This window comes from Camellia sinensis, chromosome 7 (genome assembly GCF_055761805.1).
Source record: "Camellia sinensis isolate YWXY chromosome 7, ASM5576180v1, whole genome shotgun sequence".
Classification (NCBI taxonomy): Eukaryota; Viridiplantae; Streptophyta; class Magnoliopsida; order Ericales; family Theaceae; genus Camellia; species Camellia sinensis.
In genome coordinates, this window is record NC_138967.1 from 188,021,457 (window position 1) to 188,093,545 (window position 72,089).

Sequence of the window (72,089 nt, forward strand, 5' to 3'; positions counted from 1 at the left end):
AATGTGCCCTAATCTACCATCATAAGCAGGTAAATAAAAGGGAAGAAAGAAGTGGGGTTGGAAGGCATACATCACACGCACGCACACTTATTACAAATATGCCCTCGCTCGGAGGGACCAAATAAATATTACAAATTAATTAACTACGCAAGCTAATTAAATATTACAAATTAATTAATTCATTATCAAATTAACTAATCTAGGAAAACAGGTAAACCGCCTCGGGAAATGCGCCGCCATGCATAGGCTGCCTCTGTTTTCTTTCCTCTGCTCCTCTAAAGGCTACCAAAACCTCAGGACTGCTTCCTTGGACACTGAGGAGTGCCACCGGCTGAGTAGAATTGCCACCGGCAGTGTGGTGCAGTCACCGGCACAAGATGAATCCATCGGCTGCTTGTTTACTGCCGGTCGGCAAGGAATGTCTGCAGAACCTGCAATTGACAGCAACAGAGTGCAAAGCAAAGCATGGCAGCACAATTCAAGGCATATATGCACCATTCATGTCCCTTATCATGGTAATGACTCAAAGGGGCATGTGCCTCGATTCTCGGACCACCAATCACGCATTTCCATGCATGATGGCCCAAGGAATCAAGTATGCAACTTTCATGTCAAATGAAATGCAAACCAATCAAACAAACTAAAGCCCAACCTCTATCACATGATCAAGAGGCAAGGCATGCATGCCAATGCAATGCAACCTAGGTATGCAAACAAGAATACAAGCATGCTATGCAACTACATGGCATACACAATGCTAACAACATAACATGCGCAACGCTTTGAAACATGGCATACACAATGCAAGGTGGACTTACACCAATGTGAGTGGACCTTAGCCGCACCCACATCAGTGGCCATAAGATGAAAATGAAGTGCCTCGAAATGCGTGCACACGGGCACGCAAATCGAGGCAATGGCATATGCAATGCAAATGTGGCAGAAATGGTATGCAAGCATGCTAATGGATTTTCAGCAATGAAATATGGGGGAAAACAGTCCCGAAATGAGGCGAAATGACACCAAATGCATGGAATAGTCCCGAAATGCGAATTTAGGCACCCGAAATGGCCTATAGCTATGCCAAACATGCACGATATGGACATGGAATGTAAAGACAGAAGCAAGGCAGCCCCAAAATTAGCATTTTACTAGTACAAAACATGGTCAAACAGCAAACCAAGATAGGGCGAAACTAGCATGCAAGAAATGGCCCTAAACATGAGATTAAAAAGAAACTCATAGGTGCTGGCCCCAAACAGGTTAGGGTCCTTCAACAATGTTGAAGAGGGACCCAAAATAAGACTATTTAAAGTTTATGGCAGCCCCAAAAACAGTATACAAATATATTAGAAATGCAATGCAAAAATGAGGCTCAAAAGTGGCTATAACATGAGGTATACAAAACATTCACCAAAAAAGAAAATACCCCTTAATAAAACATGTTCAGGAGGTCAAAATAAAGCCACTTTTAGTTCGGACCAAGGTCCAAAAACAGCAACATCAGGGGCTGCCAAGACATACAAAAATGGGACCAAAAAGAGGATATAAAGGGAAGTACAACATGGAAGTCCCAAACAGTGTTGAGCCCTTCTTCAATGTTGAAGAGGGGCTCAAAATAAGCCTATTTTCAGTTTACCTCAGGCTCGAAAACAGATCACACATAGGCTAAAAGAATCATGCAAAATAATGGCATACAAAGGGGTAATGAAGAAAGTGCCAAAAATAAGCTTCAAACTGTAATAAGCCCTTAACGAAACATGGAATATAGCTCAAGAAAATGGCATTTTATGTTTTGGTCGGAGCTCAAAACAGCAAGCAAAGAGGCTAAAAAATGAGGCAAGAAATGAACTAGAAAGAGGGAGAAGAGTGCTCACCCTTGAAGACCCAACCTTTGCTGCCTCTAGGACTGAAAAATGTTGCCTCTTAGCTGCTGGAAAGCCACTCCTATCTGCTGGAATGGAGTAGTGGTGGTGGTGCTTGGTAGTGATGAAGGAATGATGCAAGGGACTTGGATGCTTGAGCTTGAAAGAGAGGGATGGAGGGAGATATATGGAGGGATGTATATATCAATCCCAGCTGGTTTTTCTAACCTAGTATGAGGAAGATGAGAGCTTCCTTTATAGGCAAAACAAAATGTAAAGCTTCTTGAGGAAGCTAAACAAGGGTGCATATCCTCCATACACGTGTATGGAGGATCCATTCTGTGCCCTCCAGCTAGCACAGCTGGCATATACTCAATCTGCAGAATGCTCTGGAAGGTCGTCGGCCAGTAAAATTTGCCGGTCAGCACAATAAAGTGCCGGTCGGCACAATAAATTGCCGGCCGGATAAATAGATTGCCGATAGATTCTGTCAAGGTCAAAAAACGGCCGGTGGATGTCCAAATTGAAGCCCCGGAAGTTAGATTTCCAATGGCGCAAACCTTGAATTAAAATTCGTTTTGTGCAAAAAGTTATGCCCTTTTTCGTGAAGCCGCGCAGATTCGATCCAACCGGGATGATGCCCGACTTCAACTGATCATATCTTCCCCACCCGGACTTGGTTCTAGGAGATTCTTGAATGCAAAATGAAGCCCCGGAAGTAAGCTTTCCGACGGTGGTGGCCCCATAGATAAACTCCAAGCGTACAGACAGATAAGCCCGATTCAGCGAGGGCTGCTCGACTCGCTTCTACCCAGATTCATGCCGAACTTCTCCCAAATTAGTTTTCTCCTCTCCTTTCCTCTCTTCTTCAACTCCAAACCCCTAAACAAAGTGTTTTGAAGGATTTGCCTCTCTTCTTGCCGAAGAAACTGAATCTTTGCCCTGCACATCTCTCAACACTGAGCAAACCATCAGTAGTGCCCAAGTCTTAAGAGCGGTCAAAAATGGGATGTCTACACCAAGGTCACTTTCAGTGCTCCGTCCTCGATGCCAAGCATCTCGAACGTCTTACTCATTTGCTCTAGCCACTCATCACTCTTCAGTGGCTCCTTCGGATCCCCGATAAACTCATCCGGATTAGACCGGAAAAACTCCCTCTTCAAGAAAGAAGGCCCTGCCTCAGCTGCCTGACTCCCAGCTCTAAGAATACCCAAAGCTCCTGCTATCTCTCTGGCCAAGGCACCCATGGCCTGTTGACCCACTGGCTCGGCCACATTGGCCTGACCAACTCCCTCCTGCACTGCCGGAATCTCACCCGGTAACGGTGCTTCCTGTCTCGCAGGTCTACCACGCCTAGCACCTCTTCCTCGTCCTGACATCCTAATAAAGGTAACACAGAACATTAGCACATTCATAAATGTGCCGAAACTAAACACTCACGTCCTAATACATGGACAACTGTAATTCACTCCACGTAAGCACACAAACACATAAGCACTTACGAATTTCATTTCCGGATAATGATAGTCCCGAGACGTTACTAGAGTTCCGGTTAGAAACAACATTGATCAAGTGCTTTTCCAACAAGACTCCCAGAAACTCAAGGATCCAATCAACATCCTAGAAATTAAATCCCATACCCACATAGTCACATAAGCATGTTATCAATTAAGCACATAGCATATGATACTACATCTAAGTCTCTATCAAGCGAGACAAACCCATTGTGATACTAATCACTTCCCACGTACCCAAAGTATTCGAACCCGGTACGCTCTGATACCAAGTTGTAGCGCCCTCAAAATAACTACATTAAACCCATCAGATAAGACATGCATTTACATAGAAGCTAACCACATTCTTTTATTCATTAAAGTTCCATTACATAAGTATTACATGTTAACATCAAAACAAAATGCCCTACGGGCTTACAGCTTTCCAAGTTAACACTTGGTTACAACAAAAGAGTACTAACTCGTTTACACATTAAGCCCTTGGCTTGAAGTTACATGTAATACATCAAAAGTTAAGCGACAAAAGTATGTCCGCCTCTAGCCTCCCAGCTATGTCCTTGGAGGTGGCATGCTTCCTGCACCTGAAAATGATATTCCCATATAGGGTGAGCCACAGCCCAGTAGAAATATACTAAACCAACCATGAACAATGACTAAAAGATTAGCAATTGATAGCTGGCTAACACAGATACATTCACATAAATTACACATTTATGTCATACAACTTACGAGTCTAAGTTACCTTTCATTTTCCCTTTTTCAACAGTTAAGCATGCTAGCTCTATCATCATTTCCACAGATATGTATAAAAACTATATCTCACATTCAGATAAGCATAAAAGCTATATCCACATTCTCAACAGATATGTATAACAACAATATCCCACATTCACAGATAAGCATATAAGCTGTATCCACACTTTACTAAGATAAGCATATAAGCTCTATCTTCACTTCTCTAGACAAGCATATGAGCTGTGTCTACGGAGTTCATCCCCTATCTTCTCCCAACACTATCCGGTTTAGAGGTACATCCCCTATCTTCCCCTACACCGCGGAGTACATCCCCTATCTCCTCCTCTACACATAACGTATATAAACACATTGGTTCTATATACAATCACCCAATACATACAGTTAATGTATTCTATCAACCGTCAAGTTCCATGACACATTTCGTTGATTAGTTTCAGTTTGCCTAATCATCATGCATTGTCTACAACAATCACGACTATCCTCCACCGATAGCCCAAAGCAGTTATTTCTAAACAGAAAATAAATGCACAAATGGATATTCAATCAACATTTCATTTCCTCATTTCTCACCATTAATTATCCCAATTAATCAAACAATGTAATTAGGCCATTTTCCATAATTACCATTTCAACCCTTAGGTCCCATTTTCATCAATGATTTAACATCAATTCCATTTCTCCATGCCAAACATGCATCTAGGTTTATTGTGAATAAAACCCCAACTTTTGTAAAATTACACAAAAGCCCCAAATTTTCACAAAATTACCAAGCCAAACCCAACATCTCAAAATACCAAAATTTAAAGACAAAATCCATAGAGAGGAGTAGGATATCCCTACCTCGAAGTTTAAGCCAAAAAGGAGATGAAGACTCGAAGATCAACGTGCTCCAAATCCAAACTTTTTCAGATTAAAACAAAGCTCTCAACGCCCTCTATCTTTTTAACAAAGGCTCTAGGCTAGATTCATATTCTAGGAAGATCAAATCTTAGAGAGAATGTAAGTTTAGAGAGAGAGGGTCTCGGATTTAGGGTTTGATCAAAAAAAGCAGTGAAAAACTGAAGTTCAAAATCGCTACTGTCCGCTGATATAAAACACGCTCGCTCGAGCGAAGCCTTTGTCGCTCGAGCGACCAGACACAGAAACTCTCGCTCGAGCCAAGAAGTTCTCGATCGAGCGAATAAAAACCCAGAACGCTCGAGCGAAGGAAGCTTGCTCGAGCCAAGAAAGGCAACTCTCAGGTCCAGAACCAGACGCAACACTCGCTCGAGCGAAGCCACCCTGGCTCGACCCACCAGACACGAACCTCACTCTCGCTCGAGCGACCAACTCCTCGCTCGAGCGAAGGTCCAAAAATCTGGGCAGCAACATTAGGCTCCCAAACACAACCAACCTGTAACAAACCTGCCCAACACATCTTATAACTCGATATACAAAGTAAAGAGGATGCAAACTAGAAACTAAACAACTACCAACATCCACGGACACATGTCCGGATCACTGTACAACAAGGGTAAACCCGGGATCGCTATACTTGGGGTGCGTACTAATGCAAAATGGAAGGGTGATTGCCTATGCTTCTAGACAAATTCGACCTCATGAAATGAATTACTCAACACATGATCTTGAATTAGCGGCTGTGGTGTTTGCTCTGAAAATATGGCGCCACTATTTGTATGGGGTAACTTGCGAGGTGAACACAGACCATAAGAGCTTGAAATACTTCTTCACCCAAAAGAAATTGAATATGAGACAAAGGCGATGGTTAGAGTTAATGAAGGATTATGATCTACAAATCTTGTATCATCCAGGAAAGGCTAATACCGTAGCAGATGCCTTGAGCCGAAAATTCGGTGCAGGTTTGTCATGTTTGTTGTCCAACCGAGAAGAATTGCCAAATGACCTAGAACAAGATGGGCTGTTATCTGCTATTTCTGCTCAACCTGTTATTCTTGATGAGATCAAACAAAAACAATGTGAAGATGAGTACCTGGAAAAGATAATAGAGGAATTTGATTCGAAGCTAAGGCCAGGATTTGTGTTTGAGAATGATGTGCTAAAATTTCAGAACCGTCTTTGTGTACCCGATTGTGATGATTTGAGGAAACGTGTTACGATTGAAGCTCACAGTAGTAAGTTTGCTATGCATCCGGGGAAAATGAAGATGTATCATGATTTGAAATAGAATTTTTGGTGGCCTGGAATGAAAAAGAGTATTGCAGACTTTGTGGCTAGATGTCTACATTGCCAACAGGTTAAAGTTGAGCATCAACGACCCGCTGGTTTGCTACAACCGCTCCCAATACCGGAATGCAAATGAGAGCACATTACCATGGACTTCATTATGGGATTGCCTCGTTCTTCCCGAGGTATGGACTCTATCTGGGTTATAGTTGGCCGTTTAACTAAGTCAGCCCATTTTCTGCCTGTCAAAACTATTTATAATGCTGATAAATTGGCCAATATCTATATGACTGAGATTGTGAGATTGCATGAAGTGCCAGTGTCTATTGTGTCTAACAGGGACTCAAAGTTTGTATCGAGATTTTGACAGAGTTTGCAACAAGCTTTGGGGACTGAATTGAGACTGAGCAGTGCTTATCACCTACAGACAGATGGCCAAACTGAACGAACGAACCAAACTTTGGAGGATATGCTCAGAATGTGTGTGTTAGACCTCTAAGGGAATTGAGAAACCTATTTGCCATTAGCTGAATTTGTGTACAACAACAATTACCATTCAAGCATTGGAATGGCTCCTTACGAAGCTTTGTATGGAAGAAAGTGTCGTTCTCCGATATGTTGGGCTGAAGTAGGTGATAAACCTTTGTTGAGACTAGAACTTGTGCAAGAAACAACCGAGAAAGTGAAACTGATTCAGGAACGCTTGAAAACTACACAGAGTCGGTAGAAAAGCTATGCCGATATCCGAAGAAGAGATAGGGAATATGAAGTTGGGGACCACATGTTCATAAAGGTGACCCCGATGAAGGGTCAAACTCGGTTTGGTGTTAAGGGAAAATTGGCGCCAAGATATGTTGGACCTTACAAAGTTCTTGAAAAAATTAATCTAGTATCATGCCGAGTAGCCTTATCCCTAGTGATGGAGCATATGCACAATGTATTTCATATATCGATGCTTCGAGAATATTTGAGAGATCCACTCCATGTCATTGAGCCAATACACGTACTCTTGAAAGATAATTACACCTACGAGGAAAGGCCTATCCAGATTGTGAATCGCCGGATCAAAAGGTTGAGAAATAAAGAAATACCGTTGGTAAAAGTTGATTGGCAAAACCACGGGGGAACCTATGCAACTTGGGAAACCGAGGAAGACATGATGAAGAGATATTCGGAATTGTTTCCATTGGACCCAATGCTGATTCAGAATGAAGGTAATTCGAGTTTGAAGAACCAAACTCTTTTAAGGGGGGAAGACTGAAATGACCCCGACCTTTGATTAATGTTAATTCATGATTAATTATGCTTAATAGTAATTTAGGAAGGATTTGGGATTTAGTTGCATATGTATTGCATTATGTATGTGTTTCTATCTGTTCGGTGTAAAATGATCTGTTCATGTTACGACTTTAAATTGCGAATTGAAAGCCTTGTCGGCGCCCGATTTCAAAATTGATTAGTGTTTTAGACTAGTTAGATTTTATGTGATTTTATGGTAGGTTTAATTTAAATTCGATTTGGAATGTTTAAATCAGATTAAATAATGTTAAACTAATTGAACTTAGGTATTTGCCCTTTTGCCATTGTGAGTGGGCTACTTGTTTCATCTTGTTAGGGACTTATTTCACACCACTTCATCATCTTTTGAAGAGACCAAACCGTGGGTTAGAGCTAGAGATAGGAGAACATTTGAATTCATCAAAATTCCTTAGAGAATTGGGGAGATTTTGAAGAATTGTTGAGTAGCTCAAGAATTTTGCTTAGTGGAGCTTAATTAAGGTGTTTAGGTAAGAACTCAATCCCTTGATCTTGTCTTTGAGCCATCTAGAACTTGTTTACACATGAAATAGGTGAAATTATGTGTTGATTGGGCTAGAATTCTAGGAACCTTAATTAATTCATGCATGCATGTGCATACCATAAAGTTTAAAGTTGTTTTTATGGAAATTCTTGCATGCATGTTTACGTTTTGGTTGAAGTCCATGATTTCCCATGATTTCATCTTGTTTTTGAAAGAATTGGCTCTTAGGAGCATGAATTGGAAGCCTTGAGATTGATTAAATTCATGCATGTTACATATTTTTCATGTTCTTGAAGTTATTTGAAAATTGTGTTTAATTGAACTACCTTTGGGTTTTGATTTCTCAAATTGATCTTTAAAACATGTCATATTATGAGTTTACAAGTGTTTTCTAGAAAATTAGCCCAAAATGATTGAATTTGATACATTGTAGTTGAGTTTTGAGCTTGAGGGTCGAATTTGGAAATTCCAGATTTTGGACTCACGCTCGAGCGGGTAACTCCACGCTCGAGCGTACATACTGGGTTCATGAAGTACGCTCGAGCGGGTTAAATGACACTCGAGCGGGTAACTCCACGCTCGAGCGTACATACTGGGTTCATGAAGTACGCTTGAGCGGGATAAATGACGCTCGAGCGGTAATTTCGTGTATCCAGGACTTTGCCTCTGTTTTCAGTCCACTCGAGCGGGGTAACTCACGCTCGAGCGAGGACTTGTGTCTCACGCTCGAGCGGGTATCGAGCGCCCATCGAGCGTGAATTTCTTGCATCCAGCACTTTTATTGTAGCTTGCAGTCCGCTTGAGCGGGGTAGTCCACGCTCGAGCGGCTTCCTTTTGTCTGCATGTACGCTCGAGCGTATAATTCCACGCTCGAGCGGGACCCCTGTTTCAGCAAAGTTTTGAAAAGTGTTTTAAAGTGCATCTTTGCATTCTCATTCTATCCTAGGCATTCCTAGGCCATGTTTTAGACTCTGTAATGAGGATAAGAGATTAGAAACACACTAAGAGCCAATGAGATAAGTTTTATACAATTAGAACGTGTGTTTCAGGTGTGTATCTGTTATGTGTCGTGTAGGTCACGTGCCATGCCCTGTCTAATCAATCTGCTCTGTCTGTCTATCTTCGAGCCCACTGTGAGTAATAACTCTGTAAAGTTATGTTTAACTTAAGTATTTTCTGACTGATATGGTATGATCTGTTTTCTGAAATGCTATCTTATGAATTATGAATGAATGTCCAATTTTCTGAAAAGTATTTGTGGCACCCTTAGTTCACGTGGCCCTCGCCTGGGGGTAACAATACCACGGCCAATCTGCATGTGGCCCTCGCCCGGGGGTAACAATACCACGGCCAATCTGCACGTGGCCCTTGCCTGGGGGTAACAATACCATGGCTACTTGCGCGCAAGTTATGGACCCTTGTGGTCGTTGGTACCAACTATGTATGTGGGTCTCTGGACCAATCTGTTCTGATAGCTAATGGGTGTATCACGTATTATCTTATGCAAAATCTGAATATAAAAGTGTATATGAATCTGTTTTTGTTTTGAAGTCTGATTATGCTCTGATTTAAATGCTGGATTCTAACTTGTGCTGGATATCATTCATATAAACCCTTTACTCCGTTATTATTCACTGGGCTTTCGCTCACGGTTTATATTATGTATGTAGGTGAGCCGGCACACGACCAGGGTCAGAATTGACGCCTTTTTGTATCGTTTTTGGTCAGCCAACCGTAGTGCCTCCTGAGGAGGTTCCGTCCGAAGTCTAACGTCAAGGCTGTTTTTGTATTTCATGCTAGTCTTTGTGTAAGCACTGTACAGTCAGATCTTGGGGGAGTTCACTTCTGTAAATATTTTGTAAATACTGTGTATCTAGACTGGCATGTTTATATATATATATTTGTAAGTTTTATAATGTTCTATCCCATGTACGTTATCACAGCTCATTGGACCTTGTCTATTTTGTATTATTGCTTCCGCAGCCCCTTACTATTTGTTAATCTGTTCGGAGGCCTTTGGTAATCTACGGATTACTGGCCGATTACGGTACTAAACCCATAGGGGCGGGTTTGAATCGTGACACTAGCCTTTTAGCCACTTCTTGCTGCAACTGTACGAAACTTGATGACAAAGACAGACGAAATTTGATTGTAATACCTTCTCCATATTTTGCTTTTGTAGTCACTATATTCGCATCTTGCATCGCTGTACCATGTGGCTCGGTGTGAACAATAATAGCCAAGGATTGAGTAGAAGGCAGATGATCAGAATTAACACACGGGGCAGATTCATCGAGTTGAGAGCAACCAACCTTGTTTATGCGAGGTGGCCACCTCTCTACACCATAAGGCCTACATATACGCTTCAATGTAGATTTGCTAACTGCGAAAGGAAAAATCAAAATAAGAGAACTTACTTTCTATTTGTTTCTGCAAAAAGCTCAATATATATTCTCTATCAGAAGAGTCCATCTAGTTGAAATAACTACTGACATCACAACTAACATTACATTTTAATTTAAGAAAGTGCAAGCATACCTTTGAGGTTTTTTGTAGCATTCTCAAGGCTTAATGTTGAATTTTGTAGGATATCCTCTAGCGGAATTTTAATTTTAACTCCGATATTGTTGCCTTCTTTTTTTGACGCCTTTACTGTGCCTCCAGATTTGTTGCCATTTCTTTTTGACACTTTGACTGTGCTTTTCTCTTGCGTACAAGTAATAGCAAAGTTGTTATGTTCTGTACCGCTAGCATTGCTTCCAATATTTATGGCATTCACTGATTGTTGATCTGATGAATCCATTTGCATTACCTCAACTTCACTTTGTGAGAGTTCCAACTGAGGCAAAGATATAGTGGTTTGGGGGATTTGAACAGGATCAAGTTTCTCACCATTTTGAATACTAATTTCTTCAATATGTAATTCTTCCCCAAGTTCTTCTCTAGAAGCAACCCTAAAACAAGACAAATTTTTCCTCATTGTTTCTAATATTTTCCTCAATGAGGTATGTGGGTTTTCACTAGCATTGTTGCTCATCGGCTTATAAAACTCTAGCACGTAAACATCATTTCCAGTGCAATTGCTCTCCAAGCATATTGCGAAGCAACCGCTTAATCCAGCCTCTCGTGCATAGTGTGCCAATGGGTACTCAGTTAGGCTAAGTTGAGTTACATCCCTGCAGAATACCATATTAGTGGACAAAAGTGCTCTCCCAACAACCCCCACCCCATTCTTTAAGTGAAACAAAGAGCTGATACGATGAAAAGCATCTACATGTACACCATCGTCATCTTCATCTTCACCATAGTCAACTTTCTTGTAACAACAACTTTCATGAAGGATGCCACCATCAACCAGAGCCCTGTATGGGCACCCCATGTTGCATGGGACCCATGCCTGAGCAAAAGGTACATCATGAACATCACATACCCTTTTCAATACGTTCTTGATTTCATTGAAGGCAACTTTATGAGCTTCATTTTTGTCGTCATCCTAGTTTGAAAGTATTGCCACATCCATGTATTAGTGAGAAAATATTCCTCACCCTATTAATGTAAGAAAAATAAAAAAACCAAGTTTGACATTGCATTATAGTTTGCCACTTACTAATTCCATGGCCTCGTGATCAAATACAACTGAACATTTCAGACCAAACTTCTGTAGGGAATGGAAAGATGCAACTGAGGAATCTCATAAACTTTGAAATGTAGAATAATATTTTGCAAATAAAAGGATGCATATAAAAAACTTTATAATGGAAAAAATTCAGTCCATCGTAATATCTATTATCATGTTTGGTTCAAAAAAAAGGAAAGAATATACATTGGAAATTTGGAAATGAAATCACCATATTCTCCAATTTAGGAGAATGGTCATTTTATTGGAAAGCCAAAGATTACTGGCCATTCTATTCAAGCCTACAATCATTCCAACCAACAAAACACTACCTTAGTGTAGTAATGTCATTCCAGTTTGGGAACCGAACTAGGAATTGCACTCTCATTTTAGAACACATTCAAACAACGAAATGAAAGAGACTTGACATAAGATTCTTATTATGCGTCATTGAATTGTTGTTGCCATCCAAACATTAGTGTTTTAAAACACTTATGATCTAGAAAAATGAGAATGTGGTTTACTTTTTTGTGTGTTAACCCCTTCGAGCATAGTTAACAAACACATGACAAATTTAACAGAGTGTTTAACACTTGCGTTAAAGCATTGTTTTTCTCTTTGAACAGGCAAACCCCCACCAACTTATTACACAAACAAACACACCACAGCACTGTAGATGTTCTAAGAGAGAGAGTCGTGTAATGAGTAATCAATATTAACAAGATATTGAAAATGCTAATTTGTGAGTGAGTGGGGGACTAACCTCAAAATCTTCATATATTCTGTACCGAAAGAGGTCATTACAAATTAGTGATTTGTCTTCCACTGGTGACACTACTTCAATTATGCCAACACACCTTTGGGTAGAAGATTGAAAGACTGGGAAAGCGATAGATTGTCGGACTCCGCAACGTAGAGCATCGTCACGCTGTGGATACTCTGTGATAGAGTAAAACTCCAGATTAGGAGTGGATTCGGGGAATTGATGCTTAAACACTCGGCCAGGAAGGTGTTGTTCACAAGTCTTTCCCCACCCAAATCAATGTCAAATTTAGAATCCATACAGATTATCCTATACCCACAAAGTCCTTCAATACCAAGTGCATACCAAAATGATGTTAGAGAGAAAGGTTGGTTTCGAGTTGTAAGAAAAGACCGGCCCTCTTTTGTTGTTATAGGTGCCCAAAATTGAACTAGTGTCCGCATAAAATTAAAAGGGCAATTGTTTAGAATTGTGTAAAGCAAATCTCTGATGATCTTGTTTAACGCTATGTTTGGATTGAGTGATTTGGAGAGAAAAAAAAAGAAATGGAGTGATATATATTTCTCTTATTTGTTTGGATAATCTAAGTAGAGAGAAATGGGAAGAAATGAAGAGAAATGGAGAGAAACTCATTTCTCTTATAAGCCTCATTTTCAATCTTTCTAAAAGTGGAGAGATTGGGAGAGAAAAGAAACCACTATTTTCATAATACCAATTTTGTCCCTATAAAAATAAAAGAAATAAAATGATTGAAAATATAAAAAGGTTATTTTGGTAATATAACATAAAATAATTTCTTTTCTTTTCTCTTAATGAAACCTAACCAAACAAGAATGAGAGAAATCACAATCATTTCTTTTCTTTTATTTCTTCCTTATCCAAACAAAAATGAGAGAAATCACAATCATTTCTTTTCTTTTCTTTCCTCTCCTAAGTTCCCAAACATAGTGTAAGTTGGAAATATCTGATAAAAACAAACAAATTTCAGGAGAGGATTGATTTCAAAACAAGGTAACATTATTGATTTAAATTGACTTGAAAAGAATAAACTATAACATAAATAAATAAATAAATATTCAAATCTAAAAATAATAATCATAATAAATAAACAAAGAGAGATAGGAGTAACTCACCGCCGCCGGGGAGAGTAGAAGGACGTTGGGGTTCGTCGTCTTTTCGGCTCCAGAAAACCCCTCCATACAAATATTTTGAAGAAGAAGGAAAGAATAAGGGGAACTAGTAGAGTTCCTTGTACATATATTCCTTGAAATCGTCCGATAAATACTAGAAAAATCCCTCCTCTTGTGCGTCGGCCATTTTTCTGAGAAATCAATCGGGGACCTTCCAGATCCAGTCCCAACTATGGTGTTTAAATACAATTTTTACAAGCAACTATGGTTCAAATTGGGTACAAAAAGGGTCAGACTGCAAAATGGTTGCGTTCAAAGGGTTTTTTCCATCGAGGAGTTCAAAAGGCTCATTTACTCTCTAAAAAAATAAATAATTAAATAAATAACAAGTCAAGTCAATATTTTCTTAAGTTCCCCTTTGTTAAATTATTATTTTTTATTTATTTATTTTTTAAGATAGATCAAAGTCAAAACGAAAAAATTAGGATACTCCAGCCCTGGTTTGACTATTATTTTTGGGTTAAAAAAAGTATAAAATGATAAAATAGGCTAAAAAAATTAATAAGAAAAATATCACATTTAATCTATAATTATTACATTTTTTTCTCACAAAAGTTAAAAAAATCAAAAAATCCAAACCAAATGAGGCTAAAAAAATCCCAATACAAAAAGTTGGCTATAGTTTCGTTTGGTTTTAGATTTTTGGCTAAAAAAGCATAAAAAGACAAAATTGGCTACATAAGCCAATTAGACAAAATGTCACATCCAAATCATAATCATTATACTTTTTTCCTCACAAAAGTAAAAACAAAACTAAAAAGTCAAACCAAACGAGGTTAAAAAAGTTAGGCTAAAAAAGTCTCAACATAAAAAAGTCGGCTAAAAAAGCCAATGCCAAACAAAGATTATATTCGCCAATACTAAATGAAACTTTAGCGAATATTTCGATCCATTTAAATTAACCGAATCAAATTGATTTGTCACATTTTTATGGATGCGTGATAACGAGCGGACGGTTGTGAATCGATTTTTTTTCAATCTGTCTAGTTTTGGACAGATGGCAAATTTGAAATTCCTTTAGCCGCAACCAAACAGCCAAACTGCAAGCACTCTTGGTAATTTGTAAGATTTTGTATTTTCAATATGTTTAGATATTCTATTTATGTTTTTAATTGAAAAAGATTTTAGATATTCTATTATGTTTTCAATTTAGAAATCATTTTATCAAATGACAAGTATTGATATTTGGTATTTCTATATAAAAAATATAACGCTTAATTTTGTCATTTTCTTAAAATCAAATTAAATAATTTTTGAATAAAAAAAAATAATAAGTGACACTGAACAAATAGGTAAAATAGTGGACACATAGGTTAAAATAATATGATCTTTTAAATTATTATTGTTTTTATGGCCCTAAAAACTTAAAGCTCGGAGTTGTTGCCCCCAAAGTTTCAAAATTAAATTTATGGCCCAGTGCCCTATACCTTTCATATTTTCAATTTAAATTTGAACACTTACTGCTTGATAATTTGATGAGTTTATAAACATTAAAAAAAAATTTAAGTTTTTCAAACTTAACTCAATTACAGTGAAAAGATAAATAACACTTATTACTTGATAATTTGATGAGTTTATATACCAAACCAAACCAAACCAAGCCTTAAGTCCCATCAAATGGGGTCAGCTACATGAATCCTTCTTTTCCACGCGGCCCTATCAAAGGCCATTTCATTAGTCAAGTTAAGTAGATTCATATCTCTATTTATAACGCTAGTCAACGTTAATCTAGGCCTACCCCATCCCCTAACACTTCCATCTATCGTTATAGCATCGCATCTCTTCACTACTGCCTCTGTTGGTCTCCGTTGAATATGACCAAACCATCTCAAACGATTCTCTCTCAACTTATCTTCTATTGGTGCTACTCCTACCCATTCCCGAATACACTCATTCCAAATCCTGTCTTGTCTAATCTTACCACACATCTACCTTAGCATCCTCATCCCAACCACACTCATCTTATCTACATGTTGTTTCTTGATTGCCCAACACTCCGTCCCATACAACATAGCTGGTCTAACAGTCGTTCTATAAAACTTATCTTTCAGTCTAGTGGGTATTCGTTTATCGCACAATACCCCAGACACACTTCTCCACTTACACCATTCCGCCTTAATCCTATGAGCCACATCTGCATCAATCTCTTCCGCTGTTGTGATAATCGACCCTAAATAACGAAAATGTTCACTCTTAGGCAGTTCTTGGTTCTCAATCTTCACTTCTCCTCTGTTTTCATTGTTACTGTTACTAAAATTACACCCAACTCAACTCAACTCAATTAAACTAATAAATAAGCCAAACTTAAATATATTTAATAAAAACTTACTAAATTATCCAATGAAATTTTGAACAATTTATTAATCAGCTCAACTCAGTTGGTCCACTGAACACATCGACAGAAGTGCTTCTTCAGTGTGCATTGATCAATGTGTTTTAGGTGATAGGCATTCGAAAATTCATAAGCACTAGTGCGAGGGATGAATTTTGTCTCAAGGATATAGCGTCAAATGATAGCCTTAATCATTCATCCGTTTTCCTATTCTACAATATATTTTCTGTAAGTTATACAATTTCAATTTTGCCAGTTTCAATCCTTATTTCTATTATTTATAAATATTGTTTTGTTTTTCAGAACAGTGTTGTCTGGTTTACTACAATAAATTTTTATATTTCGGATTTTGCTTCTGTTTTGCAAAAATACCGAGGGCTTTTCTCATATATATATATATATATATATATTTAAAAATAAAAAGTTTGTTGCCATTTGGAGGATTTATAAAGAACTGAACAATACAAAATATTTAAACAAGATTTAACTCAGGCACAATCACTTTCAAAATATTTTATTCTACCAACTAATACTAAATTTTTAAATGATGAATTACAAAAAAGATTGAATGCAAAAGCAATTGCAAACTAACAATAAGTTAAGCAAAAGTGATCATCTCTGCCTTTTGACTCAAAAACTGAGCGGGCTTGTCTTCAACCCAAGAAATGTTCTTCAACTTTTTTAAGACTTTTTTTTTTTCAAAAAAAAAAATACAATTTTTTTTTGTAATCTCATTGCCGTTTATCTTAATTTTTTTTGTTTGATCTAAGTTTAACTTAATTTCAAGGTCTATTTGACTATTTTTATTAAAGAATTAATCACTATATTATCTATATTTATGTGGTTGTGCATCAAAAGATCAAGCGCAATTGACACAAGATAAAAGGAGAATAAAGTTATTTTTGGAATAAGTGGTGGGATAATGAGTCCCACCTGACGAGAGGATTGTGAAAAATAGTCTATATTTTCCTATCCTATCCTTAAGAGGGATGACATTAAATGAAATTGTTATAAGCTTAATTATTTTGTTTCATACATGTTTTTATCCTATGCCACTTATTATATTTCACAAGAATAGTGTCCTATCTTAGAAAGTTATACCATTTTCAAATTGTAAAACCAAATGTGAAATAAAAGGACAAGACTAGTCTAATCCACTCTCTTTTATCCAGCAACCAAACATGTAGAATTCCTATCATATCCTTTGTCCATGCAAATGGATCGAGGAAGGAAAACAAGAAAGACAAAGATCTTCTCAACCCAAAATTCCTACTTCCGTCTATCTAACACAATCTTAACCGGACAAATATAGTGGGAATTTGGGAAACAAAAATTTCGAGACACTATCATGTCAATATTGTGTATTGGATACATGAAATAAAAATTTTAAATACAGAAAATCGTGTATTACAAGAGAGAGGAATGGAGAATCCCAAACCAACAATTCCTAATAATGAAAGTGGCCAATTGGGGAAGTTGAGTACCTATGCAGATTTCTTCTGTTTTCTAGGACGGCCAATCATTAAAATTAAAGACAAGTAAAATAATAACTTTATCATCCAACTCTCCCAACCCATGTTTGCTTTTCACATCTCCACACTCAAGCTAAGTTCTGCATTTGTGTGCATACCACTAATTTTTCTTAGTTTCATTAGTTACAAAAAGTGAAAAAAAAGGCATTTTTCAAGATGGAAATCAAATCTCTGTTATTGACTTTGGTAGCTCTGATTAGTTTTTGCTCTTTTGCCCATTCCTTTGAACCTAGTCCTTTGCAAGACTTCTGCGTTGCTGATACTAACAGCTCTGGTATTTTGCTTTATCTTACACAAACTTTTTATTAATTTCTTTAGTTTCTTCTTATCATATTTAGATGTGTATTAAATCATGGTGCTTTCATGTCATTAAACTCGGGTCAGATCTTTTATTTCTAAATCTTCCTGTCACTTTCTCCCAATATATATACAAACATGATATCACGTGAGAATCTCAAAATAAAAATCTTGAGAAACGTGATTTTATGAATAAGAATGCATTAGGACATTTAAAATAAAATTAATGTGGATTTATACCAAATCATTGATAAACTTAATCTCAGACAGAGTTCGCAAGCGTGGCTCCAAAGAATGAATTGCTCTTAATAAGAGTTGAATTTGAGACTTAAAAAGAACACATTCTTAAGTCTCAAGTTACACCCACTAAACCAACTGTTTAGAATTTACCCTATACCATATTATAATGAGTAAATTACACTAACTTTTCTCAAGTTTAAATATATATATATATATATATATATATGTATAATAAATTCTATAATTTTGACATAATTACAAATTTTTTTTTTCCCCCTTTTAATGAGGTCAGTGTTGAGTTGGTTGGTTCACTGACCTTATGCTCACCCCTAACTTGGATTGCACCTGTGGATTGGAGACAAACCTTAGCCAAAATAAAACTAAACAAGTTTTAAGGGCAAATTATAAACACACCTCTTGAGATTTATTTAAATTACAAATTATTTCTTGCAGTTCTAGAAATTACATTATGTTCCTTAAAGTTTTTAATTTCATAGCAAATAAGTCCTTTTATTAATAAATTATTAAGTTAATTAACAGTTTTTAATAATGTTAAAATTTTATTTCAATTAATAATTCAGATAATTTTATTATTGTATAGGTGAACAAACAAAAATTTCACTTTTTCAATTAATTCTATTAAATAAAAAATTCAAACAAAGAGATATTTGTAATTTTCTAAATCACAGGAGGCAATTCGTATTTTAAGCAAATCTCAGAAAATGTATTTGTAATTTACCTAAATTTTAAAATGTTAGTACTGATCTTTGGGGAAACATTACCACCAAATCATTGAAAAAAAAAAAACCCTTAGGGAGAGTAATAACCATGGGATAAATGCACATCTTCAAGTATATTTGCAAATGAACAAAAGAAATACCACGATAATTACCTACATTAGGGGTGGTTGGCAAATGTTTTTTTTGGTTTTTTGGTTTAAAATCTATAAAATGACAAAATAGATTAAAATAGTCAATATGACAAAATATCACATCAAATCAATTATCATTTCACTTTTTCTCTCACAAACATCACATCCAATTACAAAAAAATCTAACAATCTTTCCAAATACAAAATTTTTAACCTACTAAAATAGTTAAAAATTAAAATACCCTACTAAAATAACAACTTCCCAAACACCCACTAGGTAAAGTTAAGCCAATTTAACAGGAAGTGCTTATTTAGCAAGATTCAAGTTGTTTTGTGGGTAATTAGCAACTTTTTTTATTTTTTATTTTATGATCAGTAATTGGCAACTTTTGTTCAAGCAATACCACAATAGGACTTCTACCCAGCGATCTAGAATCGCGCATATAATCCTGCAAGTCCTCATTGCAACCTATTAAAATTAACTCATCGTCCTCATCTTCATACTTGACATAATAAGTTCCAGCCTTTAAGTTTAGCCTTTTAGCCACTTCTTGCTGCAACTGTACGAATCTTGATGACAAAGACAAACGAAATTTCATTGTAATACCTTCTCCATATTTTGCTTTTATAGTCATAATATTTGCATCTTGCATCGTTTTATCATGTGGCTCAATTTGAACAATAGTAGCCGAGGATTGAGTAGAAGGCAGATGATCAGAATTAACACAAGGGGCAGATTCATCGAGTTGAGAGCAACCAACCTTGTTTATCTTGCGAGGTGGCCACCTCTCTATACCAAAAGTCCTACATACACGCTTCAATGTAGATTTGCTAACTGCGAAAGGAAAAATCAAAATAAGAGAGCTTACTTTCTATTTGTTTTTGCAAAAAGCTCAATATATACTCTATTAGAAGAGTCCATCTAGTTGAAATAACTACCAACATCACAAGTAAAATTACATTTTAATTTAAGAAGGTGCAAGCATACCTTTGAGGCTTTTTGCAGCATTCTCAAGGCTCAATTCTGAATTTTGTAGGATATCCTCTAGTGGAATTTTAATTTTAACTCCGATATTGTTGCCATCTCTTTTTGACGTCTTTACTGTGCCTCCAGATTTGTCGCCTTTTCTTTTTAACACTTTTACTGTGCTTTTCTCTTGCGTACAAGTAATAGCAAAGTTGTTATGTTCTGTACCGCTAGCATTGCTTCCAGTATTTATGGCATTCGCTACTTGTTGACCTGATGAATCCACTTGCATTACCTCAACTTCACTTTGTGAGAGTTCTAGCTGACGCAAAGATATAGTGGTTTGGGTGATTTGAACAGGATCAAGTTTCTCACCATTTTGAATACTAATTTCTTCAATATGTAATTCCTCCCCAAGTTCTTCTCTAGAAGCAACCCTAAGACAAGAAAAAATTTTCCTCATTGTTTCCAATATTTTCCTTAATGAGGTATGTGGGTTTTCACTGGCATTGTTGCTCATTGGCGTAAAAAACTCTAGCACGTAAACATCATTTCCAGTGCAATTGCTCTCCAAGCATATTGCGAAGCAACCGCTTAATCTAGCCAGTCGTGCATAGTGTGCCAATGGGTACTCAGTTAGGCTAAGTTGAGTTACATCCCTGCAGAATACCATATTAGTGGACAAAAGTGCTCTCCCAACAACCCCCACCCCATTCTTTAAGTGAGAGAAAGAACTGATGCGATGAAATTCATAGTGACCATGGTCATCTTTCCTGTAATACCAACTTGCATGAAGGATGCCACCATTAACCAGAGCCCTGCATGGACAACCCATCTTGCATGGACAACCCATCTTGCATGGGACCCATGCCTGAGCAAAAGGTACATCATGAACAGCACATACCCTTTTCAACACATTCTTGATTTCATCAAAGGCAATTGTACGAGCTTCATTTTCATCCTCATCCTAGTTTGAAAGTATTGTCATATCTAGGTATTAATGAGCAAATATTCCTCACCATATTAATTTAAGAAAAATAAAAAAACCAAATTTGACATTGCATTATAGTTTGCCACTTACTAATTCCATGTCCTTGTGATCAAATACAACTGAACATTTCATACCAAACTTCTGCAGGGGAATGGAAAGATGCAACTGAGGAATCTCATAAACTTTGAAATGTAGAATAATATTTTGCAAATAAAAGGAAGCATATAAAAAACTCTATAATGGAAAAAATTCAGTCCATCTTAATATGTATTATCATGTTTGGTTCAATAAAAGGGAAAGAATATACATTGGAAATTTGGAAATGAAATCACCATATTCTCCAATTTAGGAGAATGGTCATTTTATTGGAAAGCCAAAGATTACTAGCCATTCTATTCAAGCCTACAATCATTCCAACCAACAAAACACTAACTTAGTGTAGTAATCTCATTCCAGTTTGGGAACCGAACTAGGAATTGCATTCTCATTTTAGAACACATCCAAACAACGAAATGAAAGAGACTTGACATAAGATTCTTATTATGCGTCACTGAATTGTTCTTGCCATCCAAACATGAGTGTTTTAAAACACTTATGATCCAGAAAAATGAGAATGTGGTTTACTCTTTTGTGTGTTAACCCCTCCGAACATAGTTAACAAACATTTGACAAATTTAACAGAGTGTTTAACACTTGTGTTAAAGCATTATTTTTCTCTTTGAACAGGCAAACCCCCACCAACTTATTGCACAAACAAACACACCGCAGCACTGTAGATGTTCTAAGAGAGAGAGAGTGTAATGAGTAATCAATATTAACAAGATATTGAAAATGCCAATTTGTGAGTGAGTGGGGGACTAACCTCAACATCTTTATATATTCTGTACAGGAAATAGCTGTTACCAATTAGTAATGTAAGGTTGTCCTCTGGTGTCACTACTTCAATTACGCCAGCACCCCTTTGGGTAGAAGATTCAAAGACTGGGAAAGCCAAAGATTGTAGGAGTCCGCAACGTCGAGCATCGTAACGCTGTGGATACTCAGCGATAGAGTAAAACTCCACATTAGGAGTGGATTCGGGGAATTGATGCTTGAACACTCGGGCAGGAAGGTGCTGTTCACAAGTCTTCCCCCCATCCAAATCAATGTCAAATTTAGAATCCATACAGATCATCTTGTACCCACAAAGTCCATAAATATCAAGAATACCAAGTCCATCATAAAAAAGTGATGCTAGGGAGAAAGGTTGGTTTCAAGTTGTAAGAAAAGACCGGCCCTCTTTTGTTGTTACGGGTGCCCAAAATTGAACTAGTATCGGGCAAAGAGTACTACTTATAATTCTGGAAAGCAAGTGTTTGATGATCTTGTTTAAATTGGAAATATCTGATAAAAACAAACAAATTGATTTCAAAACAAGGTAACATTATTGATTTAAATTGACTTGAACCGACTAAACTATAAAATAAATAAATAAATAAATATTCAAATCTAATAATAATAATAATAATCAAAATAAATAAAGAAAGAGAGATAGGAGTAACTCACTCACTGCCGTCGGGAAGAGTAGCAGGACGTGGGGGTTCATTGTCTTCTCGGCTCCAGAAAACCCTTCCATACAAATGTTTTGAAGAACAAGAAAAGGGCAGCCAGTTGAGTTCCTTGTACATATATTCCTTGAAATCGTTAGATAAACACAAGAAAAATTCAAGGAATATATGTATAAAAATCAAGCCTTATATTTTCAACTGTATAATACAAATCTTTTATTTGTAAGTGTTATTCTATCAAATGACAAGTGTGCATTGATCAATGTATTTTAGGTGATAGGCATTCGAAAATTCATAAGCACCAGTGCGAGAGATGAATTTTATCTCAAGGATATAGCATCAAATGATAGCCTTAATCATTCATCCGTTTTCCTATTCTACAATATATTTTCTGTAAGTTATACAATTTTAATTTTTCCAGTTTCAATCCTTATTTCTATTATTTATAAATATTGTTTTGTTTTTTCAAAAAAGTGTTCTTTGGTTTACTACACTAAATTTTTGTATTTCGGATTCTGCTTCTGTTTCGCAAAAGTACCAAGGGCTTTTCTTCATGTTTTGAAATTGTAACTCTTTCAAATTTCCAACAAGAAAAATGTTAAAGAAAAACAAATATTATATATATATATATATATATATTTAAAAATAAAAATTTTGTTTCCATTTGGAGGATTTATAAAGAACTGAACAATACAAATTATTTAAATCAGACTCAAGCACAATCACTTTCAAAATATTTTTATTCTACCAACTAATACTAAATTTCTAAGTGATGAATTAAAAAAAAGATTGAATGCAAAAGCAATTGCAAAACTAACAGTAAGTTAAGCAAAAGTGATCATCTCTGCCTTTTGACTCAAAAATGTTAGAAATGATTTTGAAAGTTTTGGAAAAAACAGAATTTTTCCTCAACTTTGGTCTAATTTTTAGGTGAGGCCCATGCGCCGAATTTCGCAGGTCAAGATAGTAACGCGTTCTATGCCGCGTTGTGATTCACGTGGTATATTTGGTTGCTCAAAACTATTATCCGGTGAATGAAAAATTGAAGCCAAAAAGAGTTCCATGAAAATGGTGTTTTTGGTGAAATTTCGTAAAGGTTTGGTTTATGACTTGTCCCATATTGATTTGGTGGACAAGTTTTGAGTGGATTTATAAGGCATGGGATTATACGTTGGGGAGGGCCCCAAGGGGCACCCCAAGTTTGTAGAAGGGAGATGTTATGGGCAAATTGGGCTAAAATCATTGGACCCGCACGTGCTATTCAGCTAGGCTGGGTGTGTAATGTGAGGTCGGGTTGGGCTTGTCATGCTAAATACTAATTATTTTTTTGGCCAAAAACATTTGAAATTAATTTTATTTTTGAAATAAAATCTGTCCAAATTTTCCACCTGAACAAATTCCAATCTGTTTGAATTAAAACCGGACAAATTCAATATCTGTTTGAATTTCAAACCAAACAGTGCCTTAACTATTTTATCTGTCCCGAACAGATTCAATACCTATTCAAACAGGTTTTGTACTTGTTAAATTTAAACTAAACAGCCACCAATCATCTATAAATAAGACAAGTTCCCCAGTTGTTTTTCCACTCCAATTTTCATTCTTCTTTACTGCCTTTAATCTCTGCATTTTGCTGCATTAATTTTCAGTAAGAAAGAGTATATATACAAAGTGTGTTCGTTGTGCAAATAATTTGTAGTGCTGCAGTTATTCATTGTTGATCATTTTATCCTGGGAGATAGACGTCCGCAAATCTGAAAGCACTGCGGAGAGGACGAATCTGTCTTAAGGACACAGTGTTGAACACTGGACTTGATCAAAAATTTGTTCAAGAAATTAATCAAGTAAGTTGTTAATTTATTTTCTAGTTTATTATTTATTTATATTAGATTTTGATTTTGTTTTTGTAACAAAATAAAAATCTATTTTTATTTATTTATTTTATTTTCTAGTTTGATTTTCGTAATCAAACATTCTCCCTCCTTTCCTTTATTTTGTTTGTTGTTAAATACACAAACTTAATTTATTCAGAATACAGTGAAGATTGTCTAACAAAAAACTGATTTAGCTTGTCTTCAACCCAAGAAATGTTTTTCAACCTTTTTAAGACCTTTTTTTTTTCAAAAAAAAAAAAGAAGAAATTTTTGTAATCTCATTGCCGTTTATCTTAATTTTTATTGTTTGATCTAAGTTTAACTTAATTTCAAGGTGTATCTGACTATTTTTATTAAAGAATTAATCACTATATTATCTATATTTATATGGTTGTGCATCAAAAGGTCACGCGTAATTAGCACACAAGATAAAAAGAGAATAAAGTTATTTTTGGGATAAGCGGTGGGATAATGAGTCCCACAAGACAAGAGAGGATTGTGAAAAATAGTCTATATTTTCCTATCCTATGCTTAAGAGGGATGACATTAAATGAAATTATTATATGCTTAATTATTTTGTTTCATACATTTTTTTATCCTATGCCACTTATTATATTTCACAAGAATAGTGTCCTATCTTAGAACGTTATACCATTTTCAAATTGTAAAACCAAATGTGAAATAAAAGGACAAGACTAGTCTAATCCACTCTCTTTTATCTAGCAACCAAACATGTAGAATTCCTATTATATCCTTTGTCCATGCAAATGGATCAAGGAAGGAAAACAAGAAAGACAAAGATCCTCTCAACCTAAAATTTCTGCTTCCCTCTATCTAACACAATCTCAACCGGACAAATATAGTGGGAATTTGGGAAACAAAAATTTCGAGACACTATCATGTCAATATGGTGTATTGGATACGCGAAATAAAGATTTTAAATGCAGAAAATCGTGTATCACGGGAGAGAAGAATAGAGAATCCCAAACCAACTATTACTAATAATAAAAGTGGCCAATGGGGGAAGTTGAGTACCTATGCAGATTTTTTCTGTTTTCTAGGGCGGCAAACCATTAAAATTAAAGACAAGTAAAATAATAATTTTATCATCCAACTCTCCCTATATATGTAGAGCTCAACCCATGTTTGCTTTTCACATCTCCACACTCAAGCTTGAAGTTCTGCATTTGTGTGCATACCACTAATATTTCTTAGCTTTATTAGTTACAAAAACTGAAAAAAGGCATTTTCAAGATGGAGATCAAATCTCTGTTATTGACTTTGGTAGCTCTAATCAGTTTTTGTTCCCATTCCTTTGAACGTAGTCGTTTTCAAGACTTCTGCATTGCTGATACTAACAGCTTTGGTATTTTGCTTTATCTTACACGAACTTTTTATTAATTTCTTTATTCTCTTCTTATCAAATTTAGATGTGCATTAAATCATGTTGTTTTCATGTCATTAAACTCGGGTCAAATCTTTTATTACGACATTACATGCACATGCAAAATTGCTTGAAGTTTGAAAATGAACACTATACATGCACTTGATTTTTGTGTGTATTATACAGTTGCATAATTTTACATATATTTAATTTTAAATTTAAAAATAATTTGGTAGTGTAATTATAAATATTTGGAATAGAGGATCTCATTCTCCAATTTAACTCTTGCGTCAATATGTTTCTTTAGTTTCAGTTATATCAATTTTACTTTTAATTTTCATATTGTGGCAAGTTTAGTCCAATTGGTATTGTTAAGCAATCAAATAGAAATCAATAGCAAAATAATCCATCAAAAAAGAAATGAGTCATTTTAAATTGGATGCCAACTCCATTACTTTAACTATTTGGTCATTTGATTTTAGTTCAATTTTTTAAAGGAGGGGTTATAAATTAGATTAAATTCAAAAATAGAATTGATACAATTAGAATTACAAAGACTAACTGACACAAAAAATAAATTACAATAACTACACACATTACTAAAAAAAAACACTTTTTGCGACCGTTACAAACCATCGCAAATAATTAAAATACATTCTCAAAAGACTTTTTGCGACGGCCCATGCGACAACAAATAGGGGTTGCGAATGTGGGGGTGACCAATATTTTTTGCGACTGCCTAACTTACTTATGGCAACTGATGTTTTGCCGTCGCAAATTTTTTTTAAAAAAATACCTATAATGTATTAGCGACCATCTTTTTACCGTCGCAAATAGTTTTCAATGATATTTGTAAATAGTGCATCATTATGATTTATGATCTTTCCAAAAATCTGACTACGTTGAACAAGCCAAATCCAAGTGAATCCTATCAACAAGAAACTAAAAAATAAACTCAACCAAGTGAAATTCTAATTTTTTTTTTCTGTCAATTGTTGTGCTTGAAACTCTTAATGTTCTTCAAAGCCGTTCAACTGGGCTAAAAAAAAAAAAAAGGAAGAAGAAAAAGTGTTGGATTAGAACAAAATAATTCTTGTTATAATCCAATTTTACTCAGAAATGCTTTTCACTGCCTCTGAAACTTCCCAAGTAGAAGATAAACCTCAACAGTTTTCTTTCTTTAGTCGTGACATTTTTTGGGCCTACGGAAACAAAAAGGAAAATGAATTGGAAAGTCTCAATATGGAATTTTTTCATAGAAAGGAAATAATGAGTAGGGCTAGTTGTCCAAAGAATTAAGGCCTAGTTAAAGAGATAACAGTAAAAGTAAAACAATGATTCAAAGGCTTCTCAAAGTCATCATATAAAAGGAACACAACTCACCAGAAGAACAATTTAAATTTATGTTCCAAGGGGTTGGCATTCTTGCTAAAAAATCCTCCTGGAAACATTAAGTTGAGGTGGCATGTTAGTAGACTAAATTGGAGCAACTAAATAAAATTTTATGGATGATGTGCAGTTCCAAAAAAATTCAGATGAAAGTAAAACTAACAAGAGTGGAAGATTTTTCTAACCAGGATAAGCAAATGACATATGGTAGTAGAAAGTAGAATAAAAACCAAAAAGAGCAAGAAAAAAAACATATATAACATAGAAAAATCAAGGAAACCATTCTCTTAAACACTAAACTTGAAAAGGTGCTATCACATACAAGGATATATTTGATATAAAAACAAGCTTCAATGGAGGATCAAGGGCTTGACATTATGAGGACATGGCGAACAAAGCATTGACATATGTTTTGTTTTTAAGGATTTGGATCTCCTGAATAAGGCTTTTTATCAAATTTATATGTCCGCATACCCAAGATACCTTCTACAATTTCAACTATTATCAGGAGTTTATTTGTTGATTATGGTGATGTTCCTATGAAACCACAATGGTTACTTGAACAGAATAATTTGAATACAAAACATGAGCAACATAGATAAAACAGAAGGGGAAAAAAAAAAAACCATACTCTTACATGAATAACAAAATTTCTTTTAAGATAAAAAGTAAAAAGGCAGGCAGTTCCTTTTACAGTTTTGAATTCTTCATGATAACTATTTAATTGTTTAATGTAGCCAGAAGATGATACAAAATATCAAACAAAGAAATTTTGTTTAACTAAAGGAACTAGCATAATGTTTTGTTGTTTCTTGGTAATATTGGAATCTTCTCTGTAATAAAAGCATATCAATATCATATGAAACTCATGTTCTATGGATCCATTAACAACTATTTGTATCCCCTAGATAAATTTAATCAATACTCAAAAAATCAACAACCAATTAAACAAAGTTAGGAGTTGATGGCACCTTCATAGATTTATACATAAAAAGGTAAGGTACTGCACTAAAAAGAACTAAAGAATATCAGAGACGCATTACAAACTTAAGATTTCAAACTGAACTCAACTTTGAGGAGAAAAAACAGTTAGAAGAAACATACATCATTTCGAACAAGAATTGTTGGCTTGAATTCTCTTGTGGGTTAACACCCTCTTTACATTTGATAGAAAGCTGACCAGTGCCATTATCTTCCCATGCATCATTATTTGATGGATCACTTGATTGATATAATAACCACAGAAGTTGTCCCATTTCCAACTTCTTGGTCATGAAGCTCAGCCAAATGGATGCTTTATTCTCCTACCTTTGCAGCAGGATACTCAACATCTAACATCTTGAGTATTACAACACCATCATTAGTAATTGTTACATCACCAATATCATCAACTAGCATCTGAAACACAAAATCAACATATGAAGTGTTCAGCTTCATATATTTCATTTCATCAATTTGACCAAAAAAATAAAAAAACCTGAAAAATGTTACATTAATAACGAATTAATGGTCATGTGACGCCTAAAATTTCCACATTAATGCAAGGGAATATACTCTTTACCAAAATACCAAGTTACCCCACCTGCTAGTGAGATGGATAATAAAGCAAAAATGTTAAAAGATGCGTACTAGGCGATTAAATTATCCCATTACCATTATGGTGTAATCTTAATCAATTGCACAAAAGATCTACCTTTTCACTAAACTGACCCAGGGAAAAAAATTGTTTTAAAACTTTCAAAAGCTCGTTACCAATACTGGTAAGCTTAAAATATTGAAATTGCTGATCTAATAGTAAAAGTTGAACTGAAATTAAAAATTTTAAGGGGGAGATGGAGAGACAGAGAGAGTAACTTCACAAACTGTTAGAATCTGCAAATCCAAATTAGAAATAAAGAAAGAAAGAAAGAACATTCAAGCATATAGCACATAACCAGTCCTTAACCTTTCCTAATTTAAATTGGAGTTAAAAAATTTCAAAACCCTCTCCACTTCTTTACTGAAACTAGAATGAAAATGAGTTTTACTCAAATCAAGAAAGACTCTCATATGTTCACTCAAAATTCCTATATGAAAATGAGTTCTACTCATTCTTTTACTCAAATCAAGAGTCATAATTTTACTCAAAATTTTGAATGCCGCTTTCAAATTTATTACTATGCTATTAAAAAAGTTTTTACTTAAATTTGAATTAAAATTTGAACAAAGGCGGGTGATGGGGAACCTAAAAATAAAACTAGAAATGAAAAGCAATTATGAATCCAATTTTCTAGAGAATCAGTTGCCTCCTCTTGAATTTCACGCAAAATATGAAGATCAAATTCCAGAATTAACACCAATTTTCCCAATGGTTCCTCCCTAGATCATGATAATAACAACCTAGAATGATATACATGTAGAGAGAGAGAGAGAGAGGTGGACTGATAATTTTCTACAGAAACATCTGTCTCCACTCAAATTTTGCACACTATTAAGCTAAATAAAACTCAAATTCCAGAAATAACACCTAACTTCTCAATGATTCCTTACAAGATCATGTTAAGTAGAGATAAAGAGAGAGGTAGTATAGCGATCCTGGTTTTCCCTTCATTGTTTAATTGTATTTCAGACTCGGTTCCGTGGATGTGTTATTGTCTTTTTCCCGTTTCCATCCTTTACTCTTTGTATATGAGTCTTGGGTCGTGTTGGGTAGGTTTAAAATAGGTTGGTTGCGTTTGGAAACCAAGGGTTAGTGTCCATTAAATTTTCATAATGGTTCATTTAATATCTTTATTAGTGGTTCATTTAATATCCTTATTAGTGGTTCAGTTACTATCCTTATTAGTGGTCCATTAGGGCGACCAATCCTTAATATCTTATATTTATTTATGGGCTTTCATTACTTTGGTAACCTCTTGGTCATAAATGGAGGTTAAATAGAATTCATGAACTTGGTTAATGGTCATTATTTTGGTGTAACCATTTTCTTAGTTAATGGTCATTATTTTGGTGTAACCATTTTCTTGTTTAATGGTCATTATTTTTGGTGTAACTGTAAGGTCCTAATGGCCTGTTATATATCAGTAGGCAGCAGCAGGTTAAACATGATTTTTTTCATCATCTTTTCTTTTGAAACCCTAGAGCCAACTCTCTCTCTCTAAACTTGTCTTTTCTCTAAGAATTTATCTACCTAGGGTGAGTATCTAACCTTAGTCCTTTATTAAAAAGATAGAGTGGGTTGAGGGCTTCATTTTAATCTGAAAGTTTGGCGATTTGGAGCACTTTGGTTTTTGGCCTTCATCTTCTCCATTCGGGTTATTTACTTCGAGGTAGGGATTTCCTACTCCATATTATAGGTTTTGTCCTAAGTCTTGGTATTTTGATATGTTGGGGGTTGTTTGGTAATTTTGGGAAAAACTCTAATTGTTGTAATAAATTAATTTGTATAATTAATTTAGGAAAAATTGGGGAATTTAGTTGAGTTCATGAAATTGAGGAATTTATTAATTAAATGGTGTAGTTGATTTGTTTAATCACTCACCTATGAAAATGTTGGAATTATATTAGTTGATTCATTTATTTCCTGTTTAGAAATAACTGTTTTGGGGCTATCGGTGGAGGGTAGTTGTGATTGTTGTAGACATTGCATGTGGATTAGGAAAAACTGATACTAATCACATTGGTTAAGTCGTTGATTTTGACTGTTGAATTAATACAGAAAATACGTGTATTAATTGTGTGTTGTATATGCCAAGTGTTTAATACATTGTATATGCATTTTGTTTGGGAGGAGATAGGGGATGTACTCCATGGTTTAGGGGAAGATAGGGGATGGACCTCTAAACCGGATTTTGTTTGGGAGGAGATAGGGGATGGACTCCATTAGCACCACTATATGTGTGCTTATTGATTTATGGAAGTGTTTTTGCATGTTGTTGATACAGCACTAAAATGTGTATCAATCGGGAAGTATGGAAGTGTTTTGGTATGAGCCTTAGTCTCATTTGTTTTGTTGATATTGGAAGAAATGTTAATGTGATATTTAGTTCACTGTTATAGTTTGGCCAAGTCCTAAGCCATATTGATATAAATGGAAAGTTGAACAAATAATGGAAAATGAAACGTGTCATCGACATTAATGTCATGAAACTGTATGTTGGGAAAGTGAATAGTTGTGTTAACCATCTATTGAATACTATTGCTTTATTCAATGCTTATATTTGGTTTAGTATGTTTCTACTGGGCTGTGGCTCACCCTATACGGGAACATCATTTTCAAGTTCAGGTGATATGCTACCTCCAAGGACATAGCTTGGAAGGCTTGAGGCTATTAGACCACCTTTTGTTGTTTTGTTGTATTACATGTATATCAAGCCAAGGGCTTTCTTTGTATAGAGTTTGCACTCTCTTTTTGCAACCAAGCGTTGTCTTGGGAAGTTGTAAGCCCATAGGGCGATTACTTTTATTGTCAATATGTAATACATGTTGTAAGAATACTCTGATGATTGTAATATAATATCTCTTTCCTATATCTTGAATGTATGATATTATGGGTTTATTTTGAGGGCGTTACAGGTAGACTGATAATTTCCTAGAGAAACTGCAGTTTCCGCTCTAATTTCACACATAATTAAGCTAAACAAAGCTCAAATTCCAGAAACAATACCCATCTTCCCAATGATTCCTCGTTAGTGTTAACAACAACCTAGAATACTATACATGTAGAGAGATTAGAGAGAGATGACTGATAATTTTCTGGAAAATTCTACTATACACACCCTTTAAAGTGGTATACCACCTAGTTATGCTATTTACTTTTTTTGTTATGATTAAATTTATTTATTTTTTTAAGTTATGACAATATTTTAATTATAATTTATGAGATTTTAGCTATGGTTTATGTGTTGTTTAATTATGATATATTTTTAGTTATAACATAAAAATTATGGAGTTATACTATTTTTTTCTTTTTTCTACACACAGTTTCCCTAATTTTCTAGAGAAACAGTAGTCTCCGCACGGATTTTGCACCTAATTAAGCTAAATCAAACTCAATTTCTAGAATTACACCTATGTTCCCAATGATTCCTCCCTAGATCATGTCAACAACCATATATATGTAGAGAGAGAGAGAGAGAGAGAGTAGGGAGAGAGAGAGAGAGAGGTGAACTGATATTATGTTAGAGAAACAGCAGTCTGCACTCAAATTTCGCACATAATTAAGCTAAATAAAACTCAAATTCTAGAAATAAAACCTACTTACCCAATCATTTCTCTCTAGATCATGTCAAAGCAACCTATATCGATTCTGAACTTAAAGAGCCTGAATACAGGGGAGAGAGAGAGAGAGAGAGAGGGAGAGAAGCTACGCACCTTCGTTGGTTGATTTTGAGATCTACAACAAAGGATCAAGTGAAAGAATTAGCATAATAATCACAAGGAGAAAGTAACTTTTTCCTTAACTAGAAGAAGAAAAATGAAGAATGATGAAGTTTGGGAATATATTAAGTTTATGGTACCATTTTTCTTCTTGTCTCAAAACAATGATCAATTTCAATTGGTTTATAAAGTGAAGATAGCTATAGAATATCGTATTTAAGAACCTTAATCATAAGGGGACAAATAGGCAAATGACCCTGAAGTATGAGTATTATACAAGAAAATGAATGTCTAGTACTTACTTCTTTTGATAGTCTCTTGATCTCAGACGTATAAAAATCAATTGTGTCTGCACTCTTCCCCGAAAGGCCAAGAAAACCAGTCTGCTTAATGAAAAACATTTTCCTGACAAGATGTTAGTATTCGTAATTAATGGTGAGATATAGCATGATGTAATTTTCTTCTAAATATGGCATATTAACACCAGTTTCAAAATAATCAAATTTTCATAGTCATGATGCAAGAAAGATTCATACTAGTTTGGTCCACAAATTAGCTTGCTTTACATTTTTGGTCCAACTAACTAAGCAAAGATTCATACTGATTTGGTCCACAAATTTACTCCTCCATTGGTGGGAATATGCCTAAGAATCAATAATCCATTGTTGAATGATTAAGACACCACTTAAATGCAAGTGTTATGTCCATAACAATCATTTTCCCTTAACAACAAACTTAAATGCAAGTGTTATGTCCTATCCTATCATTTTCACATTGCCCTACCACATTGATTTAGTATCTTATTGGAAATTTATTCAACTACTACGAGTAACAGATAAATAGCATATACTTTACACCAATTTATGGAAGATAATCTCATGATTAAATACAGATGATGGATCTAAAATCATTTAACAGTGGACGGCTTAGTATATGCTAGTGTCAGGTGCTACACAATTAGCAACCAAATTCTACAATTTTGGGCTCCTATGGATGGGTTAGCTAATTTTTTAAACCTATCAGTCCTTAATTTGGCTGTTAATTGCAGCCAGCTCCTTAGCAGTCAAGAGAGATAAGGGACAGAGGAGAGAGAGAATGAAAGTCGGCGTCTCACAACTCATTTTAACATCTCCATTAGAACACCCATACACTACGACATGAACAAACCCTTAACATACAAAATTGGACTCCACTTTTTGTCATATAATACACTTTAATAAACATTTTTAACATCTCCACTAGCCTTCTTAGTTAATATGGAAGAATGCATCATCAGAAGAATGCATTCTGACAAAAAAAAATAATAATAATAAACATGGAGCTGAAACAGAAATATTTGTGATAAAAATTATCAGAGAAAAAAAATTCAGATGTGAATTTCAAAAGAGTCTACTACATAGGACCAAAATCAATCCTCTATAGAACACTAAAGCAAAACAGAGGAATCATAAAATCAACATCTCCATCAATTGAATATAACTCGAATCTTCTGAATATTTCATTGATTAACACAAAAAACACAAAAAACAATTCCCTGAACATGTATAGGTGCACAGAGAGAGAGAGATTGAGAGAAATAGAATATATATAACTCAAATTTCAGAAAATTATAACTCAAAATATATATATATATATATAACTCAAATTTCAGATTCTACATGAAGATGGATCTCAGAATAGCACAATTCGATTAACACAAAAAACAATTGAACAGTACTAATTTCACATTAAAAAAAAAAAAAGAAAATTTAAAAATTGACAAACTCAAATCCATCTAAAACAATTCCACAGCCTTGAGCAATTAGATTCAATTTTCAAAATCCAATTCACAAAAACCTCAATCAAATTCACCGAAACACATTTATATCAACAACAATCCAATCTTTGCCGACTAACATTTAAACTTCACACTACACAATCTGAGTCATACTTCATAGATACTCGTAAATATGTATGTATAGGCTCAGAGAGAGAGAGAGATTGAGAGAGATAGAAATTGGGAGAGAGAGAGAGAGAGAGATTCATACCGCTGGATATCTCAGACGACAATGGTGAGTGAAAGAGCGAGAGAGGAGAGCTATATAGGTATGTGATGCGTAATAGAGAGAGAGAGAGAAAACGATTAGGTGCCCTTTGATAACACTAGCGTTTTCAGTTTATATTTACAAAAATTTTAAAAATTCAAATAAAAATTTGTTTGGTAAATTTTTAATTTATAAATCAGTGGTCTCAGTTTATAAATTTAGTCAAAAAATATAAACTCAAAAAATGTGTTTCCGTTTTGAGTTTTGAGTTTTTTTTTTTTTACCACCCAACACTAGCCACCACCCGCCATCATTTTCCACCACCGTCTTCCGCTACCACCACCCACCCCCCACCACCACCTGTCACCACCACTCACCACCCACCTGCCACCACCAGCCACCACTACCCACCTGTCACCCACTCGCCACCACCATCGCCACCCGTCACCCACCACCCACCTGCCATCTATCCGCCACCACCCGCCACCCGCCACTACCATCCACAGCCCGTCACCACCACTCACCACCCACCTGCCACCACCATCCACCACCTGCCACCCGCCACTACTAATCACCCACCACCACCAGCCAACCGCCACCCATCACCACCACCACCACCAACCACCCACCACCCACCTGCCACCCACCACCCGCCACCCACCACCCATTCGCTACCACCCACCACCTGCCACCGTCACCCACCCACCCACCACCACTACCACCATCCGCCACCATTTGCCACCGTCACCCACCCACCTACCATCGCCACCCGCCACCGTTACCTACCCACCCACCATCACCACTCGTTACCACCCACTACCACTCGCCATCCGCCACCCACCCGCCACCAACACCACCACCACCCACTCACTACCACCTACCACCCGCCACTATCATCCACCCACCCACTACTACCACCACCACCACCCGCCACCTACCCACCACCACCACCCACCACCACTCGCCATCCGCCACCCACTTGCCATCATCACCCACCACCAACACCACCACTACCCACTCGCTACTACCCACCACCCGCCACCATCACCCACCCACCCACCACCACCACCCGCCCGCCACCACTCGCTACGCACAACCCACCGTCACCACTTTCCACTACCGTCTTCTGCCGCCACTTGCCACCACTTGCCATTTCTCACTCTTTTTTGTATTTTTAAATTTTTTTAAATATTTTGTCAATTACCAAACGCGTTTGTAGTTTATGTTTTTCTAAAAATAAACAAAAACTAATTTATAAAATTTTTGTAAATATAAACTGAAAACTTAAACGTTACCAAACAAACCCTTAGTGTTTGAATTTTTCTAGAACTAGGGCAAATATAAGGAAAATGGGTAAAAGGGTAAAATAAATATTAAAAAAAAAATTAAAAAAGGGAATAAATTGGTTATTTGTGACTGGTAATCAAATGGTCGCAATTATATAGTAGCGAAAGGTCACTTTTCTAATAGTGACATATATATTACTTGTTGTTGTATTGTTCTTACTTGTTTTTGGTTCATTTGTTACACTTCGAGTCAATGGCTTGGTATGCAAAGACCCCATGCTAGCTCAAGCATTAGATTTCTCCTTAATGGGCCTCAACATACCAGGCAACACATCAAACCCACAGGGCTTAGCCATCACCCCAGCCACTGTAGCCCAAATTCCAGGGCTCAACACTCTCGGCATCTCCATAGTCTGAATTGACTACGCACCATGGGGGCTTAACCCTCCTCACACCCACCCTCGTGCCACCGAAATCTTCACCGTCCTCGAAGGCACCCTCAAGGTCGGCTTTGTCACTTCCAATCCTGAAAAATTGTTTCATTAGTAAGGTTCTTCAAAAGGGTGATGTGTTTGTGTTTCCAGTAGGACTCATTCACTTTGAAAGGAATGTTGGGCATAGAAGTGCTGTCGCAATTGTTGGGTTGAGCAGCCAGAACCCTGGTGTTATCATAGTGACTTACACTATTTTTTGATGGAAACCAGTGATTTCTGGCGATGTTCTTTCCAAGGCATTTCAAGTTAATATGACGGTGGTTAATGCAATTTAGGGAAGGATATAGGTGATGAAAGAAGGGTTGGGAGGAGGATGAAATTTCATTAGAAGTATTTTGTTTGTGATTTTCATGTGTCCGCTAGGGTTTGTCTTTTTACATTCATGGTATATGGTGAAGAAATTCATTGTGGTTTTGTGTGTGATAGAATAAGTTTGGAGGCACACTATTTTCAATCATATTTTTAATTGCTTATTCATAACAAAAGTGAAACTCATACAATTATATGAGGTGAGTTTCGCTTCAATTATGAGTAGATGGCAGAAAATATGATAAAAATTATTGTTTCCAAGCAAGATTTTTATTGATAACAAAATTTGTATTTCCACTTATTTGTTGTTTCACAATTAACTTATGGACATTGCATTTGTATTTTTTTTTTTTTTTTTTGAGTAAGTCATATTATAACTAAAAAAGATAGATATACAATGAAGTTCAATACACATTCTTTGTAGGGAGAACAAACATAAACAAAGAAATAAACTACTCCCTCAAAAGAAACAAACTAAGCCTATAGACGACAAATACACCAAACACAACAAAGGATTCAAAATTTCCCTCTAGCACTCTTCAAGTAATGAAGTTTTGCTTTGAGTTTTCTTCTGTTATCCTCCTTTGTAGTCTTCTCATTAATGGGATCACTTGGAGATGGACCCCCTCTACTTTGTAGGCTCTTTGTTTGACACAACAACTCTTGATTTAATTCTCTATTTCCCAACTCTCTCATATCACATGATTCAAGGACATAAAAAGCATTAGATGTTGATGGGGTGAAACACTACGTCTCTCCCTCTTTGTTTTTCACTGTCATTGAACCTTGCCCACCATCTCTCCCTTTTTTCTTCACCACTTCCCATTTAGTTGGAACTTGTATGTTAGTCTCCTTGACTCTCCACTCTTGTTTGGAAGATGGAGGATTCAAGGTCTTTGGCTTCTGAGGACACAAATTAGTGATATGACCAAAAGTCTTACAATCATCACACCTTTGAGGCTTCCATAGAGCCTCAACTTGAATCTCATATGGGTCACCATAACCATGATTTATTTTGAAAGACTCAGGGATCTCTTTGCTGGCACTTCAATACATATTTTCGCAAACGTAAGTCTGTTTCTCTTGAACGTAGGCTCATCCAAATAAAGAGAAGTTCCCATGATGCTAGCAATGTAACCCAAACCTTCTTCAGTCCAAAACTCCAAAGGAACATTATACAACTTCACCCACAACGGCACACTCGAAAATTTACACTTTGTTAGTTTTAGTCCAGGTTGCCATTTTTTAACAACAATTAATCTAGCCCCAACGTAATAGGGGCCATCTTCCAAATTTTTTTCTATAGCCTCTTCACTTTTTACTTTAAAAATAAAAAACCCATTATCAATGGAGACAACATCCTCAAGCAAATTTCCCCAAAGTTTCTCTGCCCAAGTTTTCACATAATGAAAAGAGAATCTTTTATCAGTGAAGTATCCAACCAAGGCATTTTTCCAATGAGAAAAGCCTTTTTTTGAGATCTCTATAGGGACATTGTACATGCCATCTATTAGGTTATCAATTGTAATGACCCCGACCTCCGATTAATGCTAATTCATGATTAATTATGCTTAACAGTAATTTAGGAAGGATTTGGGATTTATTTGCATGTGTATTATATTATTTATGTGTTTTTATCTGTTTGCCATAAAATGATCTGTTCATGTTTTGACTTGAAATTGTGAAGTGGAAGCCTTATCGGCGTTCGAATCAGAAATTGACTTGATTTATGTGATAGTTAGGAGTTATAGAATTTTATGGTAGGTTTAACTAAAATTCGGTTCGGAGCGATTAAATTAGATTAAATCATGTTAATTTATACTTGTTTGAGTTGTTACACAAATGCCACTTGGTGACTTATTTGAGACTAACTTCATTACACTTAGAAACATCTCTCCTTAGCCATTTTTTCTTGTCCAAACCGTGGGATAGAGGGAGAGTGAGAGAAACTTGAATTCATCTAGAGATTGGGCTTGGAACATAGAAGAATTGAAGAGGCTTGGCAAGTTTCAGCTCCTAGACTTGGAATTCAAGACTTAAGGTAGGAGATTTCTCTTTCAATTGTGAATTTCAGATTAATTCTTTCATGGTTCATGGTTAATTAGTGTCTAAAGTCAAGAATTGGTTTAAATGTTAAATTGAGTAGTAATTCATGCATGCATGCACAAATTTCCATGTTTTGAGTTTGAATTCTAAGATTTCTTCCATGCATGTATTAATTTCACTCACATTGTGGCCATTTATCTTGTTATCCATCAAATTATCAAGTTTGATCATGTTTTGGAGGGTTTGGTTTCAAGGAGATTCTTGCATGTTACATTCAAGTTTTGTTCTTGAGATTTTATTTGAAATTGTGTTCAATTGACTCACCCTTGGGCTTTGATTTTACAAATTGATCTTTGAAACACCTTATACTATGAGTTTACAAGTGTTTTCCAGAAAATGGGCCCAAGAGGTCGAGTTTTGAGGTGTTGAATACTTGGTTTGAGCTTGGGAGGCAAATCTGAAAATTCCAGAATTTGGCTTCCTCGCTCGAGCGAAGGATTCCACGCTTGAGCGACCATCGTTTGTTTAGAGCTATGCTTGAGTGAAGGAATGGTGGCTCGAGCATAAATTGCAAGCTCTCAGGTTTTTGGTGCATGCAGACGCACGCTCGAGCGACGAGACCTACGCTTGAGCGAAGAGCTGTGTCTCACGCTCGAGCGAGCATCGAGCGGGCATCGAGCGTAAAATTTTAACAACCAGTACTTTTGCATTTTTATAGACCGCTCGAGCGAAGGAGTTTACGCTCGAGCGACCCCTCTGTTTTGACAAGCTCGCTCGAGCGAAGAAAGCCACGCTCGAGCGAGACCCCTGTTTTCAGCAAGTTTTGAAAAATATTTTCCAAGGCATCTTTGCATCCTCATTCCATCCTAGGCATTCTTAGGCCATGTTTTAGACCCCATAATGAGGATAGGAAATTAGAAACACACTAAGGGTCAATGAAATAAGTTTTGTGCAATTAGATCGTGTGTTTAAGTGTGCATCTGTTATGTGTTATGTAGGTCACGTGCCACGTACCGTTTGACCAAGTTTACTCTGTCTGTCTGTCTCAAGGCCCACTGTGAGTAATAACTCTGTAAAGTTATGTTTAACCTATGTATTTTCTGACTGGTACGGTATAATCTGTTTTCTGAAATACTATCTTACGAATGATGAATGAATGTCCAATTTTCTGAAAAGTATTTGTGGCACCCTTAGTTCACGTGGCCCTCGCCCGGGGGTAACAATACCGCGACCAATCTGCATGTGGCCCTCGCCCGGGGGTAACAATACCGCGGCCAATCTGCACGTGACCCTTGCCTGGGGGTAACAATACCATGGCTACTTGCGCGCAAGATATGGACCTTTGTGGTCGTTGGTACGAACTATGTATGTGGGTTTTTAGACCAATCTGATCCGATAGCTAATGGGTGTACCACGTATGATCTTATGCAAAATCTGAATATGAAAATGTATATGAATCTATTTTTGTTTGAAGTATGATTATGCTCTGATTTAAATGCTGGGTTCTAACTTGTGCTGGACATCATTCATAGAACCCTTTACTCTGTTATTATTCACTGGGCTTTCGCTCACAGTTTATATTATGTATGTAGGTGAGCCAGCACATGACTAGGGCCAGAGTTGACGGCCTTCTGTACTGTTTTGTCAGCCAACCTTTGTGCCTTCCGGGGAGGTTTCGATTGAAGTTTAATGCCATGGCTGTTTTTGTATTTCATGCTAGTCTTAGTGTTTGCACTGTATAGTCAGATCCTGGGAAATTCACTTCTGTAATTATTTTGTAAATATTGGTGTCCTTGACTGGCATGTTTATGTATATATAAATAAGTTTTAAAATGTTCTGTCCCATGTACGTTATCACAGCTTATTGGACCTTGTCTATTTTGTATTATTGCTTCTGCAGCCCCTTATTACTTGATAATCTGTTTAGAAGCCTTTGGTAATCCACGGATTACTGGCTGGTTACGGTGCTAAACCTATAGGGACGGGTTTGGGTCGTGACATCAATCTTATGGGCACCTATTTTATACTTCATTTTTGACACATTGTTAATCTCTTCTTTAAGTAAAGAGCTCCAAGCTTGTAGAGGCTTACCTGATATAACAGTTGTATCACCATCAAGACATTCACCCTTGCCAGATTGTGTGTCTTTCATATGTAGTTCAATGAAATCTTCATTACTACAAGCTCACACATTTTTAACACTCTTTCGTTGCTTGGTACCAATTACTTCTCTCCTTTGATCAACACTGGGTGACCCAAGTTTATTTGACATTATCATTTCATTTGCCGCCAGTGAGGAAACAATGGCCAATGTTGGCCACTGCTCAAGATCAGTTAGCACTCTAGTTGGTGTGTTCCATACATTAGGTGTTTGGTGCTGCTTTGATGATTGCTTAGTTGAGGCTTGCATTTCCACATTCATTTGCAACCGTGGTGTACCAAGATTTCCACACAAACATAGATCGACACAATCACACTCGATTGAGCTATCCTCCGATTCCACATCCCTTAATTCCTTTTTGTTTTCATTTGAGGGCCCTTGCCATGGTCCCACAAAATCTCCAGATATGAGAGATTTGCGGGCTACTCGGATGTATGTAGACCTGCGAGGGAGTACAACAGGCATCTCATCGGTAGATATTTGAGTATCCACCTGATTATCAAACTCCTTCAAGGAGACCTTGGTTGATTTGCACTTAGCAGATTTACATTTTGATTTACTCTTGGCTAATTTGCTCTTAGCTAGTTTGCCCTTCTTTATTGATAGCTTGCTGCCTTCTCTATCTCTCTCTCTCTTTCTCCTTAATCATCTTATGACTTCTCAGTAACAGAAGCTCACTTAGGCATTTTGTCGAACAGGTGGAAGGCAAGACTAGCAAACACTCAGGTTTTGCTCCGGTTGCATAGGAAACTCTTCACCTTAATGCACCATTAACTTAGAAGATGAGAGGGGAGATCAGGAGCAGAGTGGGTACCGTGGAGAACTTGGCCGGATCGCTGAACAGAGATCAGAGACGGCTGAAGAAATCGCGAATGAGAGAGAGAGGCAAGGTTGCTCTTCACTTCAATCGCTGGCAATGGCGCGACTGCGAACCAGCAAGGTTGCTCTTGCTCTCTGCTTCTCTCTCTCTCTCTCTCTCTCTCTCTTTCATGTTCGTGTTCGTGTTCTCTGGAGTCACCTCTTGATTTATCCAAACATGTGATTTGGTAGGAGAGAATCACTTTTTTTCCCCTCTCTAAATCATCCAATCTCGCATTTGTATTTTTCATGATTCATGTTCCTTTCTCTCTCTTCATATTTTCTTTTGGGTGAAAGTTTAGAAAATAATTTATATACAAAAACTTCACATTACTCTAAATAAACTTATAATATTAATAGACAATCCATAATTAAACCAAATGCATGAATCACAAGGATATAATAATCTCATTAGTAGCAATGTAATTTTTGATATTTTTGTCATTCAAACATAATCTCCAAACAAATAATGTGATTAGATTTGTAATAACGTCTTTGTTCATTCAATTTTTTTTTCCCTTCCCATAGTAATGCTATGATGATTAAATTTTTATACCAAATTGACTTACCAATCAGAGGTGGCACCTTTCATTGAATTATTATTTGTTGGTAATAATTGAAGATGAGAACCCATGGTTGTCAACTTTTAAATTGCTCAATTTCTATGCCAGTAAACAAAAATGCCATATACTTATACTTTTAAAAAAAAAATTAGAGTATATTTAAATTTAATATAATGTGAACTAAACTCCGAATAAATTTGATTGATATATTTTAAATTCTTAATATTTTTCTATATACATTTTTCTCTGATGGGCTTTGAAAACGAGCCCACGAATCATAAAGACCCAAAGAAAGATCACAAACGGGACAAAGAATGTATTGAAAATTGACCCAAAGTAAGGCTTTCAAGCCCATGGGCCATTGAGGAACTTGAACCACACAATTTATTGGGGCACCTAGCCCAAGCCATATATTATTGGATGGTCCATATGGTCCCACAAATCATCTTATTTTTTTCATTCCATGGTGCACCTCGGGGCGGATTTGTAGTGCTCCGCTTTCCGTATCATGTTAAAATATGAAATAAATAAGTAAAAATAAATGTTAAGTGGTGCTGATTCTTTGGAGATGTTGTATTTTTGTCCAGAACGTTATATTGTATTATCTTAAAAATGTTTAATAATTATTCTGAGAACGATGTCATAAGACTAAATATATATAATAGATGGTCTAGGGTCAGCACATAATATGTATGAGATGTGTTGGAACAATCTTCTGTGTATAATAAATAAATTGAAACAAAATTAAACAAATAAAATAAATAACGTACTGAATTTATTTTACCGAACCAAATGAATAATAAAAAGATCAAGTCGAGTGTGTGACACTCTGTCCTTAAGACAGATTCGCTCCGCTTCGATGCTGACGGACTTATTGTTCGGCGAACAAAATCCTTATGTTCTATACTCTCTTTAATTTTTCCCTAAAATAATATGAAGAATAATTTATGCAAATGAGCAAAATGGGACAACAAGAAATATGTAATTTTCAGACTATTTTTGGATTCCAAACACTGCTGGAAATGCTAGTATTTATAGGCAATAAGATCTGACCGAACAGGTATGTTTTTTGAACTTAACAGGTGCAAAAAACCTTTGAAGAGGTTCAGTTTGAAAACTAGACAGATCTGTAACTGCAGCAGTTAAATAACTGTCCAGATTTTGAATCTGTCTGGCCAGTAATGCATTTGTCCGGGGTTCAACAGATTGGCAACCTGTTTGGACTGTTTAAACTGTTGTGGAATTTGTACTTGAGGAGGTAACACTGGACAGAAAAATTAAAATTAAAATTTGAATTAAATTAAATTTTCCTGCAAGTATTTTTTGGAAAATTTCAAATGAATTTTGTCCAAAAAATTAATATAAGAATCGACACGACCCACACTGAGGCCCGGTACGGTTCGACTCGGCCGGACAAACGGCGGCGGGGCGCGGGGGCGTGTGTGGTGGTTTGGGCTAAGGTTCACTTTGTCCATAACTCCTCCCTTCTACAAACTTAGGGTGCCCTTTGGGGCCCAACCCAAGTGTTGTCAACTAGAACTTATATACACACATAAGTTCTCTTCAAGTTTCAATGTGGGATAAGCCTTACAAGGAAACCCATATTTAATTCTTTAAATGTCCATTCCACGAACCCGAAAATGACGTCAAGTTCCCATTCACTCATAAATAGTTTTGACGAACCGTCTTCACCGTGTGACTTGCTACGCAGTAAGGAACACATCACTTTTTCGGACCCACCCCAAAAGATTTTTGGGGCCCACTCAATTTTGGGCTCAAAGTTGGCCCAAAATAAGCCTATATAAAACCAACTTTCCAACAATCCCCCACATGAATAGAATTTGACGGAGAGAAAATACAATAGCATGATCTAATTACAGACATAAATTGGAAATATTCTACAAAGGTTAGGTAGCTTTTGGCTTTGAACCTTCTCTTGTGAGACACTATCGGATACCAGTAAACATGATGTCTTGGACTGGTCAGCTATTTGTGTAAACCAAGACAATAAAACTTACACAATATATCCCCAGACATAGTTTAGTTCTCACTATTGTGTTCATTTTGGCCATGAACAACCTGGTCTTTCACAAGTGCCTTAAAGATTTGTAGCCCTTCACAAATCTCATAGTACCGGCTCAGTTCACACTCATATAGGTGATTCTTATGAAGAGTATCCTGTCATACTCCACTAGGTTTACCTAGATATAAGTGTTAGACTTATTTATTTTGATGATTTATTTAATTATGTTTTAATTCATTTGAAAGAGAAAAATAGAATCCAAAATTTATTTTGATGATTTATTTAATTATATTTTAATCAAAATTTATTTTGATGGTTTATTTGAAAAAGAAAAATAGAATCAAAATTTATTGTCCCCTTATTTCTCACCTAAACCTTTATCCTAAATGTTGTTAGAATGTATTTAATATTTGATTAAATCAGGAGTTCAAACAGCCCAAAACAAAAGTTCAAATAGCCTAGCACAGCAGCAGGCCAAAAGGTTCAAAAGGTTCAAGTAGAAGATATTCAAATTAGTAATGATGGAAGTACAACGGCTATAAACGGTTATAAAAGTTCAAAAGGCCAAAAGGGCCAAAAGGTTCAAGTGGAACATATTCAAATTTGTAATGATGGAGTGGAAGATATTCAAATTGGTAATGTTAGAAGTACAGCGGCTATAAACGGCTATAAATTCAAATGACTACAACAGCTATAAACGGCTATAAATTCAAATGAATACAACGGCTATAAACGGCTATAATTTTCATTATATATACCAAAGCCTCTAATGTAAACAAGTGACAAAAAACCTGAAAATATTCTTTGATCTATAATTACTCACATTTATTCTCAGAAATTATACACTGAGCCTTATAGCTTTATGCCCATCTTTCCTGTGTCAGGTTTACAGAAAAATCAAAACTTCATTTTATATATCTATCTTTGAGAGATATTTATTGTAAGCTTTCTTTGAAAGCAAAAATACCATTTCATCTTGTAAAAGTGTTGCAAACACTGTGTTCTTGAAATCTTGAGAGTGATTGTGAATCACCTAAGATTTGCAAGGGTTTGCGCTTGTGAAGTCTATGTAAAATCCGTGAAGGATTGCTCCATTTGTAAAGAGGTTGCTAGCACTCCTGTGAAACTAGAAGATAGTGAAAAATCTCAAGTGAAGCTTGAGGAGTGGACGTAGGCCGAGTTGAAGCCGAACCACTATAAATTTGTTTGCCTCTCTCTCTCTTATCTCTTTATTTTATTTTAAATTGCCATAGCTATATTTCACATTTTTACTGTGCTAAAATGATTAACTGACATAGTTGTTAAGACACTTGTTTTAATTATTTTTATTTCATTAATTATATTTATCTATTGTGCTAGTCAAAAATTTTATTAGGGTATTATTAATTTTAATTGTAAAAACCTAATTAACCCCCCCTCTTAGGTTGTCTTTTGGGTAACAATAAGAATCATTAAAATTTTACTTAACCTAAAACGCTGCAGACATCACTATTTTATCATAGAAATGGGTAGGAGTTTGACTCCCTAGTGATCCTTCTGAGTCATACACAACTCGGTTGTCCCTTTGAACCTAGATCTTGGGATCTCCAGTCAACTAGGCTAGGTTACCGTTGTGGTAACTCTTATTTAATAGGCTTAAGTCCCATTTCCCTCAATAAATTCTCAACTAGCTCTCCTGCTAAGCTTTTGGTTAGTGGATCCGCTATGTTGTCTTTAGACTTCACATATTCAATGGAAATAATTCCACCAGAGAGTAGTTGTCTCACGATGTTATGTCGACGACGAATGTGTCGTGACTTACTGTTATACATATGACTTTGTGCTCTACTTATTGCTGATTGACTATCGCAATGTATGCATATAGTAGGGACCGATTTTGGCCACATTGTAATATCTTCAAGGAAATGGCGAAGCCATTCTGCTTCTTCCCTAGCTTTATCTAAAGCTATGAATTCTGATGCCATAGTAGACCTAGCAATGTGTCACGACCCAAACCCGCCCCTATGGGTTTAGCACCGTAACCGGCCAGTAATCCGTGATTACCAAAGGCCTGCTAAACAGTAATATCAATAATACAGAGTACAGGGGCCGGCGGAAGCCAAAACAGTAATAAAAGATGTCCAATGAGCGGTGACAATCTGTATGCAAAAAGACTTCTCATACATATACACATTCAAACCATAGCAGTATGTACATACATCAATTACAGGTATTCAGGTTAGGGACCAAATCCCTAATTAACAGTACAGTAACAGTCTATACAGTCTATACATAACAGAGACAGATAGGGTGAATCTGAGACACCCCAAAAGCAGCCTTAGCTTGAACAGATCCGGAACCTCGAAGTGAGGCACAAAGGTTGGCTTGACAAAACGAGGCTTAGCCTGACGCTTCTAGCAGCGGTCTGGTGCTTGAACACCTACATATATATATGAGCAGTGAGTTAAAGCCCAGTGAATAACATATGCGTAAGAGGTTAAGAATGAATGTTCTTTCAGTATTGAAAATAGTCATTTATCAGTATATCAGTCATTCAGTTTGTGGCTCATAATTCATGCCATAACAGTCATTCAGAAACTATAATAGTCATATGTGGTACATCCAATAGCAAAACAGTACAGTAGGTCTTAACAGACCGAGCAGTCAATGATGTCCATCATATCAGTAAACAGTAGTAGTTCCAAACATGGGAACCGACAGAGATCTCTGTGACAGTACCAGTACAGTACAATAATAGTAAATTGCTATGGATGCCACGAATGTAATTCCCAAATAGGACAAGCATTCATTCAGTAAGAAATACCATTTCAGAAAGCAGTACAGTTAATCATTCAGAAAATATTCATGATTGAACATATCTTTATAACATTGTTACTCACAGAGCACCGGGCTATAAGCAGCTAGAGCGTCCTCGGATGCCAACCCTACACAGTTACAGGATGAACACACACTAAGCTACACAGTTGGGAAAATAATAACTTAATCCCTAATTTGTCTGGGTGCAGTTCTACATCAATATCCTCATTAAGATGCCTTAAACTAGGCCTAGGAATGCCTAGGATGAAATGAGGATGCAAAGATGTACTTTAAAACACTTTTCAAATTTTTCAGAAAACAGAGGTCTCACTCGAGGGTGGCTTTCTACGCTCGAGCGGACATACAGACAAAGGAGCTCCGCTCGAGCGTGACTTCCGTCGCTCAAGTGGACTGTAAGCTACAGTAAAAATACTGGATGCACAAAAATCACACTCGACGGGCGCTCGATCCACGCTCGAGCGTGAGACACAAGTCCTCGCTCGAACGTGCATTCCCTCACTCGAGTAGACTGTAAACACATGTAAAGTGCTGGATACACGCATTTCACGCTCGCGTCACTTTCTACGCTCGAGCGGACTTCATGTATTCAGAGTATACGCTCGAGCGTGGAGTTCCTCGCTCGAGCGTGGGTCCAAAATCTGGATTTTCCAGATTTGAACCTCAAGCTCAAAACTCAACTTTAAAGCATCAAATTCGATCCTCTTGGACTAATTTTCTGGAAAACACTTGCAAACTCATAATTTTGCCAATCAACTTTCACTAACGGAATCTCTTTGTCAATCCGTTAGTGAGTTAAAGCCCAAAGGTAGTTCAATTAAACACAATTTTCAAATAAACTTCAAGAACATGAAGAACAATGCAAATTCAACACATACATGGGTTCCTTGAAACTCCAATATTCTAAAACAAGATCAAATGCAAGATTTAACTTCAAAACATGGTGAGTTCATGGACTATAACAAAAATGTGGACATGCATGCAAGAATTTCTATGAAAACAACCTCAAACTTCATGATATACACATGCATGCATTATTTAAGCTTCAATTCAACAATCTAAACCCAAACTTGACTTCAATCTCTAAACTTCCATGAACCATGCAAGAACTAATTTAATTCACAGTTATAAGGATAAATTCCTTACCTAGGTTCCTCAATTACAAGAATGAAAGCTCAATCATGCAAATTTCCTCCAACTCTCTTAATCTCCAAGCCAAAATAAGATGAAATCACTCTATCTCCTATCTCTCTCTCTCTCTAGTCGGTTAGGCTCAAGAAATGGGCTGATGAAATGATATAAAATAAAGTCTCAAAGTGTTGAAGAGATAGGCCACTAAGTGGCAAAAGGGTAAATAAGTCTAACTTATGTGATTTAACACTATTTAATCCAATTTAATCATACCAAATCACATTTCAATTAAATATACCATAAAATCACATAAATTCCAATTAGCATAAAACATTAATCAATTTCGGATTCGGCCACTGATAAGGCCTTCAATTTGCAATTTAAACATAAAACATGAACATATCATTTAGCAGTCAAACAGATAGATTTGCATTTAAACTAATACACTCAATCAATTAGTTCAGAATTTCAGTCAATCAGTCACTTAACATGCTTAATCATAGATTAGCACTAATCAGTGGTGGGGGTTGTCACAATCTCCCCTCCTTACAAAGAGTTTGGTCCTCCAAACTCGAGTTACCTTTATTTTGGAAGAATACTGGATCCAGAGGGAACAGTTCAGGATATCTCTTGATCATATCGTCTTCCCTTTCCCAAGTGGCATACACGCCACCATGGTTTTGCCAATCAACTTTCACTAACGGAATCTCTTTGTTCCTCAACTTCTTGATCCGTCTGTTCACAATCTGAATAGGCCGTTCTTCATAAGTGTAGTCATCACTTAGCACTACACGGGTAGGCTCAATCATATGAAAAGGATCCCGGAGGTAATCCCTCAACATTGAAATATAGAACACGTTATGCATATGCTCTATTTCAGGAGGAAGCGCTACTTGATACGCCACCGGATTGATTTTCTCAATAATCTCATACGGCCCGACATATCTCGGCGCTAACTTGCCTTTGACTCCAAAACGAGTCTGGCCTTTCATTGGTGTCACTTTAACGAAAACATGATCACCTACTTCGTACTCTCTGTCTCGCCTTCGGACATCCGCATAACTTTTCTGTCGGCTTTGTGCGGTTTTCAATCTCTGCTGAATCAGTTTCACTTTTTCAGTAGTTTCCTGTACAATCTCGGGCCCAAGCAAAGGCTCATCTCCAACTTCTGCCTAGCAAATCGGAGATCGACATTTTCTGCCATATAAAGCCTCGAAAGGCGCTATACCAATGCTTGAATGAAAATTGTTGTTGTAGGCGAATTCAGCCAACGGTAGATGACTTTCCCAATTTCCTTGGAAGTCAAGAACACACATTCTCAGTAAATCCTCCAGAGTCTGGATGGTTCTTTCTGACTGGCCATCTGTCTAAGGATGGTACGCACTACTCAGTCTCAGTTCAGTACCCAATGCTGTCTGCAAACTTTGTCAAAATCTCGATGTAAATTTCGAGTCCCTATTAGAAACAATGGACACAGGCACTTCATGCAATCTAACAATTTCATCAATGTAGAGTATAGCCAATTTGTCCGCATTATAAATTGTTTTGACAGGTATGAAATGAGCAGATTTAGTCAGTCTATCAACAATAACCCAAATTGAGTCCATACCTTTACTGGAGCGAGGTAAACCAACAATAAAATCCATAGTGATTTGTTCCCATTTCCACTCTGGTATTGGTAAGGGTTGCAGTAAGCCTGCGGATCATTGATGTTCGGCTTTAACTTGTTGGCAATGAAGACATTTCGATACAAAATCAGCAATTTCTTTCTTCATTCCCGACCACTAGAAATTCAGTTTCAAATCTTGGTACATTTTCGTATTTCCTGGATGAATAGACAGTTTTGAATTGTGGCCTTCTTGCAGAATTCTTCTTTTCAGTTCAAAATCACTCGGTACACACAATCTTCCCTGAAATTTTAACACATTATTTTCAAATTTGAAATCCGGCCTCGGTTTGGATTCCTGTTCTTCGATGACCTTCTTCAAAAAGTCATCCTATTGCTGTTTCTCTTTAATCTCTTCAATCAGTGTCGATTGAGCAGAAATAGCGGCTATTGTTCCACCTTGTTTACACAAAACAATCTTAATTTCAAGTCTTTCAAGGTCACATAGCAATTCTTTTTGCCCGGTGAGTAAACAGGCTAAATTTCCAATTGATTTCCGACTTAATGCATCGGCAACGGTGTTAGCTTTTCCTAGATGGTACAAAATTTGTAGGTCATAATCTTTTATTAGTTCTAACCATCTCCGCTGCCTCATGTTCAGTTCTTTCTATGTGAAGAAGTATTTCAAACTCTTGTGGTTAGTATACACCTCACATCTTGCCCCATAAAGGTAGTGACGCCAAATTTTTAGTGCAAACACTACTGCAGCAAGTTCCAAATCATGGGTCGGATAGTTCTTTTCATGCGGTCTCAGTTGTCGAGAAGCATATGCAATAACTTTACCATTCTGCATTAAAACACATCCCAAACCCTTATAAGAAGCATCACTATATACAGTATAACCATCCGTACCTGAGGGTAAGGTGAGAATCGGTGCAGTCACTAGTTGAGTTTTCAACTCTTGAAAAGCTAATTCCCTCTGATCGGTCCAGTCAAATGATATCCCCTTCTGAGTCAGCTGTGTCAGTGGTAGGGCAATTTTGGAGAAATCTTTGACAAACCTTCTGTAATACCCGGCTAAGCCTAGAAAACTTCGGACTTCGGTAACATTTGTCGGTCTAGGCCAGTTCACTACTACTTCAATTTTCTGTGGGTCAATTATAATACCATCCTTACTGATCAAATGTCCCAAAAACATCACACTGTCTAGCCAAAATTCACATTTAGTTAGTTTTGCATAAAGTTTCTGTTCTCTTAGGGTCTGTAGGGCAATGTTCAAACGATGTTCATGTTCTTCCGTGCTTTTAGAATAAATCAAAATGTCATCTATGAATACAACAATAAAGTCATCGAGGAATGGTTTAAAAATTCAGTTCATAAGGTCCATAAATGCAGCAGGTGCATTGGTAACTCCGAAAGGCATAACTAAGAATTCATAATGTCCATACCTCGTTCGAAAGGCAGTCTTTTCAATGTCCCCTGTCTTGACTTTCAACTAGTGGTATCCAGATCTAAGGTCAATTTTGGAGAACACTTGGGCACCCTGTAACTGGTCAAATAAATCATCAATGCGAGGCAATGGATATTTATTTTTCACTATTACCTTGTTCAGTTCACGGTAGTCAATACAGAGTCTCAGTGAGCCGTCTTTTTTTTTCACAAATAAGACTGGTGCGGTAATAACCCTGATATGTAATTAGCCACTAATCCGTAATCAACGATGCTAATGAGAGGATTAAAATAAATTATGTGTTTATTCTGTATTTTGCATAATATTTGGCTTTTTATCTGTTGCTTGTAGAAATATCTGTTTAGATTTTCCACTTTAATATGTAAATTGAAAGCCTTATCGGCATCCAAAACCGAAATTGATTACATCAATATGTTATTTGGAATTTTTAGAACCTTGTGGCAAATTTTATTAAAATTTGATTCAGTCTGATTGATTAAGTCATGTTTGGTTGGCCTAATATTCTAATTATTGTATTTTTGGCACCATAGCTTTACATGAGCCTAATAAGCCCATTTGGACTCAATTACTTCATCTCCCTTGAGTGGAAAAATCTGAGAGTTTACTTGAGAGAGAGAGAGAGAGAGAGAGGGCATTCTAGAGAGAGAGAGAAGAAAAGATTGAAGAGGAATTGAAGGAATTCACCAAGATTGTGCAAGTACCTAGCTAATTCAAGACTATAGGTATGAATTCAACCCCTAATTTATGAATCTAAGTCATCAACATAAAGATTATGAGTTTAATTGTGAATATTGAGCCTAGGATGAAGATTTGAGTTACAATTCATACATGCATGCATGAATACATGGAGTTTTGACATATTACGTTTGATTTTGGGCATCTATGATGTTATCATGAGTTATTTGGCACATGCATGTGTAATTCATCATATTTTAAAGCTTAAATCCATGTTTTGAAAAGGATTTCCCTCATGCATGGAGTCTTTGAGCTCAATTTACTAGTTTCATGAAGTTTGAAGAAAAGAATTTGAAAGATTTTACATGGATGCTTTGTTTCTTAAATTTCAAGATGGAATGTGAGTTTTTGGCAAAAACCTTGGGCCATGATTTTGTGAAATGATCCTAAATTTTTCATGTTTTACAAGTTTACTATGTTATCTCAAGTTTTAGGGCCCAAGAGATGTGTTTTGGATGGTTGAATTCGAGTTTTGAGCTTGGTGATCAAATCTGGAAATTCCAGAATTTGCATCCACGCTCAAGCGTGGGAGTTCACTCTCGAGCAACCACTCTGAGTGCATGCACTCCGCTCGAGCGACCAAAACTCCGCTCGAGTGTGAATTGCAAGCTCCCAGAAGTTTTATGTCATTTACAGATCACTCGAGCGAAGGAATGTGCGCTCGAGCGACCCCTCTCATTTTGCATGTCCGCTCGAGCGAGGAAGTCTACGCTCGAGCGGGGACCTTATTTTCAGAAATTTTGCCTAAGTGTCCCAACTCTTGTTTTGGCATCCTCATTGCATCGTAAGCATTCCTAAGCCTTAATTAAGCTTTGATAATAAGGTTATGGATTAGAAACACACTAAGAAAAGAATGTACCAAGTTCCGAGACTGCAAGTGTGTGTGTGTTTTAATCAATGTGCTAAGTATGAACAAGAACCAACGTAATGAAAGTTAAGCTATGTTGGCCATGTGAACGTGTAATAATGAGATATGTTGTGTTATGTACATTTGTGATTGTAGGTCAACGTCTGAAGATTGATTAACCGTTTGCGAGAACCATTGTGAGTAACGTTATCATAAAGATACGTTTATATGAAATTAGGTTCCAAATGAAATGTGATAAGCTATGATTTCTGTTATGATATCTGTTTTACGTGAACGAACATCTCAAGTTTGAAACCTATTATGGCATCCATAGATAGTCCCAAGTCATGGGGGACGGCATGAAAATGCGGGTCCATGACATACAAGTTTACGAGATCTCGTTAGCCACTTCATTGTGGTGATATGTGTTTAATCAGTATCCGGAACCGATTACTCCAGTCGGAAGACGTTCTGTGATGTGTTCTATGGGATGTACCATTATTATGTTATGATATGAGAATGATTATGCTATGATCTGTTTTCTGTTTATGATATGTTCGGATTTCGTTCACGAACCCCTTTACCTTAATGTTATTCACTAGGCTTTAGCTCACTGTTTGTATATATATATGTATAGGTGAGCATTCCGGAGTTCAAGTCTGGAGACTTTTTGTTTGGATCTGTGTTCTGTTGTTAGCCAGCCATTGTGCCTTACGTGGAGGTTCCCGAAGTGTCCTGTGTTCAAGTTCTGTTGGTCCTGTGTATATATATGACTTGATGTAATTTTGTTGGTTGTACTTCAGATACTTTAATGTGTGTGGGTATAATGTGTGATTGACTTTTGACTATGTATATAAAGTTTAAATATTCTATTTCATATAAGTCAGCACAGCTCATTGGACAACTATATTTATGTACTTGCTTCCGCTAGCCCCCTTATTATATGCTTATCTGTTTAGAGGCCTTCGGTAATCCAAGGATTACTGGCCGGTTATGATGCTAAACCTATAGGGGCAGGTTTGGGTCGTGACAGAGTGGTATCAAAGCACGAGTTATACCGCACTCACGTGTAACGCCCTCAAAATAGCAACATTAAATCCATCAGATAAGACATGCATTTACATATAAGCTAACCACATTCTTTTATTCATTAAAGTTCCATTACATAAGTATTACATGTTAACATCAAAACAAAATGCCCTACGGGCTTACAGCTTTCCAAGTTAACACTTGGTTACAACAAAAGAGTACTAACTCGTTTACACATTAAGCCCTTGGCTTGAAGTTACATGTAATACATCAAAAGTTAAGCGACAAAAGTATGTCTGCCTCTAGCCTCCCAGCTATGTCCTTGGAGGTGGCATGCTTCCTGCACCTGAAAATGATATTCCCATATAGGGTGAGCCACAGCCCAGTAGAAATATACTAAACCAACCATGAACGATGACTAAAAGATTAGCAATTGATAGATGGCTAACACAGATACATTCACATAAATTACACATTTATGTCATACAACTCACGAGTCTAAGTTACCTTTCATTTTCCCTTTTTCAACAGATAAGCATGCTAGCTCTATCATCATTTCCACAGATATGTATAAAAACTATATCCCACATTCAGATAAGCATATAAGCTATATCCACATTCTCAACAGATATGTATAACAACAATATCCCACATTCACAGATAAGCATATAAGCTGTATCCACACTTTATCAAGATAAGCATATAAGCTCTATCTTCACTTCTCTAGACAAGCATATGAGCTGTATCTACGGAGTTCATCCCCTATCTTCTCCCAACACTATCCGGTTTAGAGGTACATCCCCTATCTTCCCCTAAACCGCGGAGTACATCCCCTATCTCCTCCTCTACACATAACGTATACAAACACAATGGTTCTATATACAATCACCCAATACATACAGTTAATGTATTCTATCAACCGTCAAGTTCCATGACACATTTCATTGATTAGTTTCAGTTTGCCTAATCATCATGCATTGTCTACAACAATCACGACTATCCTCCACCGATAGCCCAAAGCAGTTATTTCTAAACAGAAAATAAATGCACAAATGGATATTCAGTCAACATTTCATTTTCCACATTTCTCACCATTAATTATCCCAATTAATCAAACAATGTAATTAGGTCAATTTCCATAATTAACATTCCAACCCTTAGGTCCCATTCTCATCAATGATTTAACATTCATTCAATTTCTCTATGCCAAACATGCATCCAGGTTTATTATGAATAAAACCCCAACTTTTGTAAAATTACACAAAAGCCCCAAACTTTCACAAAATTACCAAACCAAGCCCAACATCTCAAAATACCAAAATTTAAAGACAAAATCCATAGAGAGGAGTAGGATATCCCTACCTTGAAGTTTTAGCCAAAAAGGAGATGAAGACTCGAAGATCAACTTGCTCCAAATCCAAACTTTTTCAGATTAAATCGAAGCTCTCAACACCCTCTATCTTTTTAACAAAGGCCCTAGGCTAGATCCACACTCTAGGGAGATCAAATCTTAGAGAGAATATAAGTGTAGAGAGAGAGAGTCTCGGATTTAGGTTTTGGATCAAAAAGAAAGTGAAAAAGTGATGTTTAAAATCGCTACTGTCCGCTGATATAAAACACGCTCGCTCGAGCGAAGGCTTGGTCGCTCGAGCGACCAGACACAGAAAACTCTCGCTCGAGCCAAGAAGTTCTCGATCGAGCGAAGAAAAACCCAGACCGCTCGAGCGAAGGAAGCTCGCTCGAGCCAAGAAAGACAGTTCTCAGGTCCAGAACCAGGTGCAACCGCTCGCTCGAGCGAGCCACTCTGGCTCGACCCACCAGACATGAACCCCACTCTCGCTCGAGCGACAAACTCCTCGCTCGAGCGAAGGTCTAAAATTCTGGGCAGCAACACTAGGCTCCCGAACACAACCATCCTGTAACGAACCTGCCCAACACATTCTATAACTCAAATATGAAGAAAAAAGGAATGTAAACATGATAATAACCAACTACCAACATCCACGGACACAAGTCCGGATCACTGTACAACAAGGGTAAACCCGGGATCGCTATACACGTATCCATATGAGCTATAGGATGTCCTAGAAATGAAATAGGGACATTGTATTACTATGTTTGAGTGTATGAACACATCCCTATTGGAAATACATTGAAATGAAACCTTTGTGCATGATCAAAGAAGTTAAGTGGAATAACATGTAATGTTAATTTCAATATCGAATGTGGAGTCTGTGTGAATATGAACGTATGAAAGTAAGAGATCATGTGACTGTATCTAAATTGAAATGAAAGTATAACACGTCTGATATGAAATGAAATGTGGAATCACTGAGAGTTTTCCTTATATTAATAAGCACCTTGTTTATGTGTAGCCCATGGAAATGACAAGGAATATAGATGAATCTGAATCTTCTAACGCTAGAATTAGCCAGTTAGAAAGAATGGTCGAAGCCTTAACCAAAAATCTGAAACAACAGCAACAAGGGCAATTACATGTACCTGAACCAACTAATTATGATATGATAACACTGACACAGAAATACAATAAGATGAAACCACCGGAATTTCAGGGGGGTATTGAACAGTTAAAAGCCGAGGCTTGGGTCTTAGAAACTGAGAAAATATTTGAGGTATTTCCGCGTATTGAGGCACAGAAAGTTTTGTTGGCAACATTCACGCTTAAAGAAGAAGCTAGGAGATGGTGGATGTTAGTACGAAATGATAATGAAGGTGTGACATGAGATAGGTTTAAAGAAATTTTCTTCAAAAAATACTTTCCCCAATGCATCCAAGATAGAAAAGTATTTGAGTTTGAACAACTAAAACAAGGCAAAATGACTGTGGCTGAATATGAAACGAAATTTACTGAGTTAGCCTGTTATGCGCCTCACATGATAGACACTGACTACAAAAAGGCTAGGAAATTTGAAGGTGGGCTTGACTTAGATGTGTTTGATCGAGTTGGCGTCTTAAAATTGCCAAAATACGTGGATGTTCTTGATAGGGTCTTAATGTCCGAGGCAAACGTAGCAGCCTTGAAAATATCAAAACCAACATCATCAACTGAATCAGAAAGAGTGAAACAGAAGAAACAGAAAGTCGAAATGACTAGCAATTCGATAACTTCTGCAAATGAAAAATCTAGGGCGAAAACTGTGAACAAAGAAAGACAGGGAAGTAATATGAACAATGGTATACCTACTTGTAGAGAATGTGGGAAACAACATTAGGGCGTTTGTCGCCGCCGATCAGGGGCTTGTTTTAGATGTGGTCAGAAAGGGCACTTGGCTAAATCTTGCTCACGAACTCATCCGAACAACACCTAGAGGCAAGGAAGGGTTTACACCCTAGCTCCAGAAAATGCTCGGAATACTGAAACAACTAACGCAGGTATCACCTTAACTATGTGCAATTGCTTGTATGGGAATTTGTGTGGAAGTGTACATTCCTTAACTTGATGTAGGTTGTAGACATGTTGATTGGACCAATTGAATCATTAAAAATTATAAATCCTAGTTATTGACTATCTTGAAGTAAATTTTATGTGAGATGCTCGGAACCTTATGAACTTAACGAATCACCTGTGCTATGAGAATTGTTGGGACTTGTAAATGACGAGAATGTACTGGGTTAGATCTTGTACCGTAGTACAACAATTCAATGTGAACTGTTAGGTATGACCTTTTGAACTATGCTAGAACTATCGAACATGGGAATATATCATGATTGACTATAATTTGAGAAAATCTGTATGACCGTGACTTGAACTGAACGGTTATGTATTGATTGACATCATTGAATGATTAGACCCATGAACTCGAATTATATACGTGAACCGTCGTGTATGGAACTTCTGAAATCAAGAACCCATGTCAGTTTGGAATAACAAACTTTTGCTTATGAATTGCGAATGAATGCCTAAATGACCATTGATTCTAGACTCGTATTCGTACACATATGTCCTTGCTGGTGCACTTTGAGACCTACTGCCTGATGTGAACTATGTGTGACGCTTCAGACCCTTTTGTTTAATAACTACCTATGCTATGGAAAATGTTTGGACTTATGTATATGCATATCTATGCTTGTGGATGTTATTAGACTTTGGACATACTCATATATGACTGTACCTTTGCTCAGAATGATCGATATGTTATTTGTTTTGATAACTTGACCGTTGGGATTATGACTCTGGAATTGTGTGATTAAGTAAAGACCCCGAGCGATAAACTCTAAATTGTGAACCACGATTGTTGTAACTTGATAAGACTGTTTGACTCGACTAGTGAGCCTATACTTTAGGGACTGTACGACCGATTTGAAACTTCTGTATAACAATCCGCTATAGTGTACCTTATGCTTACTTCTTGATATGAACAATGACATACCTGTGCACCCACATGTGAACTTACTTGGAGAATGTAACATTGTGTATGACCTAACCTCTTCGATATGAACTATTGTGACACATAACTCTGATGTGATTTGAGAACCGAGGAACTTAGAACAATCGTAGAACTATTGACTATGCACCTAAGCGAATAGAGTATGAACTATAGAACCTATTATGCTTCGCTTGGAAATAGTAAGGATAGAACTTCCACCTGATCTAACCTGATAGAACCGTGGTTTGATAAGACCTTTGTTTAACTGATGGAACTTCTGTTAGATGACTCATGCTTTGAACTTTTATTCGATATGACCAGGTGGAACTTTCATCTGATATGACCTGATTGAACTTTCATTGATTTGATCTAAGGAGACCCTTATTGAGAGCTACTATCTGATTTGAGTACATTATGAGGGACTGTGAATTTCTTATGATCGAATAACAGGGCCGTGTTGCTAAGGGAACTAACCGAATGAGAATTAGAATCAATCTTGAACCCTTAGGAAGAATGTGAACTGTCAACAACAGACTATGTGATTACGAATAGCTTCTTACTATATGCCTGTAACCGATTGGGGGAAAACACGTGAATGCGATTACAAAATTTGGTAACTTGTGCTTGGGGAATATGGGAATACCGTATACATGACACGTGGTTAATTACTCCGGTATTACCGTTACTACCATGAACTTGGTTGACTAGAGCATGATTGTTTTGGTGTTATTGTACTTCAAAACTGACGAGATTTATGGCAACAGACTGGTTGATTATAAACTCTAACTACCTGGGGGAATATGTAATCAGTATGACTGCTTTCGTGTTGACACATAGTACAATTGAATCTGTGGAAACTGAGGCTGGTAAATAGTATATGAATGATTACTTCGGAATTTCGTTTACTGCTATGGGGTTAATGTACGAAATTGCCTTGTATTTCTGCTATATTTTGGGTGACTTGGACTGGCTATAATGGATTACCGAATTGAAAACCAAGTTGAACAAAGACCGGATGAATAACTCGGAATGAATAATCAAATCTCTGTGACTTAACGGGGGACATTACTTATGAAAATGGAAACAGTGTGAATCTATGACCCCGATAAGTACTTGATATAAGTAATGTGATTAATAATGTAGTATAGTTGTGTTCAACGGTAATCGTTTTCTGTATGTCTAATGGGGATTTGTTTTCTGAAATATTATGTCTAATCTCTAATATGTATTCGTGTGACTCTTGGTATTATGTGATATCTGTTAGCTGTTACCCGGTATCGGAGGTTCCTTTATGGAACTTATTTCTGTCTACACTCTGTTACCCGTACCGGAGGCCCTGTCATGAGGGCTCAGCTTCTGTTCTGTTCCATTACCTGGATTCGGAGGTTCCTTTATGGAACTGGTTATTTATAACCATCACGTGTCTGTATCTGTTCTGTATCTGCTATATCTATATCTGTTTTGTATCTGCTATATCTGTATCAGTTCTGTATCTGCTATGTCTGCATCTGTTCTGTATCTGCTCTGTTATGCTGATAAATGCACTACGTATGTTTAAGCCAGAATTGTGACACCTGTGTATGATCTGGGCAAGAATATGAAAATGAACATGTGTATGAATCTGTTCTAGACTAAAACCTGAGTGTGTATAAGACTCTGTTTCGATAGGAACCCTAATCTCTGTATATGGTTACGTTCTGTCTTGTAAAGAGTTGAAATTATATTTCTGTTGAACATCGTTTCCTTTAAGATAACTTAAGTTTGGAGGACCAAACTTCTTAAGGTGGGGAGACTGTAATAACCTCGATCTGTAATTAGCCACTAATCCGTAATCAATGATGCTAATGAGAGGATTAAAATAAATTATGTGTTTATTCTGTATTTTGCATGATATTTGGCTTTCTATTTGTTGCATGTAGAAATATCTGTTTGGATTTTCCGCTTTAATATGTAAATTGAAAGCCTTATCAGCATCCGAAACCGAAATTGATTACATCAATATGTTATTTGGAATTTTTAGAACCTTGTGGCAAATTTTATTAAAATTTGATTCAGTCTGATTAATTAAGTCATGTTTGGTTGGCCTAATATTCTAATTATTGTATTTTCGGCACCATAGCTTTATATGAGCCTAATAAGCCCATTTGGACTCAATTACTTCATCTCCCTTGAGTGGAAAAATCTGAGAGTTTACTTTTGAGAGAGAGATAGAGAGAGAGAGGGCATTCTAGAGAGAGAGAAAAGAAGAGATTGAAGAGGAATTGAAGGAATTTACCAAGATTGTGCAAGCACCTAGCTAATTCAAGACTATAGGTATGAATTCAACCCCTAATTTATGAATCTAAGCCATTAACATGAAGATTATGAGTTTAATTGTGAATATTGAGCCTAGGATGAAGATTTGAGTTACAATTCATACATGCATGCATGAATACATGGAGTTTTGACATGTTAAGTTTGATTTTGGGCATCTATGTTGTTATCATGAGTTATTTGGCACATGCATATGTAATTCATCATATTTTAAAGCTTAAATCCATGTTTTGAAAAGGATTTCCCTCATGCATGGAGTCTTTGAGCTCAATTTACTAGTTTCATGAAGTTTGAAGAAAAGAATTTGAAAGATTTTACATGGATGCTTTGTTTCTTAAATTTCAAGATGGAATGTGAGTTTTTGGTAAAAACCTTGGGCCATGATTTTATGAAATGATCCTAAATTCTTCATGTTTTACAAGTTTACTATGTTATCTCAAGTTTTGGGGCCCAAGAGATGTGTTTTGGATGGTTGAATTCGAGTTTTGAGCTTGGTGATCAAATCTGGAAATTCCAGAATTTGCATCCACGCTCGAGCGTGGGAGTTCACGCTCGAGCGACCACTCTGAGTGCGCGCACTCCTCTCGAGCGACCAAAAGTCCGCTTGAGCGTGAATTGCAAGCTCCCAGAAGTTTCATGTCATTTACAGATCGCTCGAGCGAAGGAATGTGCGCTCGAGCGACCCCTCTCATTTTGCATGTCCGCTCAAGCGAGGAAGTCTACGCTCAAGCGGGGACCTTATTTTCAGAAATTTTGCCTAAATGTTCCAACTCATGTTTTGGCATCCTCATTGCATCTTAAGCATTCCTAAGCCTTAATTAAGCTTTGATAATGAGGTTATGGATTAGAAACACACTAAGAAAAGAATGTACCAAGTTCCGAGACTGCAAGTGTGTGTGTGTTTTAATCAATGTGCTAAGTATGAACAAGAACCAACGTAATGAAAGTTAAACTGTGTTGGCCATGTGAACGTGTAATAATGAGATATGTTGTGTTATGTACTTTTGTGATTGTAGGTCAACGTCTGAAGATTGATTAACCGTTTGTGAGAACCACTATGAGTAACGTTATCATAAAGATACGTTTATATGAAATTAGGTTCCAAATGAAATGTGATAAGCTATGATTTCTGTTATTATATCTGTTTTACGTGAACGAACATCCCTAGTTTGAAACCTATTATGGCATCCATAGATAGTCCCAAGTTATGGGGGACAGCATGAAAATGCGGGTCCATGACATACAAGTTTACGAGATCTCGTTAGCCACTTCATTGTGGTGATATGTGTTTAATCGGTATCCGGAACCGATTACTCTAGTCGGAAGACGTTCTGTGATGTGTTCTATGGGATGTACCATTATTATGTTCTGATATGAGAATGATTATGCTATGATCCGTTTTCTGTTTATGATATGTTCAGATTTCGTTCACTAACCCCTTTACCTTAATGTTATTCATTGGGCTTTAGCTCACTGTTTGTATATATATATGTGTAGGTGAGCATTCCGGAGTTCAAGTCTGGAGATTTTTTGCTTGGATCTGTGTTCTGTTGTCAGCCAGCCATTGTGCCTCACGTGGAGGTTCCCGAAGTGTCCTGTGTTCAATTTTTGTTGGTCCTGTGTATATAGATGACTTGATGTAATTCTGTTGGTTGTACTTCAGATACTTTAATGTGTGTGGGTATAATGTATGATTGACTTTTGACTATGTATATAAAGTTTTAAATATTCTGTTTCATATAAGTCAGCACAGCTCATTGGATAACTATATTTATGCACTTGCTTCCGCTAGCCCCCTTATTATATGCTTATCTGTTTAGAGGCCTTCGGTAATCCAAGGATTACTGGCCGGTTACGATGCTAAACCTATAGGGGCGGGTTTGGGTCGTGACAGGTGTGCCCCACGGTGAAATGCTGGGCCTAATGAACTTCTTATCTAACAGTTCTTGCAGCTGAACTTTCAACTCTTTCAATTCGGTAGGTGCCATTCTATTCGGAGCTTTAGATACAAGCTGTGTACCCGGAATCACATCAATGGTGAACTCAATCTCCCTATCAATCAAATCCCCTGGCAAATCATCTGGGAAGTCTCTGACTATAGAAATACTGTTCACATTAGTTTTATCAGTAGGTACAGTCAATACAGAACATAGATACCCTTTACATCCCTTCCTAATCAGTTTGAAAGCTTTCATGGATGAAATCAGATACGGGGGAGGTACTACTCCAACTTCGTTAAACACAAATTCAGGCAGTCCGGGTGGACAGAAAATAACTTGTTTTGTTACACAGTCTATGGTAGCATGATATTTTGTTAACCAGTCCATTCCCAATATCGCATCAAAGTGATCAATATTCAGAGGCAATAAATCAATATACAGATGAACATCCCCAACAATAATTTCACATGCAGGGTACATATAAGCACAAGTCATAGATCCCCCAACAGGTGAAGATACAGCTAACAGATAGTTCATGGATTCCAATGGTCTATTCAATTTTTGCGAAAAAGCATGCGATACATATGAATGTGTAGACCCCGAATCAATCAGAACATATGCATTTTGAGCACAAATTGAGAGTATACCTGACACAATGGTCTCGATATTCTTTACGTCTCCCGGTACAAGTGCGAACACTCGGCCTTGCCTCATAGGCTCTTTTCTGGTAGCTTTGGGGTTGGGTTTCGGTGGAGCAGTTGATGCTGCGGTGCTTGGCGCAGCCTTACTATTGCCCTGAGGAGTAGAAGGGCAATCTTTGACCATGTGACCCACCTTACCACACCTGTAACAAGCACTAGATATTTTATAGCAAACCCTCTTATGTTTCTTACCACACTCAGAACAGGGCGGTATAGAACCACTTCCCTGACTGGAACTAGTTGTTGATCCTGTATTCTGCTTTTTGTTCAATGAATTATTTCTACCTTTCTTAAACTTGAAGCCTCGCCTCTTACCACGCCACTCGGTCCCCGGTGTTTCAGTCTGTTTCAGTGCTTCGATGTTCGACTCAGCCATTATTGCTCGGTCAAGAACATCCACATACTTAAGCAGTTTCAAAACATTAATTCTGTCAAGTATTTCCACATTAAAGCCGCCTTCAAACTTCCTGGCCTTCTTGTAGTCAGTGTCCACCATGTGTGGTGCATATCAAGCAAGTTTAGTAAACTTTGACTCATACTCTGCTACCGACATGGTGCCTTGTTTCAGTTGTTCAAATTCAGTCACATTTCGGTCTCTAACACACTGTGGAAAGTATTTCTCAAAGAAGGCTCCCTTAAACTGGGCCCAAATCATAACAGTGTCGGTGTCACGGACAAGCATCCACCACCTTCTGGCCTCTTCTTGTAAGGTGAAGGTAGCCAGTAGCACTTTGTGTGCTTCAAAACATGGAAACACTTCGAATAATTTCTCGGTCTCTAGGACCCATGCTTCGGCCTTTAAGGGTTCAAGGCCTCCCTGAAAGAATGGCGGTTTCATCTTGCTAAACATCTGTGTTAGAGCAATTATGTCATCATTAACATTCTGTTCCAGCTGTACCGAAGAAGGTGGGGGCTATTGGTTCTGTTGTTGAAGCCTTAAGGCCTCAGTCAACATTTCCACTGTTCTTTCGAGCCTTGTCATTCTGGCCTCAGATGATTTAGATTCATCAGTAGTTCTTGCGTTATCCATTTCACTATAGACAATTATGGTAATTATGAACATAGACAGTTGCATACTTAACATCTTAACACATTAGCACGTATATTCATGTCATGGCCACACACACTTATCAATGCTCATACAATGCCCTATTCACTTTTCTAGGACATCCTATAGTTCATTTGGACACGTGTGTGTGGTATAACTCGTGGTTTAGTATCGCTCTGATACCACTCTGTCATGACCCAAACTCGCCCCTATGGGTTTAGCACCGTAACTAGCCAGTAATCCGTGATTACCAAAGGCCTGCTTAACAATAATAACACTAATACAGAGTACAGGGGCTGGCGAAAGCCAAAACAGTAATAAAAGATGTCCAATGAGCTGTGACAGTCTGTATGCAAAAAGACTTCTCATACATATACACATTCAAACCATAGCAGTATGTACATACATCAATTACAGGTATTCAGGTTAGGGACCAAATCCCTAATTAACAGTACAGTAACAGTCTATACAGCCTATACATAACAGAGACAGATAGGGTGAATCTGAGACACCCCAAAAACAGCCTTAGCTTGAACAGATCTGGAACCTCGAAGTAAAGCACAAAGGTTGGCTTGACAAAATGAGGCTTAGCCTGACGCTTCTAACAGCGGTCCGGTGCCTGAACACCTACATATATATATGAGCAGTGAGTTAAAGCCCAGTGAATAACATATGCGTAAGAGGTTAAGAATGAATGTTCTTTCAGTATTGAAAACAGTCATTTATCAGTATATCAATCATTCAGTTTGTGGCTCATAATTCATGCCATAACAGTCATTCAGAAACTATAATAGTCATATGTGGTACATCCAATAGCAAAACAGTACAGTAGGTCTTAACAGACCGAGCAGTCAATGATGGCCATCATATCAGTAAACAGTAGTGGTTCTAAACATGGGAACCGACAGAGATCTCTGTGACAGTAGCAGTACAGTACAGTAACAGTAAATTGCTATGGATGCCACGAATACAGTTCGCAAATAGGATAAGCATTCATTCAGTAAGAAATATCATTTTAGAAAGCAGTACAATTGATCATTCAGAAAATATTCATGATTGAACATATCTTTACAACATTGTTACTCACAGAGCACTGGGCTATAAGCAGCTAGAACGTCCTCAGATGCCAACCCTACACAGTTACAGGACGAATACACACTAAGCTACACAATTGGGAAAATAATAACTTAATCCCTAATTTGTCTCGGTGTGGTTCTACATCAATATCCTCATTAAGATGCCTTAAACTAGGCCTAGGAATGCCTAGGATGAAATAAGGATACAAAGATGTACTTTAAAATACTTTTCAAAACTTTCAGAAAACAGGGGTCTCACTCGAGCGGACATGCAGACAAAGGAGCTCCGCTCGAGCGTGACTTACGTCGCTCGAGTGGACTGTAAGCTACAGTAAAAATACTGGATACACAAAAATCACGCTCGACGGGCGCTTGATCCACTCTCGAGCGTGAGACACAAGTCCTCGCTCGAGCGTGCATTCCCTCGCTCGAACGGACTGTAAACACATGCAAAGTGCTGGATACACGCATTTCACGCTCGCGTCACTTTCTACGCTCGAGTAGACTTCATGTATTTAGAGTATACGCTCGAGCGTGGAGTTCCTCGCTCGAGCATGGGTCCAAAATCTGGAATTTCCAGATTTGAACCTTAAGCTCAAAACTCAGCTTTAAAGCATCAAATTCGATCCTATTGGGCTAATTTTCTGGAAAACACTTGCAAACTCATACTATGACATGTTTCAAAGATCAATTTGAGAAATCAAAGCCCAAAGGTAGTTCAATTAAACACAATTTTCAAATAAACTTAGAGAACATGAAGAACAATGCAAATTCAACACATGCATGGGTTCCTTGAAACTCCAATGTTCTAAAACAAGATCAAATGCAAGATTAAACTTCAAAACATGGTGAGTTCATTGACTATAACAAAAATGTGGACATGCATGCAAGAATTTCTATGAAAACAACCTCAAACTTCATGATATACACATGCATGCATTATTTAAGCTTCAATTCAACAATCTAAACCCAAACTTGACTTCAATCTCTAAACTTCCATGAACCATGCAAGAACTAATTTAATTCACAGTTATAAGGATAAATTCCTTACCTAGGTACCTCAATTACAAGAATGGAAGCTCAATCATGCAAATTTCCTCTAACTTTCTTAATCTCCAAGCCAAAATAAGATGAAATCACTCTATCTCCTATCTCTCTCTCTCTCTCTAGTCGGTTAGGCTCAAGAAATGGGCTGATGAAATGATATAAAATCAAGTCTCAAAGTGTTGTAGAGATAGGCCACTAAGTGGCAAAAGGGTAAATAAGTCTAACTTATGTGATTTAACACTATTTAATCCAATTTAATCATACCAAATCACATTTCAATTAAATATACCATAAAATCACATAAATTCCAATTAGCATAAAACATTAATCAATTTCGGATTCGGCTACCGATAAGGCCTTCAATTTGCAGTTTAAACATAAAACATGAACAGATCATTTAGCAGTCAAACAGATAGATTTGCATTTAAACTAATACACTCAATCAATCAGTTCAGAATTTCAGCCAATCAATCACTTAACATGCTTAATCATAGATTAGCACTAATCAGTGGTGGGGCTTGTCACACAATGCAAGTCTGTTTGGAAGATTTCCAAGATACAACCGCACCACCAAGAGTAAAGACATACCCACTGGTAGATTTTGAGTCTCTAGTATCCAATATCCAATTTGCATCACAGTAACCTTCAAGTATTGCTGGATATCTAGTAAAATTCAGCCCAATGTTACGAGTAAATCGGAGATATCTTAGAACCCTTATAATTGATTTCTAGTGTTTTACTCCTGGGTTGCTCGTGTATCTACTTAATTTACTTACTGCATAAGCTATATCCGGGTGAGTGCAGTTCATCAAGTACATTAAGCTTCCAATAATTTGGGCATACTCTAATTAAGAAATAGTTTCATGTACATTCTTAGAAAGAAACAAATTAGCATCCACATGTGTTCTAGCAAGATGATCATCATCTTTGCTGAATTTGTCAAGTATTTTCTCAATATAATGAGATTGTAACAAAACATATCCTTCTGATGTTTTAGTAATTTTCATACCAAGAATTACATTAGCAATGCCCATGTCCTTCATGTCAAAATGTTTATTCAACATTTTCTTGGTAGTTTTAATCATGTCGTTATTACTACCTATGATGAGCATATCATCCACATAAAGACATACAATGATATAACCTTTGTCAGTGTTTTTAATATAAACACATTTGTCACACTCATTAATTTTAAATCCATTTGGCATCATTGCCTTGTCAAATTTTTCATGCCATTGCTTTGGCGCTTGTTTTAAACTATATAATGATTTAACTAATTTATACACTTTCTTTTCTTTTCCTGGAACAGAAAATCTTTCTAGTTGTTCCATGTAAATTTCTTCATCTAACTCACCATTTAAGAAAGTAGTTTTCACATTCATTTGATGAATTTCTAGATTGTATAAAGATGCAATGGCAATTAACATTCTAATGGATGTTATTCTAGTAACCGGTGAGTATGTGTCAAAGTAATCAAGAATTTTTTTTTGTCTAAAACCTTTGACCACAAGTCATGCCTTGTATTTGTCAATTGATCCATCCACTTTCATTTTTCTTTTGAAAATCCACTTGTACCCAAGACGTTTACAACCTGGTGGTAAGTCCACTAATTCCCAAGTGTGATTTTGCAAGATAGATTCAACTTCACTATTGACAGCTTCTTTCCATAGAGGAGCTTCAGGACTGGACATAGCCTCTTTAAAAGTTAAAGGCTCATTTTCTAACAAATATGTTAGAAAATTTAGACCAAAAGATTTTGAGGTTCTAGCACGTTTACTACGCCTAAGTTCCTCTTCCTCATTTTGATCTATCTCTTGCTGTTGATCTTGTTCTTGATCATTACTAGTAATAGCATTAAAAAATCTTTTCTTATTACTAGTCTCTTGTCCAATCTTATTTGGAAACACATGTTCAAAGAAAGATGCATTCTGAGATTTAATAATAGTATTTGTATGCATTTCGGAACATTCTGATTTATGAATCAAAAACCGATATGCACTACTATTCTTGGCATAACCAATGAAAATGCAATCAATGGTTTTATGACCTATCTTAGTCTTTTTAAGACTAAGAATAGCCACTTTAGCCAAACACCCCCACACTTTTAAGTATTTGTAGGAGGGTACTCTCCCATGTCACAATTCATAAGGTGTTTGATTTACTTTCTTTCGGGGTACTTTATTTAAAATATAATTAGCAGAAAGTATTACTTCCCCTCACAAGTTCTGAGGTAATCCAAAACTTATTAACATGGCATTCATCATTTCTTTTAAAGTCCTATTTTTCCTTTCAACAATTCTATTTTTGCTATGGTGAATAAGGAGCGGTGGTTTGATGAATTATTCCATGTTCTTTAGAAAACTCACCAAAAGGTAATTCATATTCACCACCTCTATCACTTCTTAATGTTTTGATTTTCTTACCAAGTTGATTTTCAACTTCATTCTTATATTGAATGAAAATTTCCAAAGCTTCATCCTTGATTCGAATTCAATAAACATAACTATATCTAGTATAGTCATATGACAACCCTCACCTCCGATTAGTGTCAAACTGTGACTGAGCATGTTAAGTAACTGATTAGAATGAAATCCTGAATTGATTGCATGAATGTATTGTTTTAAATGTATTTCTATCTGTTTGATTACTGAATGATCTGTTCATATTTTAAGTTTCGAATCGCGAATTGAAAGCTTTATTGGCGACCGATTCAGAAATTGATTAGTGTTTTATGCTAATTAGTATTTATGTGATTTTATGGTAGGTTTAATTAAAATTTGATTTGGTATGATTTAATCAGAGTTATTAAAGTTAAATTACATTACTTGGATTTATTTGCATGTTTGCCACTTAGTGGGCCACCTTCACAAAACTTGTTTGGGACTTAATTCACACCCTTGAGGCATCATTTCTTCATCCATATCTCAGACCAAACATGAGAGAGAGTGAATTGGGAGAAATTGAGTTCAATAAGAAAATTTGCTTGGAGACTTAGAAGAAATTAAAGAAGAATTGCATATTTGAGCTTCCATACTTGAAATTCAAGACCTAAGGTAGAGATTTCATCCTCTCATTTGTGAATTTAAGTTGTATCTTGCATGATTCATGGTAAATTGGAGTTTAGATTCAAGAATTGGTTTAGAGTGTTGAATTGAGAATTAATTCATGCATGCATGTGCATATTCTTGCATTTTGAGGTTGTTTTGCATGAATTTCTTCCATGCATGTTTATATTTCAGTTGAGGTCCATGAACTCACCATGTTCTTGAACTAAATCTTACATTTGATCATATTTTGAAACATTAGAGTTTATGGGAACTCATGCATGTATGATTTTTGCATTGTTCTTCATGTTCATGAATTTTGAGTTGAAATTGGTGTTCAATTGGCTTACCTTTAGGCTTTGATTTTATCACTTGATCTTCAAAATATGTTGTACTATGAGTTTTCTAGTGTTTTCCAAAAAATTGGCCCAAAAGGTTGAGTTTTGATGTGTTAAATGCTTGGTTTGAGCTTTGAAGGCAAATCTGGAAAACCCAGAATTTGGCTTCCACGCTTGAGCGAGCACCTTTGTGTTCTGAGTTCCGCCCGAGCGACGGAATACTGGCTCGAGCATAGATTGCAAGCTCTTAGGTTTTCTGCGTGTGCAGACGCACGCTCGAGCGAGGGAACCTACGCTCGAGCGAGGATTGTGTCTTATGCTCGAGCGAGCATCGAACGGAGATTTTCAACAACCAGTACTTTTGCATTTTTTACAGACCGCTCGAGCGAGGAAGTCTACGCTCGAGCAACCCCTTTGTTTTGGCAAGCTCGCTCGAGCGAGGAAAGTCACGCTCGAGCGAGACCCCTGTTTTTAGCAAATTTTGAAAAGCGTTTTAAAATACATCTTTGCATCTTCATTCCATCCTAGGCATTCCTAGGCCATATTTAAGGCATCTTAATGAGGATAATGTTATAGAACCACACCAAGTCAAGATAGGGGTTAAGTCATTACTCCCAAGTATGTAACTTATTGTGTGTTCGTTCTATTATTGTGTAGGGTTGGAATTCGAGGACGCTCATTAGCTTGCCTATAGCCCAGTGCTCTGTGAGTAACAATGTTGTGAAGATATATTCAATGATGATTATTTTCTGAACAATCAACTGTACTGTTTTCTGAAATGATACTGTTACTGAATGAATGATGTCCTACTTATGAACTGTACTCGTGGCATCCATAGCAACTTACTGTTACTGTTACTGCTACTGCTACTGAACTGTTACTGTACTGCTACTGTTACAGAGATCTCTGTCGGTTCCAACACTTGGAACCAATACTGTATACTGTTATGATGGCCATCAACTGACTGCTCGGTCTGTTAAGACCTACTATACTGTTTTGCTATTGGATGTACCACATATAACTGCTATGGTTTCTAAACGACTGATATGACTGTTAAATTACTGAAAGGACATTCATTCTTAACCTCTTTACACAGCTGTTATTCACTGGGCTTTAGCTCACTATTTATATTTATATGTAGGTGTCGAGGCACCGGACCGAAGCTAGAAGTGTCAAGCCGAGCTTATGTTTTGTCAAGCCAACCTTTGTGCCTCACTTCGAGGTTCCATGTTCGTTCAAGCTTAGGCTGCTTTTGGGGTGTCTCAGTCTCACCCAACCGACTCTGTTTTGTAACAAATGTTTAGACTCAACTGTACAGTTATGATAAAGGGATGTGGTCCCTAACCTGGATGTTTGTGTACATGATGTTTATATATGTTTGGGTTATGATGTGACTTGTTCATAGAAGTCTTTTTGCATTCAGAATTTCATAGCTCATTGGACATCTTTTATTTACTGTTTGGCTTCCGCCAGCCCCTTACTCTGTATTACTGTCATTACTGTTAAGCAGGCCTTTGGTAATCACGGATTACTGGCCGGTTACGATGCTAAACCCATAGGGGCGGGTTTGGGTCGTAGCAGAGTGGTATCAGAGCGATATTAAAGCACGAGTTATACTGCACACACGTGTCCAAATGAGCTATAGGATGTCCTACAAAAGTAATTAGGGCATGGCATGAACATGAAATAAAGTGTGTGTGGCCATAACATGAATATATGTGCTAATGTGATAATGTGCTTAGGTAAGTAATTCCTATGTTTATGATTACTGTATTGCATATAGTGAGATGGACAATGCAAGGAATGCCGATGAATCTGAATCATCTGAGGCCAGAATGGCAAGGTTAGAAAGAACAATTGAATTGTTGATCGAAGCTCTAAGGCAACAACAAAACCAACAGCCCCCACCTCCTCCAGTACAATCAGAACCAAATGTTAATGATGATATAATTGCTTTGACACAGACGTTCAGCAAAATGAAACCACCATCATTCCAAGGAGGCCTTGAACCACTAAAGGCCGAAGCATGGGTTTTAGAGACTGAAAAATTATTTGAAGTGTTTCCGTGTTCTGAAGCACATAAGGTGTTATTGGCTACCTTCATTTTACAAGAAGAGGCCAGACGGTGGTGGATGCTCGTCCGTGACACCAACAATGCTATGACTCGGGCTCAGTTTAAAGACTCCGTCTTTGAGAAATACTTTCCCCAATGTGTCCGAAACCGCAAGGTAACCGAATTTGAACAGTTGAAACAAGGCACCATGTCAATAGTTGAATATGAATCTAAATTCACTGAACTCGCCAGATATGCACCACACATGGTGGA

The 72,089-nt window shown here is 36.8% G+C and overlaps 2 protein-coding genes and 1 pseudogene across 2 annotated transcripts; 1 reads left to right on the plus strand and 2 right to left on the minus strand.

The window, feature by feature from the left end:
- Positions 1 to 10,162: 10,162 nt before the first annotated feature.
- Positions 10,163 to 12,010, minus strand: LOC145796393 (protein NLP6-like). Its single transcript, XM_082881487.1, has 3 exons — positions 11,728 to 12,010; positions 10,659 to 11,613; positions 10,163 to 10,503 (listed from the first exon to the last, which is right to left on the minus strand). Exons 1-3 carry the CDS (start codon positions 11,734 to 11,736, stop codon positions 10,163 to 10,165), a joined length of 1,305 nt encoding a protein of 434 aa, XP_082737613.1. The 5' UTR covers positions 11,737 to 12,010.
- A 5,699-nt stretch (positions 12,011 to 17,709) lies between these two features.
- On the plus strand, positions 17,710 to 36,837 carry LOC145796394 (putative germin-like protein 2-3; annotated as a pseudogene).
- Positions 19,291 to 20,651, minus strand: LOC145794874 (protein NLP6-like). The gene is made up of 2 exons (XM_082877211.1): positions 19,950 to 20,651; positions 19,291 to 19,796 (listed from the first exon to the last, which is right to left on the minus strand). The coding sequence occupies exons 1-2, from the start codon at positions 20,599 to 20,601 to the stop codon at positions 19,303 to 19,305; spliced, it is 1,146 nt and encodes a 381-aa protein (XP_082733337.1). The 5' UTR covers positions 20,602 to 20,651; the 3' UTR covers positions 19,291 to 19,302.
- Positions 36,838 to 72,089: the final 35,252 nt, after the last annotated feature.

Excerpts from the sequence above, each read along its gene's own strand:
- LOC145794874 (XM_082877211.1), bottom strand. The coding sequence starts at position 20,601 with ATGGTATTCTGCAGGGATGTAACTCAACTTAGCCTAACTGAGTACCCA. Across the intron at positions 19,797-19,949 it reads TGCTGCAAAAAGCCTCAAAG|TTAGCAAATCTACATTGAAG; the intron begins GTATGCTTGCAC and ends TTCCTTTCGCAG.
- LOC145796393 (XM_082881487.1), bottom strand. Across the intron at positions 10,504-10,658 it reads TGCTACAAAAAACCTCAAAG|TTAGCAAATCTACATTGAAG; the intron begins GTATGCTTGCAC and ends TTCCTTTCGCAG.